The sequence below is a fragment of the Oncorhynchus gorbuscha genome, linkage group LG18 (genome assembly GCF_021184085.1).
Source record: "Oncorhynchus gorbuscha isolate QuinsamMale2020 ecotype Even-year linkage group LG18, OgorEven_v1.0, whole genome shotgun sequence".
NCBI lineage: Eukaryota > Metazoa > Chordata > Actinopteri > Salmoniformes > Salmonidae > Oncorhynchus > Oncorhynchus gorbuscha.
The window spans coordinates 27,714,617-27,786,705 of NC_060190.1; the positions used below are offsets into that span (position 1 = coordinate 27,714,617).

At 42.7% G+C, this 72,089-nt stretch overlaps 3 protein-coding genes across 4 annotated transcripts in view; all 3 read left to right on the forward strand.

Annotated features, from left to right (window-relative positions):
• Positions 1 to 19,800: 19,800 nt before the first annotated feature.
• Positions 19,801 to 26,856, forward strand: ube2v1 (ubiquitin-conjugating enzyme E2 variant 1). The gene is made up of 4 exons (XM_046312019.1): positions 19,801 to 19,886; positions 22,856 to 23,004; positions 23,752 to 23,877; positions 25,586 to 26,856. The coding sequence occupies exons 1-4, from the start codon at positions 19,856 to 19,858 to the stop codon at positions 25,730 to 25,732; spliced, it is 453 nt and encodes a 150-aa protein (XP_046167975.1). The 5' UTR covers positions 19,801 to 19,855; the 3' UTR covers positions 25,733 to 26,856.
• A 17,532-nt stretch (positions 26,857 to 44,388) lies between these two features.
• On the forward strand, positions 44,389 to 48,843 carry LOC124004090 (transcriptional repressor scratch 2-like). Its single transcript, XM_046312870.1, has 2 exons — positions 44,389 to 45,005; positions 46,918 to 48,843. Exons 1-2 carry the CDS (start codon positions 44,858 to 44,860, stop codon positions 47,748 to 47,750), a joined length of 981 nt encoding a protein of 326 aa, XP_046168826.1. The 5' UTR covers positions 44,389 to 44,857; the 3' UTR covers positions 47,751 to 48,843.
• A 20,677-nt stretch (positions 48,844 to 69,520) lies between these two features.
• LOC124004106 (transcription factor 15-like) overlaps positions 69,521 to 72,089 on the forward strand; it is a 4,197-nt gene continuing 1,628 nt past the window's right edge. Inside the window, exons 1-2 of one of the 2 annotated variants that reach the window (XM_046312899.1) lie at positions 69,521 to 69,961; positions 70,533 to 70,935. In XM_046312899.1, the coding sequence (XP_046168855.1) occupies positions 69,849 to 69,961; positions 70,533 to 70,935 (516 nt within the window). In that variant the 5' untranslated portion in view covers positions 69,521 to 69,848. The other variant, XM_046312900.1, reaches the window with a different exon arrangement.

Below are 72,089 nucleotides of genomic sequence, written 5' to 3' on the forward strand. Positions count from 1 at the left end.
CTCCGAACTGCTTTTATATGTTTTTCGTTTCAGTGTCTCCAGTATTTTACCAAGCTCCCCGTCGACTGGGAGCCCATTGGGCGCGGCAATGCTGCCCTCTTCTGTCCATTCTCTGTATAGTTTTTCCCCTCGTTTCTTCCAGTCCTTTCCATCTTTACCTCTGTTAGTTTCCAGTGTTGATTTCAATGTTTTCAACACCTTCTCAGCCTCCTGACTAGTCATTGTTAAGTATATTTGGGGTGTTTATCATATAATGTTTTGAATTATTTCCAACACCAATTCGCCACTTTTTATTTAACGTTGCTACCTCCTTAGTCAATTAACAGTATGACTTCAAGAAATACCCGTAGGTCGTTCAAACTGGTATTGGCTATTCCCACTCAATACCCAATGTACTACATTCATTCAGTGAACTTATCTTATTTCCAATAAAAACTCATCTCATTACCCTTAGGTCATTCAAACTGTTATTGTGCGCCGACTAATAACTAATGTACCACAGTCACTAGATGAACTTATCTTATTTGAAATATAACACAGGTCTCTTGCCTGTACTATTATCCGTAGATCATTCAGCCCGTCATCAGTACGCCGACTGACTAAGGTACCACAATCATTCGATTTGTCCTTGTCAAATCTTCATTCACACCAGTAAGTAGGCCGACTCACCCACACACCAACCAGTAGGTACGCCGAGCCACCGAGTACATTACATTCGCTGTTATATTGCCATTCATCCACACTCACACCAGTAAGTTCGCCGACCCACCCTCATATAAACCAGTAGCTTCGCCGAACTACCTAGTACATTACATTCACTGTCATACCATAAAAGTGATCGATCAGTTCAAAATTGCATTTACCACTATGTATTCCCTATGATCCTTTACCAATATAAACTAATGAAATTTGGTCACTTACATCATACAGGTGTCTCACAAAAATACATTTGGATAATGCCAATATGCAGAACTTTAGTTTATTCACAATAGGTGTCTGCTTACCTTTTTAGTTGACCGGTCTAGTTTGTACACCGTTCAACGACAGCAATGGTCAATTGGCTGGCACGCCAATGTACAGCGAAGTCCTTCACCAGATCACATTCAGGATAAGTATGACGCTGAGTCATCGATTGTATACTATGTACTTTTTATTAGCTAAGCAATAAGTGGTAAATGCAATTTACGTATATACGGGCTCTCTGTTACACCTCGCAGGGCAAACAGAGAACTGACTTGTTCCTGACACAGATATTATAATATACTCTTGACAGAAGTAGTTCCTGCTTCCGAGCCGGCCTGTCAGAGTAGAGACTGGGCATGGTTTAAACTCACTCAGCCTATCGTTGATTGTTGGCGCCCGAGCTGGTCCCAGCCCCCTAAGCGCTTCAGCGGTCAGTCATTGTAGTTGTGTAGAATATCTATGTGCTCACACACTCAATACAGTTATCTCACACCTGGCTCCTGTTATCTAACAAAATAATGTTTGTTCTCGCAACACTACGTTCTGAATGTGCCCCCCCACAACTCATTGCACAGTCTTCATGTTATTCTGTATTTTTCCATCACGAGAAAGGCCCATGGCCCTGAAACTGTTAACAATGTCTCAAGTCAGCTATGTTGCATAACACATACCCACAAAAGCCAACGGCAAATAATATTCCATCACATATGATATGGTAAGGGCTATAGTGTATAACACAGAACCTCACACATCACCTTCTCACCCCGGTCTCAGTGATCTCACCTACCTCTTCGTTTATCATTCAGCTGACGGCTGCTGTAACCGGTTGAACTGCCTTTGCAACCTACTGCTGTCTTTCCAGATTGTGCGCTGTTTCTGTAACTAGAAAATCGCCAGGGAGGGGGCTCAAGATGACGGCATGAGAGAGCGTAACATTTCCAGCTGAGGAACAATTTTAGGGTTTGCTAATCAAATTTATAGTTTTAGACTGCAGTTGCAATTTATTTTACAAAAAATGATATCCAACCGTACAATGTAGCTATTTTGAATAATTTTGTAATTAATCAAACCAGTGAAATAGATTTTTGATGATTTCGAATGAAGAAGCTAGCTATCGAAACGTTTCAGCGTGTATCGTTAAGTTAGCCTGCTAACGTCTTCATAGCTAGTAGCATGGAATCAGGACATGACCAAACTGTTGCTGAGATAATGGTTGTTGAAACTTCCGAGGAGAAAATAGGCATTGTCGCTCAAAAAAAGGGGTGAATGTGATTAATACCCGAATACCCCAACTAAGAAGCAACTTCCAAAGAAGCTGAGAAGTGAACCATCTACATGACAACATCGTCCGCAGCCTCATGGCTAAAATCAAAGAGAGCGCAGATGACATCATGGATTTGGTGAAAAAAAGAACACTATCAGTATCGTTAACCTGAAGAAATCGATTGATTTCAATGCTGAGGAAGTAAAAACTCTGAAGCAGCAGAACGCAACATTAATATTCAAGTTGCAAAGCAGAAGAAACTCACTGAAATGGAGTCAAAGGTAAACGAGAATGACCGGTTAGTCGGAGATAGATAGAATCTTCGAATTTATGAAATAGTAGAAAAATCTGACTAGAACATCAAAGCAAGAGTGAAGGACATTTGCAGGGCAATAGTCCCGGAGGAGAAACAAAATGTTGTTGCAGGTTCTCTGGATGTTGTGCACCGCCTGGGTAGGCTGAGAAATGGGGAAAACAACCAGCCACCGTGATCATGAGATTCATCTCCAGGACAGCGAGGGATATGACGTGGAAAGGTGCAAAGACAAATGGCTATTTCAAGAAGAACAACCTGAGGATTTGACAAAGAAGATCGGGAATTGTCTGTGGCTGATGACTGAGAGAGCAAGGAAGGAAGGGAAAAGTGCATACTTTGCGGAAGCCAAGGCTTTTGTTAATGAAAGGGAAATTCACGCTGACTCCAAGCTTGATGACTGCTGGATTTATCAAGGGAGTTGTGCAGGACTGAGTTTTATTTGCATCTGATACAACTTTATATTTCTTGAGGAAAGAGCATTGTTTGTGTGAGCCAAATATTTTATATATACAGTGGGGCAAAAAAGTATTTAGTCAGCCACCAATTGTGCAAGTTCTCCCACTTAAAAAGATGAGAGAGGCCTGTAATTTTCACCATAGGTACACTTCAACTGACAGACAAAATGAGGGGGGAAAAAATCCAGAAAATCACATTGTAGGATTTTTAATGAATTTATTTGCAAATTATGTTGGAAAATAAGTATTTGGTCAATAACAAAAGTTTATCTCAATACTTTGTCATTGCCAACAAAGGGTAGATAGCAGAAGTAAAAATGTTTTCTGTAAGTCTTCACAAGGTTTTCTCACACTGTTGCTGGTATTTTGGCCCATTCCTCCATGCAGATCTCCTCTAGAGCAGTGATGTTTTGGGGCTGTTGCTGGGCAACACAGACTTTCAACTCCCTCCAAAGATTTTCTATGGGGTTGATATCTGGAGACTGGCTAGGCCACTCCAGGACCTTGAAATGCTTCTTACGGTGCCACTCCTTCGTTGTGTGGATCTGGGATTTTTGCTCACCGTTGTGATCATTTTGACCCCACGGGGTGAGATCTTGCGTGGAGCCTCAGATCGAGGGAGATTATCAGTGGTCTTGTATGTCTTCCATTTCCTAATAATTGCTCCCACAGTTGATTTCTTCAAACCAAGCTTGCTTACCTATTGTAGATTCAGTCTTTCCAGCCTGGTGCAGGTCTACAATTTTGTTTCTGGTGTCCTTTTGACAGCTCTTTGGTCTTGGCCATAGTGGAGTTTGGAGTGTGACTGTTTTGAGGTTGTGGATGTATTTTATACTGATAACAAGTTCAAACAGGTGCCATTAATACAGGTAACGAGTGGAGGACAGAGGAGCCTCTTAAAGAAGAAGTTACAGGTCTGTGAGAGCCAGAAATCTTGCTTGTTTGTAGGTGACCAAAAACATATTTTCCACCATAATTTGCAAATACATTCATTAAAATTCCTACAATGTGATTTTCTGGATTTTTTTTCTAATTTTGTCTGTCATAGTTGAAGTGTACCTATAATGAAAATTACAGGCCTCTCTCATATTTTTAAGTGGGAGAACTTGCACAATTGGTGGCTGACCAAATACTTTTTTGCCCCACTGTATATATTTTATGGCAGGGAAATTCGCACTGACATTTAATGTTAGCTTGATGGCTATTCGTTTTACCAATCTATGGTACAATGATATTTGCAATTGTAAAAAAATATATATAATTTAGGTCAAACACTTGCGTGGTGCAAAGGACTGTTTTTATTTGAAAATAACTTTTCTTTTTGTGAGAACCCGATTTATGTGAACGTATACAAGTTTAATATTCTTCATATAGTCACTGTGATGGTAAATGTCAATTTCTGTTTTATCTATTAATGTCAGGGGAATGCCGACTTTTAAAAATTGTATTCAAGAAACTCATACCTGTTCCACAGATACTGCGTTTTGGAAGTGTCAGAGGGGGAATACTATTTGGTTTTCATTTGGTACTAATCGGTCAGCAGGTGTCGCTGTTTTAAAAGGCAACTTTAAGGGTCATATTGAGTCATTAAGCAGATAATACTGGGTAGATGTCGACCGATTAATGGGAATGGCAGATTAATTAGTGGCCGATTTGAAGTTTTCATAACAATCAGAAATCGGTCTTTTTGGGGCACCAATTAATTTAACCAATATAACAGACATGTTTCATTATTTACTTGAGGCTAAATACATTTGATTGATGTATTATATTAAGTTAAAATAAGTGTTCATTCAGTATTGTTGTAATTGTCATTATTACAAATAAATAAAAATAAAAATAGTACGATTAATCGGCATCAGCTTTTTTGGTCCTCCAATAATCGATATCGGCATTGAAAAATCATAATCAGTCAACCTCTACAGGGAGATGGATTATACCATTGGTAGATGTCAACCACGTTCAATTAACTCTTGTAAATACTTATGCTTCCAATAACAAGTTATTTTATTTAGAGACATTGAAAGGAAAATAAGGAAAATTATGCCTAAATTTCCATTGGCCAAAGAAATATTGGGTGGAGATTTTAATACAGTGTTACATGATAATCTAGATAGATGGCCTCCTAAGGATAGCAATTATGTTTGTGAGATAAGCGATATATGTATAAGGTTAGGTGTTCTATATATTTGGAGACATAAGAACACAGATAAGATTGTTTACATTAAGTACCAAAGATTTATCTATACAATCCTGTATAGATTTCTGGCTGATATCTGACGATTTGGCTGACAAGGTTGATACAGTCTCGATTGAACCATCTATTTTAACAGACCACAAAGGGATCTCAATAAAGATAAATATGCATGGTTTGTCAACAAAGAAAAGTTAGTAAAGGTTACTAGAAAATGAAGACTTTATTAGAGAATTAAGTATTTAAGAAGGAAGTAGCATGAATTATTGATAAATACTGGAATTGTGCCTGTGTTATGAATACGTTTGGAAGTTACTGGGAGCTAATGAAATTTGATATAAGGCTTTTGGCCATTTCAATGGGGAAATAAATTGCTCGTACAAAGAGAGAGAAAGAATATGACATAAAGGGAATAATGGATTATACAACAAAAAAACTGAATTTACTAATCAGGAATTACTGGAGCTATCATCATTGCAAATACAGTTAGACTGTATCTATGAGGAAAAGGCCCAGGGAGCGTTTGTAAGAACAAGATGGAAATAGATGGAAGAGGGAGAGAAAAATACAAAATATTTATTTAATTTAGAGGGGGAAAGGCAGGCGAAAAGACTTCCATATGTAAATTAATGATTAATAATACTCCCAGTGACAATCCAAAAGAAATCTCTCAGCATGTTGCCCAGTTTTATCAGAGTCTATACATCAGCCCAGTCAACATGGATCTTTTCTTAGAAAATGTAGCAAACATTGCTAAGATAGATCATGATCACAAAAATGATGATTATCTAAAATTGAGATAAAAGCCTTAAGGACAGGACAATAGGTCCCTGTAACAGCTTTCTTCCTGGGAAGGAGAGGACCAAAGCACAGCGAGTGTTCATCTTCTTTAATAATAAATCCCAACTGAACACTCCAAATTACAACACAACAAATGTGAAAACTGGTGCATCGACACAAAGACAGGAAACAATCACCCACAAACCCCAACACAAAACAAGCTACCTAAATATGGTTCCCAATCAGAGACAATGACTTACACCTGCCTCTAATTGAGAACCATATCAGGCCAAACACAGAAATAAACAAACTAGACACAACATAGAATGCCCACCCTGCTCACGTCCTGACCAACACTAAAACAAGGAAAACACACAAGAACTATGGTCAGAACGTGACATTCCCCTGGAAATGATGGTTTAATAAGCGAGTTTTATGAAGCATTCAATGATAAATTGATTCCTTTCATTCTTGATTCCTCACATTCTGGTGTGAAGAGGGGGCTAGCCATGGAGCCAGTGGCTATACAGTAGTATTGCACACTGAAGAATGTTAACTTCTTTCCATGTGGCTTCGTAGTGCACCCAGATGCTCCGTGGTTAGGATCCTCTCCAGATGGCATTATATTTGATCCCAGTGCGAGACCACACTTTGGACTCTTAGAGGTCAAGTGCCCAAATGTACCAAGTTAGGTTGACTGCCTTTACCTGAGGATACAGAATGGAGAGCTGAAGTTGAAGAGATTTCATGCTTACTACTGGCAGGTGCAAGGTCAAATTCTTCTCGCAGGTTGTAGCTGGTGTGTTCTGTCATCTGTGCACAGGAGGACATCCTAGTTGAAAGGATATCTAAAGATCTACATGTTTCAAAAACTATAAGAGAGAAGGTTAAACACTTTTATTTTTACCACTACTTGCAGAAGTGTCTCTCACACCTGAATGGATCCCCTGCATGGGTGCCAAGTTTAGTGGTTTCATGAAAAATAACTATTGATATTCTTGTGAAGAAAACTGCAGTATAATATATTTGTTTAGAATAATGTATTTCAGCAAATGTTCAACAGTTCAGTTAATCAATTACACATCTCTAACATTGTATACAGTCTTGTATTCTGGCTTTTCTGTGTTTACTTGATTTCTTTCCCCCACCCCTAAACTCATTGCCTAATTAAAGCCAATAAAATGATGCATGTTGTAGATTAACAAATTATTATTTTGCTGCTAGAAAATAAACACATGTACATTTACACTGGCTTGGCCCATGCTCTGACCAAAGGTCCGTTTTGATAATTCACCAACAGGCAAATAATTGGTTGATGCTGCCTGAGATGGTCAGGGGGTGACTGTGTCAAACAGCTTGTGCTCCTTTACTCTGCAGATCATTCTTTCAACATGTACTCTCAGCCTGGCAATGGATTGGGTCTCCCTAACCTCATGCACAGATCCAGCACACAACGATGACATACATTTACATTTAAGTCATTTAGCAGACGCTCTTATCCAGAGCGACTTACAAATTGGTGCATTCACCTTATGACATCCAGTGGAACAACCACTTTACAATAGTGCATCTAAATATTTTAAGGGGGGGGGGGGTGAGAAGGATTATTTTATCCTATCCTAGGTATTCCTTAAAGAGGTGGGGTTTCAGGTGTCTCCGGAAGGTGGTGATTGACTCCGCTGTCCTGGCGTCGTGAGGGAGTTTGTTCCACCATTGGGGAGCCAGAGCAGCGAACAGTTTTGACTGAGCTGAGCGGGAACTGTACTTCCTCAGTGGTAGGGAGGCGAGCAGGCCAGAGGTGGATGAACGCAGTGCCCTTATTTGGGTGTAGGGCCTGATCAGAGCCTGGAGGTACTGAGGTGCCATTCCCCTCACAGCTCCGTAGGCAAGCACCATGGTCTTGTAGCGGATGCGAGCTTCAACTGGAAGCCAGCGGAGGAGCGGGGTGACGTGAGAGAACTTGGGAAGGTTGAACACTAGACGGGCTGCGGCGTTCTGGATGAGTTGTAGGGGTTTAATGGCACAGGCAGGGAGCCCAGCCAACAGCGAGTTGCAGTAATCCAGACGGGAGATGACAAGTGCCTGGATTAGGACCTGCGCCGCTTCCTGTGTGAGGCAGGGTCGTACTCTGCGGATGTTGTAGAGCATGAACCTACAGGAACGGGCCACCGCCTTGATGTTAGTTGAGAACGACAGGGTGTTGTCCAGGATCACGCCAAGGTTCTTAGCGCTCTGGGAGGAGGACACAATGGAGTTGTCAACCGTGATGGCGAGATCATGGAACGGGCAGTCCTTCCCCGGGAGGAAGAGCAGCTCCGTCTTGCCGAAGTTCAGCTTGAGGTGGTGATCCGTCATCCACACTGATATGTCTGCCAGACATGCAGAGATGCGATAAATAAAAGTGACAGCTCCATGTGGTGACATTCCCAACATCTCACTCTTCAGTAGTAGTGAAGATGGTGTCTGGCAGTGGAGTTCAGTGCAGTCGATCACTACCTGGGTGTCTGGATAGTCCTTGAGCCTAGGTGGCAGGTGGGCTTTGATGGTTTCCTTGGGGATCCATATCCGTGCTGATCCAAGCAGACAGTAGAGGAAGTTGGCCAAAGAGATGATAATCCGTCTCACTGTCGATTGGTGGATGCTGAACCAGTGGGCCAAATCCTTCTGCTTCAGACCCAGCGACAGATGAGTCATAAACAAGAAGAACTCGTTGATTGATAGCAGTGTCTGAACGAACGTAAAGAAAAACGTTTTAGTACAATATAGTCCTTATATTCGGTCCATAACAAAGAAGTTAAGGTTTTAAAATTACAGTAAGATCAAATAATATTCTAAGTAATTAATGAAGTTGTCCCTTACCGGTTTTCTTCGAGTAACACTTGTTTCAGATGGATTGGTGCTTGTGACTTTTAAACCTGGTCTCTGCTGGCCACTCAGTCAAGTGCCAGAAGGCCATCGGGTGGTTGTAGCTTGCAAATCTAAAGACAGACCCACCAGAGTATTTGAACACTAAAAAAGCTCATTACTATTATTGCCTATCTTCTCTAAGCATCAAGTAGCACTAGACATGACCAAGCTGCTATTGTAGCCTGTTTTACTTGTTACTGCAATTCCACTGTAATTCATAGCAGCTATCATCACATCAGTGAATTTGTTTTAAATGTTCTTCTGTTATTTAACCTGGGAAGTGGACTAAGTGTTAACCCCCAAAAATGCTCCCAGGACGTTGCTGCAAACAAGATTTGGTTCCTAGTCCACTTCCCAGGTTAAATAACAGAACATTTAAAACAAATTCACAACCAATGTAAAGACAATATACATTCAATGTGCCTACTTGTGCTAAGATACGCTAGCCTAGTTTTAAATAACAATGAACACCTTCTTAAAGGTAAGATGGACTTTGGGATAAAAATAATAATTCATAGTAAATAAAACAATAGTAATGCTGGATAATAATAAATCATTCCTATACCTTGTGTAAAAATGTATATCCTCGTCAGAACCAGCAAATCGCTGTAAACCAACGCTCCTCAATTTCTCTTACATGCTCATGGTTTGCCATTAGGGCGTGTCAAGGGCTGCAGGTTCAGGGACTGCACAGTAATCATGTGTCTGGACCTGACCAGAGACGGCACAGTCCATAGGCAGCAGCGCACCTTGTTATTCATCCTCCTCAGTTGGAGCAGGAGGTTTCAATCTTCTTTCCCAAACACCAGGTCTCTTTTGAATGTGCCAGTTCCATGCGAAGACTGTAGGAACAACACCACTTTGTAGGTATTGTTGCCCCCCAATTTTTCCCTCAACAAAGTCACTCTCGATGAAATGTGTAGTACACACCTTTGTGTGTTAGGTGACAGTAAAGTTGTCACGACGTACTGCCACCAACCACCTTTTTCTCTCTGAGCTCTACATCGACCGGGAAACTATGGAAACTCACAATACCATTAAATTTGGAAGAAACTGAACAATGTTCATTAGTGTTAGAGTTGCATAAATTCAAATCTGGTATCAGGATAAATATGACAATGAGTCACTGATTGTATACTATGTATTTTTTATTTGCTAAGCAATAAGTGGTAAATGCAATTTTCGTATATACGGGCTCTCTGTCCCAACTCGCAGGGCAAAACAGAGAACTGACAAGATGTATGTAAACAGTATTCTTTATACTGTGATAGACAGTTCCAACCCGTCTGTTGGCCTATCACAGTAGAGGCTGGGCGTGGTTTAAACTTTCTCAGCCTATTGCAGGCGCTCAGGCGGGTCCCCGCCTCTTGGCGCTTCTGTTGATAGATGTAAGTGTTGCTGTGAAGAACATCCAGGCTCTCATGCTCCATACCATTATCTCGCACCTGGCTCCTGTTATCTAACAAAAGACCGCTTGTTATGCAACCCCACACTCTGAATGTGCCCTGTCTTCTGTATTTTTCCATCATGAGATAGTCCCCTGGCCTTGACACTTTTAACAATGTTTCAAGTCAGCTATGTTGCGTAACACATACATACATCCACACAAGCCAACAGCAGATAATATTCAATCATATATATGGTAATGGGCTATAGTGCATACCACAGAAACCTCATATTATCACCCCATTCGCATGGCTGTAATTTAAACTTAGTCAACTATTTCAGTCAGAAATGCATCGACAACAGTTAGATAGCAAGCTAATGATAAAACAATAGCAGAAATCACTCTGTAAGTCATCAACCCGGTAGGAAGTAAATTAGAAAGTTGGAGGCGGTATAATGCATAGAATAGAGCCTATTGGTTATATCTTCAGTCGCGTGCTGCATTCTGTTGTTATGTGAACGATTGGCAGAGCCTTGAATACAGACAGTAATGCTCCAAATGCGCGTCACTCATCGGATCTACACGATTCACGTAGGTCACCTATTTTGGATTCAAAACAGCGAATTATGCCAAGAGCTGACTAGTTTGCATCCCTGTGTTTAGTCATTGGCCCACTGTTACTGCAAGGAATTCTAATTGTTCAACCACAGGCTAGGGTTGGGGGTTATAAATTACATCCTCTCCCTTTGTTTGTGGAGGAATCACTGAAGACAGGGGAGAATGAATACCTCTCAGCATAACATCTATGATTTGTCCTCTTTGAATAAAACTATTTTTCTCCCCCTGATTCTCCCCCTAATTTGCCTTGGGGTCTGTGTTATTGGAGAGTAACGTCAACTGCTAACGACAGATTATTGGTAATGGTGAGAGGTTAGCGTGTCTTGGGAGTATGTTCCTCTGTAACTTTCTCAATCATCATTATTCACGATTCATTCATGATCCTCCGTAATCATGGTAGCATCCACATTAATGTAGAAGTGTTCAGAAACATACTCTATTCCTGAGCAGAAAGCAAGACTTACAACGGTTATCAGAATTATCTAAATTAGATTCTTACATTTGTTTGTCTTTATTGAAATTGCATGGCATGCACAAGTCATCTCCCGACATCCTGGGGACCTCGGTCAATGTCGAATATTGCAGTGCATCCGGTGTGACCATGCTGAATAAGTGGTTATACAAGACAGTGTATTTCACAACAAGAGGATTTCAAACTAAACCAAAAAGAAGGGACGCAATCAATTTATAACATTTTTGACATGCGTTTTTCTGGATTTTTTGTTGTTATTCTGTTCAAATACACTCACTGTTCAAATACACCTACCATTAAAATTATAGACTGATCATTTCTTTGTCAGTGGGCAAATGTACAAACTCAGCAGGGGATCTAATACTTTATTCCCTCACTGTACATATAAAGAGCTGTGAAAACGCGGTCACTTGTCTGAATTGCTCTGGTCCATTACAGCTCCCATACATCACTAAAGATGTCTGAGAAACATTTGAATTTGTAGCTTCCAGCTTCTCTGTCTGCAGGACTGTTTTGGGAGTGGGTGGTTTTGGAGAAAGAATAGTGTTGTGGTCCCATGACCTACCTGACTTTCGTTCCAGGATGGAGTAGCAGTCGGGTGTCTGTTTTGTTTGTCTTGTCCCATCCCGTGTATATATAATTTTCTTTGTATATATTTCATACATATTTTTTATATATTTTTAATCTCAATTTCCATGTACGGACTGAACATACTCTCCTGCAACCCGCCTCAACCAATGTGGTTTGGATCTGCTTTGTTTATACTTTAGAACCGGAACCCCCATCAGAAGCAAGCCAGCTAACTAGCTAGTAGTCAATTAGCTACTGCTAGCGGTCATCACCGTTAACTTGGACATCAGCCAGCCTCAGCCTGATCAATTCCTGCTAGTCTGCACAGCGTGATTTCAACCCAGAGCATATCGGAATGCTTTTTCTATACCCCATCTCTGGATTCCTACCGCAAGCGCTGAACCTTTACTCCAGTTCATCGCAGCTAGCTAGCTACTATCCGAGTGGCTACTCCTGGCTAACGTTTCTGTCCCGACGCAAGCACCAGTTAGCCTGGAGCTAACCTCGTGCTAGGCCCATCTCCCGGGTAGCCGAAGAGATGCATCAGACAATACCTGGGTTTCAATACCTCTTTTGCCAATTGGCCTGGACCCCTTGCTGCCGACACGGAGCCCCGCCGATCCATCGCGACTGGTCTGCCGATGTAACCACCCGAGGGGTTTCAACAGGCTCTTCCGTTGCGACGTCCCCCTGAGGCCCATCTGCTAGCCTGCTAGCCCCGGCCTGCTAGCTGTCTGAATCACCGTGTCCCCAGCTCGCCTAGCTACTCACTGGACCCTATGACCATTATGCTACACATGCCTCTCCCTAACGTCAATATGCCTTGTCTATTGCTGTTTTGGTTAGTGATTTTTGTGTTATTTCACTGTAGAGCCTCCAGCCCTGCTCAATATGCCTTTGATAGCCCTTTTGTTCCACCCCCCACACATGTGGTGACCGCACCTGGCTTAAATGGTGCCTCCAGAGACAAAACCTCTTTCATCGTCACTCAATGCCTAGGTTTACCTCCACTGTACTCACATCCTACCATACCCTTGTCTGTACATTATGCCTTGAATCTATTCCACCATGCCCAGAAATCTGCTCCTTTTACTCTGTTCCGAACGCACTAGACGACCAGTTCTTATAGCCTTTATCCAAACTCTTATCCTACTCCTCATCTGTTCCTCTGGTAATGTAGAGGTTAACCCAGGCCCTGGCGCCCATTCCCCAGGCGCTCTCATTTGTTGACTTTTGTAACCGTAAAAGCCTTGGTGTCATGCATGTTAACATTAGAAGCCTCCTCTCTAAATGTGTTTTATTCACTGCTTTAGCACACTCCACCAACTCGGATGTCCTAGCCGTGTCTGAATCCTGAAATTTCCATCTCTAACTATAACAATTTCCGACAAGATAGAACTGCCACAGGGGGCGGGGTTGCAATCTACTGCAGAGATAGCCTGCAGAGTTCTGTCATACTATCCAAGTCTGCCCAAACAATTCAAGCTTCTACTTTTAAAAATGCACCTTTCCAGAAACAAGTCTATCACCGTTGCCGCTTGTTATAGACCCCCTTCAACCCCCAGCTGTGCCCTGGACACCATATGTGAATTGATTGCCCCCCATCTATCTTCAGAGTTCGTACTGTTAGGTGACCTACACTGGGACATGCTTAACACCCTGGCCGTCCTACAATCTAAGCTAGATGCCCTCAATCTCACAAATATTATCAAGGAACCTACCAGGAACAACCCTAAATCCGTAACCATGGGCAGTCTCTTAGATATCATCCTGACAAACTTGCCCTTTAAATACACCTCTGCTGTCTTCAACCAGGATGGCAGCGATCACTGCCTGTGTGCATAATGAGTCCCCTCATCACGGTCAAACGTTCCCTAAAACACTTCAGCGAGTAGGCCTTTCTAATCAACCTGGCCCAGGTATCCTGGAAGTATATTTTTTATTGATCTGTTATTTTACCAGGTAAGTTGACTGAGAACACATTCTCATTTGCAGCAACGACCTGGGAATAGTTAGAGGGGAGAGGGGGATTAATGAGCCAATTGTAAACTGGGGATTATTAGGTGACTGTGATGGTTTGAGTGCCAGATTGAGGTTTAGCCAGGACACCGGGGTTAACACCCCTACTCTTACAATAAGTGCCATGGGAACCTTTAATGACCTCAGAGAGTCAGGACACCTGTTTAACATCCCATCCGGAAGACAACACCTGACACAGGGCAGTGTACCCAATCACTGCCCTGGGGTATTTGGGATATTTCTTTAGACCAGAGGAAAGAGTGCCTCCTACTGACCCTCCACCACCACCAGCATCTGATCTCCCATCCAGGAACTGACCAGGACCAAACCTGCTTAGCTTCAGAAGCAAGCCAGCAGTGGTATGAATGCAGGGTGGTATGCTGCTGGCAATTGACCTCATCCTGTCAGTAGAGGATGCCTGGTTGCTCTTCAAAAGTGCTTTCCTCACCATCTTAAATAAGCATGCCCTGTTCAAAAAATGTAGAACTAAGAACAGATATAGTCTTTGGTTCACCCCAGACTTGACTGCCCTCGGCCAGCATAAAAACATCCTGTGGCGTTCTGCATTAGCATCGAATAGCCTCCCCAATATGCAACTTTACAGGGAAGTCAGGAACCAATATACTCAGTCAGTTATGAAAGCTAAGGCTAGCTTTTTCAAACAGAAATTTGCTTCCTGTAGCACAAATTCCAAAAGTTTTTGGGACACTGTAAAGTATATGGAGAATAAGAGTAGCTCCTACCAGCTGCCCACTGCACTGAGGCTAGGAAACACTGTCACCACCGATGAATCTACGATAATCGATCATTTCAAAAAGCATTTTTCTACGGCTGGCCATGCTTTCCACCTGGCTACCCTTACCCCGGCCAACATCTTAGCACCCCCTGCAGCAACTTGCCCTCCCCGCTTCTCCTTCATCCAAGTGCATGCTCTTCAACCGATTGCTGCCCGCACCCTCCCGCCCGACTAGCATCCCTACTCTGGACGGTTCTGACCTAGAATATATGGACAACTACAAATACCTAGGTGTCTGGTTAAACTGTAAACTCTCCTTCCAGACTCACATTAAACATCACCAATCCAAAATTAAATCTAGAATCGACTTCCTATTTCGCAACAAAGTCTCCTTCACTCATGCTGCCAAACATACCCTCGTAAAACTGACTATCCTACCGATCCTTGACTTCGGCGATGTAATTTACAAAATGGCACCCAACACTCTACTCAGCAAACTGGATGTAGTCTATCTCAGTGCCATCTGTTTTGTCACTAAAGCCCCATATACTACCCACCACTGTGACCTGTATGCTCTCATTTGTTTATGTGTAACTCTGTGTTGTTGTCTTTGTCACACTGCTTTGCTTTATCTTAGCCATGTTGCAGTTGGAAATGAGAACTTTTTCTCAACTGGCCTACCAGGTTATTAAATAGGTTACATTTGAAAGAAAAAAAATATAATAATTAAAAAAACAGCAGAGGGCGCTGTCTTTGGCCTCTTCAGGTGGGCTGGCGAGGGTCTGGGGGGTGGACACCCGGATGCTGGGGGCCTGGTTGGTGAGGGCCTGTGGACTGGCACTGTGCAGGGGCGACACCATGTCCTCCAAAGGAGACAAAAGGAGAGGAGACTGGGATGGCACTGTACTTATTTTATTTTTTGCTTGAATTACCTGATCATCATTTTGGCTGGTGTCTCCATGATGGTTCAAAGGGGTTGGTAGGAGACAGAGAACTAGGGTGGGACACCACTGGAGAGGATTTCACTAGGGAAGGGTGTTTGGCAGGTGACCGGGGGAGAGAGGGCTGTTTAGCAGGAGAGCAAGACTGAGAGGAACAGGAGAGGGAGGAGAGTTGGTCAGAGGGTGAGGGGTCAGAGTTGGCGGAGGCATTCCGTTGGCTTTCAGTCGTTTTTTCTGTTGACAAGAAAATGTGTTAGTGCTAAATACTTTTTTCCCCGATCCCCAACCAATGGAGAAAATAAATTGTGGGCTGGGTCATAATAATAGGAATGAGTAGGCCTAAATTAGAGGAACTTAGCTGTCTTTTCTAAACCTCAAATAACACAGCATAGACAGGTTACATTGAGTGACATATGCAAAAGCCGAACTTCATGTACATTTTATGTACACTTTTTATGCATTCGTCAATTAGAATGTACTTTTACTTTTCTTCTTACAACTAGGTCTAAGAGAAAAATACTACTCCAGAATTTAAGTAGTTGCTTATCGGTTAAATGACCTGATTTCATACCTTTTTGCACCAGCAGAAACAAGACATGTCAATTACCAATGACTGGGCTAACCCAACCCCTACTTGCCTTTAACTTAACCAATCACATGTATTGCCTAAATGTAACCATTCACATTTGTTTGTGCCTTTATAACAAGATGGAATAGGCTGCCAGATGGCCGACATGTTTCGTGACATTGGCAAAAGTCAAACCATTTTCCAGAATGTCAATTAAATGCATCTGCATTCTTCAATCAACATGTAGGCTACTTTTGCTTTTAAAAGAATGTGCACACTAGGTGCACAATAGTTGTCAAGTCGATTAGGTGAAATAACCTGGTTTAAGTCCCAAATACATATCAAGGTTGTATTATTAGTTAGTCGGATGTTTACATACACTTAGATTGGAGTCATTAAAATTTGTTTTTCAACCACTCCACACATTTCTTGTTAAAAAACTATTGTTTTGGTAAGTCGGTTAAGGACATCTACTTTGAGCATGACACAAGTAATGTTTCCAACAATTTCTTACAGACAGATTATTTCACTTATAATTCACTGTATCACAATTATAGTGGGTCAGAAGTTTACAAACACTAAGTTGACTGTGCCTTTAAACAGCTTGGAAAATTCCAGAAAATTATGTCATGACTTTAGAAGCTTCTGATAGGCTAATTGACATCAGTTGAGTCAATTGGAGGTGTACCTGTGGATGTATTTCAAGGCCTACCTTCAAACACAGTCCCTCTGCTTGACATCATGGGAAAATCAAAAGAAATCAGCCAAGACCTCAGAAAAAAAATTGTAGACCTCCACAAGTCTGGTTCATCCTTGGGAGCAATTTCCACACGACTGAAGATACCACGTTCATCTGTACAAACAATAGTACGCCAGTATAAACACCATGGGACCACGCAGCCGTCATACCGCTCAGGAAGGAGACGCGTTCTGTCTCTTAGAGATGAACGTACTTTGGTGGGAAGATGCTGGAGGAAACAGGTACAAAAGTATCTATATCCACAGTAAAACAAGTTCTATATCAACATAACCTGAAAGGCTGCTCAGAAAGGAAGAAACCACTGCTCCAAAAACGCCATTAAAAAAAAATCCAGACTACGGATTGCACATGGGGACAAAGATCATACTTTTTGGAGAAATGTCCTCTGGTCTGATGAAACAAAAATATAACTTTTTGGCCATAATGACCATTGTTATGTTTGAAGGAAAGGGGGAGGCTTGCAAGCCGAAGAACACCATCCCAACCATGAAGCACGAGGGTGGCAGCATGTTGTGGGTGTGCTTTGTTGCAGGAGAGACTGGTGCACTTCACAAAATAGATGGCTTCATGAGGAAAGACAATTATGTGGATGTATTGAAGCAGCATCAATCAGTTAAAGCTTGGACAATGACCCCGAGCATACTTCCAAAGTTGTGGCAAAATGGCTTAATGACAACAAAGTCAAGGTATTGGAGTGGCCATCGCAAAGCCCTGACCTCAATCCTATAGAACATTTGTGGGCAGAACTGAAAAAGTGTGTGCGAGGAGGCCTACAAACCTGATTCAGTTACACCACTGCACCGCTAAAGCTAACTCTCTCTCCTCTGCTCTCATCCTTCTAGACCTATCGGCTGCCTTCGATACTGTGAACCATCAGATCCTCCTTTCCACCCTCTCCGAGTTGGGCATCTCCGGCGCGGCCCACGCTTGGATTGCGTCCTACCTGACAGGTCGCTCCTACCAGGTGGCGTGGCGAGAATCTGTCTCCTCACCACGCGCTCTCACCACTGGTGTCCCCCAGGGCTCTGTTCTAGGCCCTCTCCTATTCTCGCTATACACCAAGTCACTTGGCTCTGTCATAACCTCACATGGTCTCTCCTATCATTGCTATGCAGACGACACACAATTAATCTTCTCCTTTCCCCCTTCTGATGACCAGGTGGCGAATCGCATCTCTGCATGTCTGGCAGACATATCAGTGTGGATGACGGATCACCACCTCAAGCTGAACCTCGGCAAGACGGAGCTGCTCTTCCTCCCGGGGAAGGACTGCCCGTTCCATGATCTCGCCATCACGGTTGACAACTCCATTGTGTCCTCCTCCCAGAGCGCTAAGAACCTTGGTGTGATCCTGGACAACACCCTGTCGTTCTCAACCAACATCAAGGCGGTGGCCCGTTCCTGTAGGTTCACGCTCTACAACATCCGCAGAGTACGACCCTGCCTCACACAGGAAGCGGCGCAGGTCCTAATCCAGGCACTTGTCATCTCCCGTCTGGATTACTGCAACTCGCTGTTGGCTGGGCTCCCTGCCTGTGCCATTAAACCCCTACAACTCATCCAGAACGCTGCAGCCCGTCTAGTGTTCAACCTTCCCAAGTTCTCTCACGTCACCCCGCTCCTCCGCTCTCTCCACTGGCTTCCAGTTGAAGCTCGCATCCGCTACAAGACCATGGTGCTTGCCTACGGAGCTGTGAGGGGAACGGCACCTCAGTACCTCCAGGCTCTGATCAGGCCCTACACCCAAATAAGGGCACTGCGTTCATCCACCTCTGGCCTGCTCGCCTCCCTACCACTGAGGAAGTTCAGTTCCCGCTCAGCCCAGTCAAAACTGTTCGCTGCTCTGGCTCCCCAATGGTGGAACAAACTCCCTCACGACGCCAGGACAGCGGAGTCAATCACCACCTTCCGGAGACACCTGAAACCCCACCTCTTTAAGGAATACCTAGGATAGGATAAAGTAATCCTTCTCACCCCCCCCTTAAAATATTTAGATGCACTATTGTAAAGTGGCTGTTCCACTGGATGTCATAAGGTGAATGCACCAATTTGTAAGTCGCTCTGGATAAGAGCGTCTGCTAAATGACTTAAATGTAATGTAAATGTAACACCAGCTCTGTCAGGAGGAATGGGCCAAAATTCACCCAACTTCTTGTGGGAAGCTTGTGGAAGGCTACCCAAGTTAAACAGTTCAAAGGCAATGCTACCAAATAGTAATTGAGTGTATGTAAACTTCTGACCCACTGGCAATGTGATGAAAGAAAAATAAAAGCTGAAATAAATCACTCTACTATTATTCTGACATTTCACATTCTTAAAATAAAGTGGGGATCCTAACTGATCTAAAACAGGGATTTTTTAGTCTGATTAAATGTCAGGAATTGTGAAAAACTGCATTTAAATGTATTTGGTTAAGGTGTATGTAACTTCTGACTTCCACTGTAGGCTGTTTTGTACACATTTGCAGCTAAAATATTTTTTGCAGCATTCAAAAACAACAAAAAAGAGGTCAACGCTAGTGCATTGTGTACGGTATAGGGTGCCATTGGCACCAGCTGAAACAAGCCATGTTAGTAACTAATGAAGACTGATTCATATCCACATGACTAAATTGGCTTTCAGACCATGGTGACGTCATATGTCATTTATGGTCGTTTTTAGTGGTAATGTGAATTTGGTTTTATTTTGACAGTCGACTCCACACAAAAATAATGCTCAAACAGTGGTGTATTCATTCGCCAAAAACAGCTGCACAACGAGAGTTTCTATTGGACAAATTCAGGTAGGTCCCGCCACGTTTCCTTCCGTTTAAGAAACGTTTTGCAACAGAATCGGCAGACTGAATTACACCCCAGAACACTTGATTTGCACTGACGCACTTAAACGTGCGCGTCCCCGCTATTCAATGATAAAAATGGCGGCCGCCGCCGGATCAGGTAAAGTAATTCCCCGTTCACACATTTGTGATATTCATTTGATAAGCTATTATTTTACGTTTACTGTAATAGTGGTTTATTTTACCTTCCAATATGAGCCATTCATCTCAAAAACTCCACATTTCCCCAGACAGCATGTTTATTAATGTTAGATTAATGTGGGTGTTAGCTCTGCCAGTATTGCGCGCTAACTAACGTTAGTTTAGCTGGCTCTTCGGTAATTTTTCTGTTTTTGCCCAACTCATGTGCTTTTAAAACATGACTTGATTCTGCCATAAACGATGTTATCGTCATAATTGACTATTGGTGAATGTATTGCGGTTGTTTAGCCATCTGCGCATGTAGCTAACGTAAGGTAGCCTATTCAACTGCAGCGTCATGTTTCTGCAGAGCTAACGTTAGCAAGCTAGCTAACGACACTAGCTGAACCGACACAATTTGCAAAGCGAGAAACAGAACTAGTTAACTAGCATACATGTTTAGAATAACTAAGCTAACTAACTATATCGCTGGAATCTTTCAGAATAGATTTATCCTACTTCATATCAGCTGTTAGTTGAGTGAAATGTTCATTTTAATCAGCATTGAGTATTGAACTATTTTTGGATACGTTGATGCTAACGTTAGCTAGTTTTGTCAACTGGTCATTACCTTTGGTACACACCAGGGGCTATTCATTACGCTAATAATGTTGCAAAACGTGTCTTAAACGGAAACAAACGAAACCAAGATACCTACCTGAATTTGACTCATATAAACTCTCGTTTTAGTGACTAATGATTACACCCCAGTGGTACACACCCATAACCTGAGAAATGTGTAGCTACAGGCAATTGCACGTGTCATATTGAGGTGCATGAATAGTTGATTGATAAGGGATAGCTAGTTAACGTGATTTCCTGTATTTTATATTTCCACACGGAGGTTCGTATAATACTATGAAAATGATTTAAAATGTAAATTATTTTAATGCCCTATTAGTGTACGACAGTGGTCACCAACCCTTTCTATGTCAAAATCGCTTTGTTAAAAAGCAATCAGATCTATAGCTTTTCCTCCTTTTTTTTCATGACTTAAAGATAAGCCCTCGCAACATGAAAAACAGCACTGTAGCAGTGGAGTTTAGGCCCAATACATTATCATCGCATATTGGCTTTGCTTGAATTGTCCTGCCAAAACATTGTTCTTCTTTGAGGTAGGCTATATGATTGCACCGGTAATGGGTCGGTTGTATTGCTTGAGGCACAGTTGAGTGACCATAAAAGTTAAATAATTTGCTATTTTGATTTTACTGGGCTGATAGTGCCTGCATCGGATGGTCAGTCTCAGGGGGAGAGAGCAGCAGACGGAGGGTCCGCCTCAACGTCCCTCTGCTCTCCCTGTCCTCTGACACTGACCAAAAAGGGGGCACCATCTTAAAGCAGATGGCAAAACTTGTGCCCCACCGCATTGTTTCTTCCTCGTGCATAAATTCTAGTTTTTACTCCAATGATCAGAAAATCCAATATTATTATATATTTAAAAAAATACCTATGCCTTTTTTTAATGCAAGCAAGCCCTAATCGATACAATTTCCTACTCATTCATTGCGAGTGGCAGTAGGAAGAACGCATATTTTATGACAAGTGTTGACAGTGCTGAGTATAAACACAAACACAATTATAAAAACAGCAGCTCTGTGCTGTGTTAATTGCTGTGACTAATGACAGCTAAGATTTATTTTACGCCTGCTACGTTAGGTTACTGCAGACTTGGTAATCTGAGTCATTTGATTGGTCAAGCACTAGGTCAATAGGTGCATTTGATTTGCTTTCCGACACGTCGGGATGGCAGTTTGTCCTTCAGACACCTCAAATAGTTCAAAATAGGAATACTTCGCCTACCCGGCACGCAGGGCAGCTGGATTGGGTGCACCTACCGCCAACAACGCGAGACACAAAATAAAATATTTAGTGGGTTTTTACTGAAATGTTTGATCAACTAGGAATGCCTTGGAGATTGACCAGTTGACACTGCTAGCTAGCTTGATAGTTAGCTAGCACAGTGTCGCTCCTGCCTACTCTGTACCAGAGTCCTCCTTAGGACTAGCTGGCTAAGCAAGCATGCCGTGTCCTTCATTCCAGCCTGCCGAACACCTGACCTCGCCAATGTTTAAATAACTGCCGGAAAAGGGTGCCCGACAGGTGGGGGGGGCAAAGGACACTGTTTTTTACTAGCCACCATTGTCGCCCCCTTTCTCTTCTGTGCGGTTTAACGGCGATTGGTTTCCAATGTTATGGTGCATTACCGCCATTTACTGTACTGGAGTGCCCCTGCTTCCTGCATATGTACTGGAGTCATAGCTTAAAAATGAACCAATATTAAGTATAAAGAGGGGTTCCTGCTAATGCAGGAATGCACATGCAAGAACGCCCCGAATTGCGGGCTGCAGTTGCACCTTTCTCCTCAGACCACTCCAACAGTCCTAGCAAAATTCTTGCTTAAGAAATTGTCCTTCACTAAGAAGAGTTTTTATTTTATTTATTTTTTAGCATTTTTAATTGAAAATGCTCCCCCAAAAAAGCTACTTAGTTGTTACCCAGAATTTATTTGATATTTTTAATCATGTCTGCATTGGACCTTTGACATTACATGGCTCCTACTATAATGTATTTGATTAGCTGAGGGTTGTGGGTTTTAAATTCATGACTATCGAAATACATACTTACATGTGTGCCTGAAATTGGATGAAAGGACTGCATAATCAGTAGGCCTGCAAAATTCTCATGTTTGACAATGGGGCCAAATTGAAAGCTTTTATGGAATGGACATTTTTATTAAAATGACTACGTTCAGTCTTGCGTCATGATTGACTTGTTTTTTATATACGTAATTCAATAGAACCAACATGGCACCCTTGTTTGTGTGCTGTAGCTACTAGGCACGTGTGGTTGAAAAATGTCTGCTTTGAACCTTTTCTGTTTAAAAAGGCGTCAAAGTACCCCGTAACTTCCGGCTGCTGGAGGAGCTGGAAGAGGGCCAGAAAGGCGTTGGAGACGGGACGGTGAGTTGGGGACTGGAGGACGATGAGGACATAATGCTGACTCGCTGGACAGGCATGATCATAGGGCCTCCCAGGGTAAGAAAAAAAGCTACCACCACACACACACACACACACACCATAGGGCCTCCCAGGGTGGGAGGACTCTACTCCGACCTGGTTTCCTTAATTCCTATCAAATTTTATTGGTCACATACACATATTTAGCTCATTGGAAGAGAGGAGTTGTATATTTGCTCAACGGCAGATTCGGCTGCCAGTGGAACAACGAGCGAAATAGCCTTGGGAACAACACCGTTGTAAGACAGATCTATTTACAAAGGAAAAGTGGATGTGCATAACAACTTTATTGAGAGTATGTTTGGTAGAAATACTATGTTCCCCCAAAAATAAACTTGTTATTTTTGAAGTGGTGGCAATGAGTTTGGCGCCACAGCTAAATGAATGCACATGACACAGCAGGCCAGCTCTTAACCATGCACATGTAGCTAGTTCTTGGGTAATGGCTAGCTTATGAAGTAGGATGTGTTTTTGTTGACGTTGCTTGTGAGCATAAACATAGCATAAATCACCTTTCACCCAGTCGAGGCAAAGCCCACAAACCGTAAGTGGGACAGCATTGAAATGAAATGGGAACATTCTAATTCTACTGGGATGGCCAAATGGATATGCAGCAGCACAAACATAGGCCTACAACAAAAGTATTATCATAGAGCACCGCTGATTATAACCAAGACAGTTACCCACGACCATGCAGTCTTTATCTTGAGCTGAAACCTATTTCAAGACTTAAATCTTGCCTTTTTTCTGATGTCTTTCTTCCAGACAATCTACGAGAACAGGATGTACAGTCTAAAGGTAGAATGTGGACCCAGATACCCGGAGTCTCCCCCTTTTGTCCGATTCGTGACCAAGATCAATCTGAATGGCGTACACAACTCAAATGGTGTGGTAAGTCCCAAGTCATACATTTCCTGTTCGGGTTGGATCAATTACCACAAATCAAAAGCAACCTTTGTATTTGAGTGTGTAGCCTGAAAGACTTCAGCCTACAGCTAGCGAAGCACATCTGATTCATTACCTACAGACGTAGGACTGGTTTTCCAGAACCAGATTTACCCTACTCCTAGACTAAAACGCACTTTAAACTGAACATGTTTTTAGTCCAGGAATCGGGATTGTTTGTAATTGAGGGAACTTTTGTCTCAGCTAAAGTCACCAATCAGCCACATTTTAAAATAAGCCAAGCTTTGAAACACAATTTTCTCAAAAAGAGGCTATGTCCTTTCCAAGTGATGTCTGCATATAAACTGTCAACTGCATTTATTTTCAGCAAACTTAACGTGTACATATTTGTATGAACATAACAAGATTCAACAGCAGAGACATAAACTGAACAAGTTCCACAGAAATGGAATAATGTGTACTTGAACAAAGTACTGCAGTGCATCTCCTCCTCGTGGCCTGCACCACTCTTTCACCAAGGCACCTGCAAGTTCCCGGACATTTCTGGGGGGGAATGGCCCGAACCCGTATCCTCCGATCCAACAGGTCCCAAACGTGCTCAATGGGATTGCGATCTGGGCTCTTCGCTGGCCATGGCAGAACACTGACATTCCTGTCTTGCAGGAATTCATGCACATAACGAGCAGTATGGCTGCTGGCATTGTCATGCTGGGTGGTCATGTCAGGATGAGCCTGCAGGAAGGGTACCACATGAGAGAAGAGGGTGTCTTCCCTGTAACGCACAGCGTTGAGATTTCCTTGCATTGACAACAAGCTCAGTCCGATGATGCTGTAACACAACGCCCCAGACCATGACGGACCCTCTACCTCCAAATCGCTCCAGAGTACAGGCCTCGGTTAAACACTAATTCCTTCGATGATAAACGCAAATCCGACCATCACCCCTGGTGAGACAACTACGACTTGTCAGAGAAGAGCACTTTTTGCCAGTCCTGTCTGGTCCAGCGACGGTGGGTTTGTGCCCATAGGTGACGTTGTTTCCGGTGATGTAAGGCAGGTCCTCACCAGACAACAGGCCTACAAGCAGTCAGTCCAACCTCTCAGCCTATTGCAGACAGTCTGAGCACTGGTGGAGGGATTGTGCGTGTAACCCGAGCAGTTGTTGCCATCCTGCACCAGTCCTGCAGGTGTGATGTACCGATCCTGTGCAGGTGTTACACGTTCTGCCACTGCGAGGACGATTAGCTGTCTGTCTCCCTGTAGCACTGTCTTAGGTGACTCAGTACGGACATTGCAATTTATTGCCCTGGCCACATCTGCATGCCTCCTTGCAGCATGCCTAAGGCACGTTCATGCAGATGAGTAGATACTCTGGGCACCTTTCTTTTGGTGTTTTTCAGAGTCACTAGAAAGGCCTCTTTAGTGTCCTACGTTTTCATAACTGTGACCTTAATTGTCTACCGTAAGCTGTTAGTGTATTAACAACCATTCCACAGGTGCGTGTTCATTAATTGTTTATGGGTCATTGAACAAACATGGGGAAACGGTGTTTGAACCCTTTACAATGAAGATTTGTGAAGTTATGTGGATTTTTACCAATTATCTTTGAAAGACAGGGTCCTGAAAAGGGGACGTTTTCTCGTTTAGCTGTGTAAGTTTTGAGCCTCACATGTATGTAACCTCCCATTCTCAGGTGGACACGCGGGCAGTGGCGGCACTGGCCAAGTGGCAGAACTCGTACAGCATCCGTGTGGTGCTGCAGGAGCTCCGGCGGCTCATGATGTGCAAAGAGAACATGAAGCTCCCCCAGCCCCCCGAAGGCCAGCTATTCAGCAACTGAGTCCCCTGACTAGCCCTGCTATCTCAACTCTCCTTCACTCTCCCTTCATTCAACACACAAATAAATATACACATTCAATACATGCACATTATGATTCAACGATTCCTCACATGCACACAAATCCGCACATGCAGCGTACATGTACCCCTCTTATTTTTCAGAGACTCTTGAAACCTCTGTTCTCACGTAAGCTCTTTTTGCCAGGCCCCATCCCCTTTGTCCTAAGTCATGGCCACTTTGTCTCTCGATACCTTCTCGTTGGACAGAGAGATGGTTGCACAGGTGGACTCCACCCATACCCTACCCTGACACCCAATGCTCACCACTGTGCAGACCAGACATTGATACAAATTACTTCATCTTTTTTTTTTATCTTTGTGTTCTACATCCAGATTGTAAAATAACATAAATGATCTTATTGAGTGTACCTATCTTATGTGTGTGCTGGGTTCTTCAACCAAGGATGATGACATTTGCTTTGTACTGTAGGTATAACAAGGGTGGAAATCAAGATGACTTGCTGCTCCACGAAAGAAAAATAGACCTGTGCCCCCACCGCAATGTGGCCGATAAAGTTTTCACTGTTTGGCTCTTAATTTTGCCGCAAGAATTCTGCTCCCCCAGTTGGACTTGTCAGAGGCAGTGGTTTGGGATCTACAGCGTAGTCTTGCCAGTGTGTTTCAGAAAGCTAATAAATAAACATGCCCCCCCCCCCATTAACTGTTTTTAAGGTCTTTCAGGATAGCTTTGGTCTCAAACTGAGTAACTAGCTTTTTGATCCCGAATATGTGAATTTGTCGGCCTTGGCACGTGTACGGTACATGGGATTGGGGGGGGAGGAATAAAGGTTCTCTTGGTTTCTCTTAAAGTACATGGGGTTTGAAATGCTCATCTTTTGTGCTTTGCACCTTTTTTCAGGTTCACCACATTACTGTGGTCTCCTATGTGGAGAATGAGTTTTTGTTTTGTCTTTAGGGTTGACCTGTTTACTCAGAGGTCATCGCATACAGTGGGCTCACTGACTGCAACGTATGGCTTTAGTTGTTTATTTCATAACGGGTGTGAATCTGGGTGAAGGTGACCTGTGCATGGTTTTATTTGAATTAAACCTCGTTACTTTTGCATGTGTTTGTCTTCTGATTTTCAATCCATTTTTGGTAAGGCCGGCGTTCAGTCAAACCTGCACCGTGAAGTGATAGGATTGGGTCTACTCTAACAAACTGCATGTTTGACCTGAATTCAAAATAAGTGCTTTTTTTGTTTAGTGTATTATCACATGCCTTAGAATGTTCCTGTGCTACAATAATGCACATTGTTACGATGCCAAAGTGGTATCCATTTGTATTTAAAGGGTAGTACATTCAAGTTATATTTACCCAATCCTATGGATACCTAATAGGTCTTCTATGAAATTTGCACAGAAATGTTACGCTAGAGAGTGGAAGTGTATACTACTAAAGTATAGGGTCTCCCTGCTCCTGATGGTTCAGTTTTCTTTTTCACTTAAAAACATCTGAACTTTATAACAGATGTTAACACTTTAGCGTAGAGTCACATAATAGCTTAGTAGACTTTCATTGGGTATTATAAACATTTACTGTACAGTTTCTTTCCATATCTTATACTAATCCATAATTAATACAACATGTGTGCCTAATGTGATCCCTGTAGTGTTTCCAAAAAGACTGCAGACACCTTTGCAAACAAATCTCAGGATTTTCTACAAATTTTTCTGTCACGTGACACTTCGCTTTGACTTAAAGACTTTGTCGTGTCATGCAGATTTTCATGATATTAGAATGGCTCTCCTGATCTGATTCTGCTGGATTTTTTTTTTTGAAGCCAGATAGTGTGCAGCAGCATTAAATCAGACCACCCACCCTGGTTAGATAGGGAAATATGGGGGGGGGGACTCATTTAGGAAGTAAGCCGTCATCCCTGAGCAGGAAACGTGTCTGCTAAGAAAATGGGGGTTCTCATCCATCTTGATAGAGTGACTTGCAAGGTGCAGCAGCTCTATGGGAAGCAGACCACTGGTCCCTATTCAACAGCTGTTGCCTCTTGTGGCTGCTGCTCCTCTCCTGCAAGGCTAACGTGGAGACAGGACAAAGAGAGTCACGTGACTGGGGTGGTTTTGATGGGATAGCAGCACAAAACCATCACAATGAGAGAGACAGCTGGGGGTGCCCCAGTCTCCTATAGGCTACATCACACAATATGGAGCACTAAACTCTTAAGGGCTGGCAAAAGTAGAGTACACCGTTATTTCAGCGGCATTATTCATGTGCCTCAACGTAGGAGCGCTGATCTGGGATCAGGTCCCTCCTGTCCATGTAGTCTCATTCATTATGATATAATAGGCAAATCCAATCCTAAATCAGCACTCCTGTGACGATTTATGAATACAGCCCCAGGAATTGTTAGGTATTCTGTCAGGAAAAATGTATTTTGTATTGTGGTTAGGTAATTATTTGCATTCACAGGAAAGTCCTAGAATCACATAATTCAAGATTAGTTATGTTTGTGAATTTCCATCTGAATGTCCCATGGTAAGAATTCTAAGGAAAGAATACTTGTTTTTTTGATGAAACATTGGGTAACACTTTACTTAAAGCCTGTAGGTATAACGCATCGTAAGGCTTCTATGCTTGTATATGACCCTTTACAATGTCTTACTATGATCTCATAATTATTTATACAAAATTCAAACGGTGAACAGTTTTTTTTCCTCTGTCCTCTCACTATCTGCCTCACACCTTGCTTTCAATTCCGCAAATGGCAACCTCCAGGAAATGTCCAGTAAACCAAGCCCCCCCCCCCCCCAAAAAAAACAAATCTCCCTGCATTTGCTTCATGACAAGACACTTTCGAATCAGATTATAGGTATTGGCTTTATTTAGACAGCCCTTTGTGTGGTAAGGGAAAGGAAAATAGACATCCCCGTCCATCCCCCTAAATGTATGTGCTGTGATGAACAATCCTTCCATCACCTTGACTGTATCTGATATAAAAAAATGTATTGGTCACATACACATGGTTAGCAGATGTTAATGCGAGTGTAGTGAAATGCTTGTGCTTCTAGTTCCGGCAGTGCAGTAATATCTAACAAGTAATTAACAATTCCCTAACAACTACCTAATGCACACAAATCTAAAGGGATGGAATAAGAATATGTACAGTGGGGCAAAAAAAGTATTTAGTCAGCCACCAATTGTGCAAGTTTTCCAACTTAAAAAGATGATGCCTGTAATTGTCATCATAGGTACACTTCAACTATGACAGACAAAATGAGGGGGAAAAAATCCAGAAAATCGCATTGTAAGATTTTTAATGAATCTATTTGCAAATTATGGTGGAAAATAAGTATCATCACTATGGCAGTATGGAATTCTCAATCATTGAATGGGTCTAATTGGGAAGCAGGACACAGGTGTGTGTAGGATGCAGAGTCAGGGACTACTGAAAAAAAATTGAACATGAATAAGAATATAAAATAGAATATGACTTGCTGATCACTATGACCAATTCCATAGACTTAAGAGACCACGTAGTGGTACTAGTTTTCAGCTTTTTGCTCAAGCTGCCCGTAAAGTAAACACTATACCAAAGCAACAGTAGAGGTTGAAAATGAAGATGTTAACCCTTGATGAAAATGAAAGCGTAGTTATTTGGGTATCATCGAAAAACCTTCCACATTTTCTCCTATGAAATATACAATACATTTTGAAAGTATTCAGACCCCTTGACTTGTTCATACATTTTGTTACGTTACAGACTTATTTTAAAATTGATTAAATGAATGTTTATACAACTTGATTGGAGTCCAACTGTGGTAAATTCAATTTATTGGACATGGTTTGGAAAGGCACACACCTGTCTACATAAGGTCCCACAGTTGACAGTGCATGTCAGAGCAAAAACCAAGCCATGAGGTCGAAGGAATTGTCCGCAGAGCACAGAGACAGGATTGTGTTGAGGCACAGATCTGGGGAAGGGTACCAAAAAATGTCTGCAGCAGTGATGGTCCCCAAGAACACAGTGGCCTCCATCATTCTTATATGGTAGAAGTTTGGAACCACCACTTCTTTTCCTAGAGCTGTCCTCCCAGCCAAACATGGCAATCAGGGGAGAAGGGCCTTGGTCAGGGAGGTGACCAAGAACCCGAAGCTCACTCTGACAGAGTTCCTATGTGGAGATGGAGAACAACCATCTCTGCAGCACTCCACCAAACAGGCCATTATGGTAGAGTGGCCAGATGGAGGCCACTCCTCAGTAAAAGGCACATGACAGCCTGATTGGACATGGCAAAATGCACCTAAAAGACTCAGACAATGAGAAACAAGATTATCTGGTCTGATGAAACCAAGATGGAACTCTTTGGCCTGAATGCCAAACGTCACGTCTGGAGGAAACCTGGCACCATCCCTACGATGAAGCATGGTGGTGGCACCATCACGTTGTGGGGATGATTATCAGTGGCAGGGACCTGGAGGGAAAGATGAACGGAGCAAAGTACAGAGAGATATTTGATGTAAACCAGAGTGCTCAGGACCTCATACTGAGGCGAAGGTTCACCTTCCAACAGGACAACGACCCTAAGCACACAGCCGAGAATGCAGGAGTGGCTTCGGGACAAGTCTCTCAATGTCCTTGAGTGGCTCAGCCAGAGCCCGTACATCTCTGGAGAGACCTGAAAATAGCTGTGCAGCAACGCTCTTCATCCAACCTGACAGAGCTCGAGAGGATCTGCAGAGAAGAATGGGACAAACTCCCCAAATACAGGGGTGCCAAGCTTGTAGCGTCATACCCAAGAAGACTCAAGGCTGTAATTGCTACCAAAGATTCTTCAACAAAGTACTGAGTAAAGGGTCTGAACACTTATGTAAATATGATACTAGTTGTTTTTTTTATATATATATAAATGTGTACAAATTTCTAATGACCTGTTTTTGCTTTGTCATTATGGGGTATTGTGTGTAGATTGATGAGTAAAAAAAACATTTTAATCAATTTCAGAATAATGCCGTAGCGTAACAAAATATGGAAAAAGTAAAGGGGTCTGAATACTTTCCAAATGCACTGTAACTATATTCAGAAACTATTCATACCCCTTGACTTATTCCACATTTTGTTACAGCTGGAATTCAAAATTGATTACATTGAAAAGTCAAGGAGTCTGAATATTTTCCGAATGCACTGTGCATTCACCTGCCAGTTTATTTGGTACACCACCCCGTTCATGAAAATGGATCACTACAGACAGTGAGTCACAGGGCTGTGGCTTGTTATATAAACCTGGCATCGAGGCATTCAGTTATTGTTTATTTGAATGTTAGAATGGGAAAATCGAGTGCCCAAAGTGACTTTGAGCGTGGTATGATCGTTGCAGCCAGGCTCTCCAGATCCAGTATCTCAGAAATGGCCACCCTCCTGGGCTTTTCACGCAATACCTTGTCTAGGGTTTACCGAGAATAGTGTGACAAACAAAAACATCCAGTCAGCGGCAGTCCTGTGGCCGAAAAAAACAGCTTGTTGATGAGAGACTTCGAAGGAGAATGGCAAGAATCGTGCAAGCTAACAGGCAAGGCCATAAACAGACAATTACCGGCACAGTACAACAGTGGTGTGCAGAACGGCATCTCGGAACGCACAACTCGTCCGTTCTTGTCACAGATGGGCAATTGCAGCAGATGACCACTCCAGGTTCCACTGCTATAAGCTAAAAACAAGAAGAATCGGCTCCAGTGGGCATGTGATCACCAACACTGGACAATTGAGGAGTAGAAAAACATTGCCAGACACATGTCAGTGAATTAATTTTACTTAGGTGGTCTGCGCAGTCCCCAGACCTCAACTCAAAAGAGCATCTTTGGGATGACATGGAACGGACTGTTTGCCAGAATTATTCAGGCTGTTCTGGAGGCAACGGAGGGTCTGACCCGGTACTAAATGGGTGAACCTAATAAACGTCATGTGTTCATCAGACCAACTGCCTGATTATCATATGAAATATCTGTATTCGCACACCATCTCAATAATTAACTCCATTCCTTGATTGCACTCCATTTGTTGCATTCACATGTAAAGCACAGACCACAGAGAGCGGACCATTTGTGGGCGGTGTCAGATGGTCTACTGACACACACATACTCCCACACCATTCTCCAGCATGACCCGGGGTGCGGGCTGCGCCGAGCAGTTTCGAGAGGCCCATCTGCTCGTGGGGTCAATACCACTCACACACATTTATACACTCACTCTCGCCCAAAGAGGGAGAGAGAACCATGACTAAAGTGCCACTTAGCTGAATGGGAAAGATTGTTTGCTTAGTGTTGAGTTTCATTTCGAAGGACGTGCACATGCATGTATCATTTTGGGTCTGCTGCTTTGAGATTTGTGTTGAATATATGCTGTGCTGTGCTTGGTGAAAGTCCCGTGTACCGTTGATTGAAACAGCTGCTGATTAAGTTGATCGTCCTCTGTCATATGTCCCTGTAGACCAGGGCTGCCTAACCCTCTTCCTGGAGATCTACCGTCCTGTGGGTTTTCAGTCCAACCCTAATTTAACACACCTGATTCTATTAATTAGCTGCTCAACAATACCTTAACTAGCTGAATCAGATATGCTTAATTAGGGTCGGACTGAAAAGGCAGCCCTGCTATAGACCCTCTCATTATATAAACAAACTTCTTGATTTTGTTTCCATTTTGGGGCATTGGAGAAAAACGTGAAGTGGGAAGTGAGTTCTTCCTGCCCTGATAACAATGACCAATAAACATGTGATCTATTGGGAGACTGAGTGCCAGTTCAGCTTATTTGGGGGCGGCAGAGGAGCTGTTGACTAAGTTGCCAGTCTTCTCTCATCTATAGCACATCTCATTTATATAGAAGCACCCATTCTAAGAAAATGGACTTCTCTATTATCAGAGATAACCTGAGTTCCAGTCAGTTTCGACTGGAGCAAGCTGCTTTGTCAGTGCTGTCATGCCACACGTCTGAACCCAGGCTAGTTGTTTCCCATTTCCCCGTTCTAATCAACTACAAAAACTAAAATGGCTGATAATTCAATTAGACTGATTAGGGAAATGGAGTCATTTATGCGAGGTCACTTGGGCACTGTAAATCTCCCTCTCCATGTCACAGCCCCAGGGCTCAGCCCCTATAGCCTGGGCTCAAGGGGAGCAGCTGAGGTGCTGGCTGTCGCATGGCTTTAAGGTGACGGAATGTAGCCCTCTACCATTCTCTGACCCCTCCACCCTCCTTATACCCCCTCACACCGCCACACGCCCCATTATGAAACCCTGAGCAGATGGCCCGGGACAAAAAGTGTGAGAGATTCCTCCCCCCTACACACACACCCTCCCCTCAAGCACACAGCTCAGCACTACAGCTGGCCCCTATCACACCCATTGTAACCTTTCCTCGAACCCCCCCCAACACACAGACACATACACACACTTTCCTGAAGCACAAGTTAGCCACGTGCCCCTCAATTAGGCAGAATTGACGACACTTTCGAGAAACCTTCCTTTTTCAGCATATGCAGATACAGCGATTATTCTACCGGTACTTCATTTTGTGAAAATGTGCTTTTTTAATGCGGACATTAGCCAAACGTCATGTCCTCTGCAGGTAATTCTCCCTTTGACAGTGCAATTGAACAGCGAGCGCTGAAGGGCTTTTTGGCAAAGAGCCATTTAATGTAAGTGCTCTCAAGGCCACCGAATGACACTTGTAGATACAATGACACCATCAGTTGATTGTATATTGAATAGGGACAATTGAAGTGATATATGCTCCTCAGGGTCAAAAATATGCATTATTATTAGCAACCATGAAGTCCAAGGCAAGTGTCCTATAATAATAATAATCAAGTTAATTAACTGTATGTGTCCCAAATGACACCCTACTCCGTATGGGCCCCGCTCAAAAGTACTGGAGTATAGGGAATATGGTGACATTTGGGACACAGCCTCTGTGGCAGAGGGTGGAGGCCTTTATCAATATTAGGACGACAATGGGACTTTTAGGCAATAAACTCTGGTTATTTCATTAATGCAGTATACACAAATGGTACGACGTAATACATTTTATGGGGGCATGGCTTATAGTGGACACCTGTCCTTTTTCTGAGACACAACAACATGCATCAAATAGGCACTCGTCTGCCTTTCCAATGTTGTATAATGTCAATGATCTACTGTCTGAAGCTGACCTTCGCATGTTGTTTGTACATTCATTTAGTGTTTTTTCTGTTTGTAAAATGGCCGCAGTCCTTGTGTTTTAGCGCTATCAACAAAAAAAAATCACATTTTCTTCTACGCTGCCTAGTATTCACACCCCTTGACTTTTTCCACATTTTGTTGTGTTACAGCCTGCATTTAAAATGGATTACAGAAAGTTGCAAGTTAAAAGGCAAGGAGGAATGGGAACAAAATTCAGTCTCTCGATGTGCAAAACTGATAGAGACATACCCCAAGCGACTTACAGCTGTAATCACAGCAAAAGGTGGCGCTACAAAGTATTAACTTAAGGGGGCTGAATAATTTTGCACGCCCAATTTTTCAGTTTTTGATTTGTTAAAAAAGTTTGAAATATCCAATAAATGTCGTTCCACTTCATGATTGTGTCCCACATGTTGTTGATTCTTCACAAAAAAATACAGTTTTATATCTTTATGTTTGAAGCCTGAAATGTGGCAAAAGGTTGCAAAGTTTCAAGGGGGCCGAATACTTTCGCAAGGCACTGTAAATCTGTAAAAAATCTGGCAAAGAAATTAACTTTATCTCCTGAATACAAAGCGTTATGTTTGGGGCAAATCCAACACAATACATCACTGAGTACGACTCTACATATTATCAAGCATGGTGGTGGCTGCATCATGTTATGGGTATGCTTGCCATCGGCAAGGACTAGGGAGTTTTTTTAGAATAAAATGAAACGGAAGCACAGGCAAAATCCTAGATGAAAACCTGGTTCAGTCTGCTTTCCAATAGACACTGGGAGACAAATTAACCTTTCAGCAAGACAATAATCTAAAGCACAAGGCCAATTATACACTGTAGTTGGCTTAGTTAGAGTTCTGACTTAAATTGGTTTGAAAATCTATTGCAAGACTTGAAAATGGCTGACTAACAACGATCAACAACCACTTTGACAGAGCTTGGAGAATTTTTGTCATAATATTGTGCAAATATTGTACAATCCAGGTGTACAAAGCGCTTTGATACTTACCCAGAAAGACTCACATCTGCTTGCTTCGTTGCCGAAGGTGATTCTAACATGTATTGACTCAGGGGTGTGAATACCTATGTACATTTGATATTTCATTTTCAATAAACTTGCAAAAATGTCTAAAAACATGTTTTCACTTTTTCCTTATGGGGTATTGTGTGTAGATGGGTGAGAGAGAAAAATCTATTTAATCCATTTTGAATTCAGGCTGTAACAAAATGTGGAATATGGGGTATTTTTCCACATTTTGTTACGTTACAGCCTCATGAATCTACACACAATACACCATAATAACAAAGTGAAAACAGGTTTTTAGAAATGTATGCAAATTTATATTTAAAAAACTGAACCCTGGGAGCACGTGATGCTGCGGAGCTGAGCAGACGTTGACAAACCGAGCTCTTCAAAGTTATTCTATTTTTACCTAAATAACAATGTTGAAACAACATCGGCTGATAAATTGTCAAGTACTTACCTTCCCAAAGAGCCATGGACCTCCGACCGAGAGGCAAGAAGGACAACCAAAATGTTGTTGATTCCCAAGATAACGATAACACTACAGCTAGCAAGATTAGCATTAGCCCTCACAACTCAGACGACAGTTCCAGACTGTTGCTCTCAGCAGCCTCTTGCGAGCCTGCCGACATGCTGGCTACTCTCCCCCGGGAAATTCAGGATGGTAACAGAGGTCTTTCTATGAAAATTGATAAGAAATCGGCTGAACTCCATTCTTCCATTGACGACCTGAAATCCTCCATGAATGATCTCCTTTTGAGATCGACTGAGGCAGAGTTGCGCATTAGCACAGTTGAAGATACCATCGCTAGACATGACCAGGTCTTGATACAACTGCAAAAGGACAATGCCTACCTCAAAAACAAGGTAGATCAGATGGAGAACCAGAGTAGACGTAATAATTTCCGTGTGGTGGGATTGAAAGAGGACAGCGAGGGCCGTGACCCGGTCCGTTTCTTCACTCAATGGATCCCGGAGGTCCTAGGCATAATCCACTTCACCAAGCCGCTGGAAATCGAACGTGCCCACAGAACATCAGCGCCGAAACCCCAGCCAGATGAGCCCCCACGAGCCGTCCTAATCAGGTTCCTCCGTTTCCAAGACAGAGAGAAGATACTGCAACTCGCAAGAGCCAAAGGGGACATCAGAATCGATGGAAAGAGGGTCGCAAGCAAGGCATCGCAAGCAGTGCAGACCTGCCGCCAAAGCACTGAAGGAGAAGAACATCACCGGCTACCTCATCCACCCTGCTCGGATGAAAGTTCAGTACAAAGGCAGAAGCCATCTCTTCAACACACCGGGAGAAGTGCACACTTTTCTCAAAGAACTGAGCAACGTCTGAGCCAGGACGGTCTCTCTGGGGGATAAAATGCAGTTCGCTTGTTTTCTCTGAACTGCTGGTATCTCCCGGTCACTTTAATTGATTTGTACATTTTCAAGTAACCGTATCTTTCCGGGGTGAGTTCTATTACATTTACAGGAGAGTATATTTTGGTTTAATCCATATCCACTGGGCGAAGCAATAAGTGGGCTTAGGCTATTAGAACGTGCCCTGACATACATGGCTTTGAGGTGGGCCCCCATACCCATAAATTATCACTCTTTGCGGACGACCGTATCTTATTTCTAACAAACCCAGAACACTCCCTCTCTCACTTGCAGATCCTACTACAGTGTTATAGTTCTTTCTCTGGATATATGGTCAATTTTGATAAAAGTGAAATCTTACCGTTGTCTGTCTTTGACCATCATACCATCAAGCACAAGTTTCCTTTTAGATGGTCGCCTATGGGCTTCACACATTTGGGCATAATGGTGGATGGTAATCTGAACAACCTCTATAAACTCAATCTGGCCAGTTTGTTGCAAAAGGTGGAGGTTGACCTTTGCAAATGGATGGACTTACCTCTCACTCTACTGGGTAGAATCAATGGAATTCAATTGAATGTCCTGCCCAGATTTCTATATCTGTTTCAATCTCTCCCTATCCCTGTTCCCGCAGCATTTTATTCCTCTCTCGACAAGCTGACCAGACGGTTTATCTGGCACGGCAAAACCCCTAGGGTTGGCCTGGATAAACTGACCCTTGATTACAGTCAAGGGGGCTTAAACCCGCCCAATTTTAGAATGTACTACTGGGCTGCACAGTCTAGGTTTCTGGCTCAGAGGTTTGACAATGGTCCCTCTCCCTCATGGTTGAACATTGAAAAGTTTGAGGTGAATGATGACACTGGGGCAGAATTGTTTTACAAATGGGACAGAAAATCTATAAAAACCGTCACAGACCACCCTTTAATCATACATTCTGTCCTGGCATGGTGCAAACTGCATGAGCTGTTCGGACGAGAGGGATTCCTTTCCCCTAAAACCCCTTTATGGAACAATAGATTGATCCCTATGTTTTTCCAGAATAGTAACTTTAGACCATGGTCTGATAAGGGGATCACTCTTCTGGAACATTGTTACGAGGAGGGAGTTCTTATGTCTTTTGATCAGCTGAAACAGAAATACCACTTGCCTAACAAGGACTTCTTTAGCTACCTACAACTACGAAACTTTATTAGGGTGACTCTCAAGGGACAATGGAACCTACCTAAGATGTCACCTATTGAACAACTCTGCCACGCAGACCAACCACTGTTCAAGACCATTTTCCGTGTATACGATGCTCTTATGTCAGGACTAACACTGCCTGGGCTAGATAAACCCGACTTAGATGGGAAAAAGATCTGGGTATTGATCTTGATGAGGATCTATGGAGTGACCTATGCAGGGATGGTGTTACATCCACATTGAACTCCAGATACAGACTGATCCAGTTTAATTTCCTCCATCAGCTCTATATCACCCCATCTAGACTGCACAAGTTCAACCCAGATATCTCCTCCCTATGTTTTAGATGTGGCTCAGATGGAACATTCCTCCATTCCACTTGGCAGTGTTCAAAACTACACGGTTTCTGGCAGGGGGTATGTGATACCATATCCTCAATTCACGGGGTTGCATTCCCTTTAGACGCAGAGGTCTGTCTACTGGGTAACTTTACTAACACCAATCTTAGGCAAAGCCATACTATAAAGCTAACAGAAATATTGCTAGCGATTGCCAAGAAATGTATTGCCTTGAAATGGAAATTGGATTCCTCCCTGCCAGTTGCAATGTGGCTATCGGAAGTAAATAGTTATATCACTTTGGAGTAAATCACTTACTGCTTGAGGAACAAGTTAAAGACATTTTACAGAATTTGGCAACCTTTTATTGACTATATGGAGAATCTCCCCCCACATCTCATTGATTGAATCTATATATAATCCTCACATAATGTTTCACACGTAATGTATAATATGTAGCCTACAGCAGTTGATCCAATGTCTCGTTATAATTTTTTTCTTATTGTATGTTTGTATATATAATTATAATTTTGTTGTTACGCTCGTCTGTTACTGTCACTTTGTCCTATCGTTGTCTAATATCTTTTCACGTTTGTTTTGAATGTTCTTAATTGGAAAATGCAACAAAAAAAAACATTTTAAAAAACCTGAACCCTCAGAGGTACCTTCAGAGGTCATTAAATTCAATGCAATTCAATACACAGTTTCTGTCTAAAGAGACAAAACTAACAAGGGAAATACATGAACTAATAGTACAGGTAGATAGCAATAAAAACAATTCTACAGAGATACAAAATAAGTTACAGGAAAAACAAAAAGAACTGTAGGAACTTGTTCAAGAACAATCTAATGTACTCTATTACAAAAATAAGCAAACCTCATGGAATATGGAGAAAAATGCACCAAATTCTTCCTGAATCTCCAATACAGGTTCGCTACAAAAAAAATGATATGATTTTCCGAATGATATTATGAAAGAGAAAGCTAAATATTTTAAGCAGATTTGCATTTCATCCTCACCCTCTGCATGACGATTACTGTAAGGAATTCCCCCACCCCCACCCCACAAAATAAGAGGAAATTAACAAATGTACAGAAAGAACAGTGCGAAGGCAAAATGAATGAGAAATAACTTTTTGAGACTATTAAATCATTTCAGTCTGGAAAAACCCCCAGGGCTTGATGGCATACCGGGGTGCTTTGCTGCAGGAGGGACTGTTGCACTTCACAAAATATATGGTATCATGAGGCAGGAAAATGATGTGGATATATTGAAGCAACATCTCAAGACATCGGTCAGGAAGTTAAAGATTGGTCGCAAATGGGTCTTCCAAATGGACAATGACCCCAAGCATACTTCCAAAGTTGTGGCAAAATGGCTTAAGGACAACAAAGTCAAGGTATTGTAGTGGCTACCACAACGCCCTGTGGTCCTTCTGTAGCCTGAACTCAAGCCTATAAAAAATGTGTGGGCAGAACTGAAAAAGTGGCCTACAAACCTGACTCAGTTACACCAGCTCTGTCAGGAGGAATGGGCCAAAATTCACCCAACTTATTGTGGGAAGCTTGTGGAAGGCTACCCTAAACATTTGACCCAAGTTAAACAATTTAAAGGCAATGCTACCAAATAATAACTGAGTGTATGTAAACTTATGACCCACTGGGAGTGTTCTGGCATTTCACATTCTTAAAATAAAGTGGTGATCCTAACTGATTTAAGACAGATAATTTTTACTTGGATTAAATGTCGGGAATTGTGAAAAACTGAGTTTAAATGTATTTGGCTAAGGTGTATGTAAACTTCCAACTTCAACTGATAATATATACAATTGTAAAAAATGATAGAAAACAGTTTTGCTTTGTCATTATCGTGAAGTGTGAGTAGATTGATGAGGGAAAATGTTTTGAATACCCTGTATTTTGTACCTGTTTTGTATCATTATTGTTCAATAAGAAAAAAAAAAAATCACAAGTACTATTGAAATGAATGTCTCATGTAGTACAGTACTCCTGTGTTTCTCCTATTGTCTGTCTGTACTGCTCGACCATCCATCCAGATCTGGCATCATTATAATGCACCTCATTCTCTCTTCTTCTGCACTTTTCATTTTCGGCAGCATCTGTAGCGTGGGCCTCCCAGTTCCCCGGAGAGCCGGTTTTCCTCACGCCACGACAACGGGCGGATGCCTCGGAGAGAGACCGGTGGGACAGAGGGAATGACAGGTTTGATTGATGACCCCCCGAAACGGAGAGGAGAGAGAAGGACAGAATATTTTTTTTATCAGGATTGATGCTCGACTAGATTAAAATGTAGTTGTACAACCCCCTTTTGGCCCCGGCAGCCCCCCCCCCCCCCCATCATAACACCCGATGAATATTAAGTTTTTCTCATCCTCTTCCGTAACTTCTCATCAGACCTTGCTTTAATATCTTTGGGTGGGATGAGGGTGGAATGCCTTTTCAAGTTACTTTTCAAGCATGGGTTTTGTCATGTGCTTGTCCAATGCAGAATCCCTGTAGACATTGTAGTATTGTTTCTCCAAACAGAAATTCAAACTAATGTTTGGAGCGGCAGGGTAGCCTAGTGGTTAGAGCGTTGTACTTGTAACCGGAAGGTTGCAAGTTCAAATCCCCGAGCTGTCAAGGTACAAATATGTTCTTAACTGACTTGCCTCGTTAAATAAAAAAAGATGAGGTTTTGCCATGTGTTTGTCCTGTACAGAATCCCCTAGAATTGTCTCTCCCAGCAGACATAGAGCTGAAGTCAACAAAATGTTTGTATGCGTTAAGTGTATGACCAAACTAAAATATATTTTTTTATTCTCCATTTTCAAGTCAGCACATACTCAGAAATGAGTGAGTTAAGGGAACAAGTGTCGTGAAAGTGAAAGCAAGTTCATTCTTCTCTTTTCTCCGATTCACTCACTGGTAACTGCTGATTAAATGGAAAAGACAATCAGGCTCATTCATTGGCTTGCAGCTGTCTCATTGTCAGGTGGTGAAGAAAGCGACTTTAGCGAAGTGCTGAAAAGACATTCTTAGTGAAAAGGACCAGGATTTGTTTTGCAGAGGGTCCTCCACTAATGACTGGATGCGATTAGCACAAATTATCTCACTTATCGCTACTAAAACAGACCCCAATAGCCACTCTCCCGTTACACACTCTATGGCCCTATTTACTATGCAGTAAGCTAGTCAAATGGGGCACAGTCGCACACAAGATTAATCAATTATGTTTATAGAGGAAAAACACACAAATGTGAAAACCAAACATGTGCAATGTTGTATTTTGTGTATATCTTCACCGATTCGCAGGGTTGCACATTTTCTACAATTCACTTGTGCCTTCTATGAAAAGAGTCTTGTTTTTCCCCTAAGGGAAATAAAACAAAATAAGGCATATTGGCTATATATATATATATATATATATATATATATATATATATATATATATATATATATATATATATATATATATATATATATACAGTACCAGTCAAAAGTGGACACACCTACTCATTCAAGGGTTTTTCTTTATTTGTACTATTTTTCTCTTTGCTTATTTGAGCTGTTCTTGCCATAATATGGACGTGGTCTTTTACCAAATAGGGCTATCTTCTGTATACCATCCCTACCTTGTCACAACACAACTGATTGGTTCAAACGCACTAAAAAGGAAAGAAATTCCACAAATGAACTTTTAACAAGGTATACCTGTTAATTGAAATATATTCCAGGTGGCTAGCTCATGAAGCTGGTTGAGAGAATGCAAAGAGTGTGCAAAGCTGTCATCAAGGCTACTTAAGGTGGCTACTTTGAAGAATCTCAAATATAAAATATATTTTGATTTGTTTAACACTTTCTTTGGTTAGTACATGATTCAAAAGGTGTTATTTCATAGTTTTGATGTCTTCACTATTATTCTACAATGTAGAAAATAGTACAAACAAAGAAAAACTCTTGAATGAGTAGGTGTGCCCAAAATTTTGACTGGTACTGTATATAAAATGCATATTTTTCCTTTTTTTGTACACTGTTTGTGTAATTTTTTAAATCCATCCAGAGACATTTCAAGCCACGTATCCATAATAGCAGCTGTTGTGGCGGCACTGATGGCAGTATCTCTGTCAAGTATGTGAATGTAAAATGTATGTAAACAACATATCAAAAGCATTACCAATGTAGAATATTCAGAGGTGGTTTATGCTCAAAGGATACACATTGTAATATGACACCCTCCATTCTTTACATCTAAATCAATCTGTATGGGTGAAAGCTACAATCACATTTTAAAGCATCTGTCTTCAGAAAGTATTTATACCCCTTGACTTATTCCACATTTTGTTGTCTTACAGCCTGAATTCAAAATGGATGAAATAGATTTTTTCCCCCACCGATCTACACACAATACCTCATGATGACAAAGTGAAAAGATGTTTTAGAAATGTTTGCACATTTATTGAAAATTAAATACAGAAATGTAATTTACATACGTATTCTCAACCCTGAGTCAATACTTTGTGGAATCACCATTGGCAGTGATAACAGCTGTGTCTTTCTGGGTAAGTCTGTAAGTGCTTCCCACAACTGGATTGTGCAACATTTGCCCATTATTATTTTCAAAATTCTTCAAGCTTTGTCAAATTGGTTGCTCATAAATTCTAGACAACCATTTTCAGCTTTTGCCATAGATTTTTAAGAAGATTTAAGTCAAAACTGTAACTCGGCATCTCAGGAATATTCACTGTCTTCGTGGTAAGCAACTCCCATGAAGATTTGGGATTGTGTTTTAGGTTATTGTCCTGCTGAAAGGTGAATTCATCTCCCATTGTCTGGTGGAAAGCAGACTGAACCAGGTTATCCTCTAGGATTTTGCCATTGCTTTTCTTTTTTATCCTGAAAAACTAATTTAATGATTACAAGCGTACCGATAACATGATGCAGCCACCACTATGCTTGAACATATGGAGAGTGGTACTTAGTAATGTGTTGTATATGGATTTGCCTCAAACATAACACTTTGTATACAGGACATAAAGTGAATTGCTTTGCCACATTTTTTTTAGCAGATTTACTTGTGATTTACAGATTTACTTACAGATTTACTAGTGCCTTGTTGCAAACAGGATGCATATTTTTATTCTGTACAGGCTTCCTTCTTTTCTCCCTGTCAATTAGGTTAGTATTGTGGAGAAACTACAATGTTGTTGATCCATCCTCAGTTTTCTCCTATCACAGCCATTAAACTTTGTAACCGTTTGAAAGTCACCATTGACCTCATGGTGAAATCCCTGAGCGGTTTCCTTCCTCGCCGGCAACTTTTCGGAAGGACGCCTGTATCTTTGTAGTGACTTGAGGTATTGATACACCATCCAAAGTGTAATTAATGACTTCATCATGCTCAAAGGGATATTCAATGTTTGTTTTTTGTTTTTTTACCCATCTACCAATAGGTGCTCTTCCTTGTGGTTGAATCTGTGTTTTAAATTCACTGCTCGACTGTGGGACCTTCCCGATAATTGTATGTGTGGGGTACAGAGATGAGGTAGTCATTCATAAATCATGTTAAACAGGCAGCTATTTCCCCACTGTTTTTTTGTGGGATCTTGTTTATGAGTAGTTGCCTGTGAGCACTACTTAGCTTCACGTTTCTATTTTATTTGATTGTTTTGTGCGTTTCACAATATAAAAGATGTGGAACCCATATCACACCTTGCTCCGAATGTTATTTGGACGATCGTGACACTATTATTGCACACAGAGTGAGTCCATGCAATTTATTATGCGACTTGTTAAGCAACTGTTTACTCCTGGACTTATTTAGGCTTGCCATAATAAAAATATTGAATACTTATTGCCTCAAGACATTTCAGCTTTTCATTTTTAATTCATCTGTAAAAAAAATATATTTAAAAAATCCCAAAATATAATTCTACTTTGACATGATGGGGTTTTGTGTGTAGGCCAGTGACAAAAAATCTCATCTTAATCCATATAAATTCAAGCTGTAACACAACAACATGTGGAAAAAGTCAAGGTGTGTGAATACTTTCTGAAGTCACTGGATATTGCCATTTGTTAAAATCCATATCCCCACTTATATAATCATGATAAATAAATGATAAATACATTATCAAAGAAGATTATAATTATGAAATGAAATTATTTTAATCCGCATTTAGCCTTTGAAGATTAAAATATCAGAAGGTGGGGAGGAAGAGGCACATAACAGTTTTTTGGGGGGGGCAGTCAGCAATAAACTGTTAGCGACTTCATTGGAAGACAATAGGGGACAAGATATTGTGTGTAGTGTCACCCACATGCTTCAGCGTTGCTATTGTCTGCTCTCTCTCGGTGTGGGGAGCGATGAAGGGGTGAAAGAGACAGGGTGAGAGGAGGGGGAGTTGACTGGGGTTGGCTGCAGTGTGTGCGCTCGTGTGTGTATGTGCGTGTGCGTAGGTGCTCGTGCGGGGATGCACAGACGGCTCGTGGTAATTTGATGTGTGTCCCCGGGGATGTTTGATGGATTAATGCTAAGTAGGCTCCCTTTTCCAAAGGCACCACCTGATCTTTGGGGGTTCGTGCCCCATATAAAAGCCTGCGCTAGTGCTGAGCTCAGCTAGTCTAGCCATCTCCTCTCTCTCACACGGTCTCTATCTTTCTATCTCCACTGTCTTTCTTCCTCTGTCTTTACTTTCTCCTTTGGCTTTCACTTTTTCCTAGCACTTTCTCTTCCGTTCTTCCGGTTTCCATTCTTTCTGGCATTCAGACTGACGCTATTCAGACTATTCAGGCCTGGGAGTTTTAGTAGTGAGGGAAATCTCAGAGCATCCGTTTGCGTCATTCACCTCCATTTTGGCTTTCTTTGACTTGGGGCCTTTTCTAAAGGGCTGTCCTGAAGTAGCGTGCAGGTCTTTGGCTTTTTCCTGCGTTGTTTTTTAATTTTTTATTCATATGTGGCATTAGGACCAGCCCGTCAAGAAAATGCCACGTTCCTTTTTGGTGAAGCAACTGAAGGTCCACGATTACTCCTCCTCCTCCAATCATCAGCATCACTCGGACGGATCGTACACGCTCACACGTGCCATCACCGAGTCCGCCACCAACTTGGCGGTCCGTTTGAGTGAAAATGGTGAGTTGAGATGACTTAACTTTTCTGTCTACACATTGCAAACATGTAGTAAAAAACACAATTTTTTTGTTAATGTGCTTATTGTTAATGTGCTTGTTGTATATAGTTTAGAGTTGTAGGTTTCAAGAAAAATTCAATAGTGTATTTGTTCAGAAATGGAATGAAAAACATACTTGTTCAATTTGTTTTATAAATGGACCAACCCCTTGATACATGTTTTTCCTTAAGCCTGTGATGTTGCTATTTAATCCCTCCACCGGCCAACCCTCCCCACCCCAGTCCGCCCCATGCCTCCAGTGACGCTAAAGAGTATTCAGGTCACTCTGGACCAATCAGTTTAATACAGAGCAGATCACACAACAGGCTTTGGCTTTAATACTATTGTGTACATGCATAATGGTACACATGGATGCGTGCATTAGGCTCGAAATCCCATCCAAGCCTTTGTGAGGTCTATAACCTCTCCACCACCACCAGAAAGCAGATATCCACATGCGACTGGTTTGTGCTTAGCTGGTGCTGTTGCCCTTGAGGCTTTACCTGTTATCACCCCCACCCCCTCCAGTCCTCTAGCTCTTCATCCCTTCATCTCATCCGATCTTACAGGATGCGAGATACCCACAGGGAGGTCAAATTGTAGCAATTCAAACCCCTCTCTTTCTCCAAAATCCATTGACAAAATACAGTTTCTTTTCTGGTAAACCGACAAAACTCAATGTTAAATGGGTTCAAAAAAATGTATTCATTAGAAAATATCAACTTAAATGGAAAAGGGCAACATGCTTTGTAACATCCTTAGTTTATCATTGATACAAAAAAAATGAGAGGGGAGTGCAATCAACCTTAGATGTATATGAGGTTTTGTCAATTGATGCTATGATTTCAGGGAAAAACACTTCCATAGAAATGTGTGGTGTGTTGTTAGTGGAATGTCCATCATAACCACAGAGCTTTGGCTCGCCAGATCATTTGTTCCCAGAATTAGGATACCAGCTGTCTGGTTCCCTTTGTGTTGCAAGGGGGAGCATAATATATTGTGCACTGCTGTAAAGATCAGCCTATAACCCCCCTTTGCCTTCCCCTCTCCATTCCCATCCCCAAATCACACTGCACCTGTCATTCAATCTACCCATTACCATACTCACAGGCACTTTCAACACACCACAGATGGAGAATGATCTGATTAAAATGATTTAGCGCTTTGTGGGATTTCTCTACTGAGACATTCATTTTTTGTTTTGGCCCCCGCTACGATAACAGATTTAGATATGGTGGCATGGGATGGGATGGCGACAGGTGTATCAGTTGTGGAGAAGTGTGTTTAATTTTATGACTGTTGTGTCCATGTCAGTGCATAGAACTTGCATTTAGTCTGTGAGGGTCTTTTTGATAGCTAGTAATGATAGTCCTTGTATGTGTCCAAAATGGCACCCTATTACCTACATAGTGCACTAGTTTTGACCAGAGCCCTATGGGCCCTGTTCAAAAGCAGTACACTATATAGGGAATAGGGTGCCAATTGGGGTGCATAACTTGTTTTGAGCCGGATGAGTATTGATCGGTGCAAGACTGTGCACTGTAGAGTCATTCATATTTAATTCGCAAAGCTTGCTGAACCAAGCACTTGCAAATGGTTTCCTGTATACAGTTTCATATTGATCCGCAATGCATGGAAGACTCAGATCAGCTGTCTTTCACTCAATGGCTCAACAATAAAAATAAAAAATGCTTTCAACTGGAATCAGAAAGAATGCTGGAATCATAAAACCATAGAATCTAAGACAAAAAAAACATATCTTGTGAAATGCATTTCGCTAAAAATCTGTATAAAGGCTATACATTTAAAATGCCACAATTGTTGCCAAAAATGCACTTATTTATTCCAAATCTTCCTCTTCCAAACCTGCTACAGGCTACATCCAGGATTACGTCATCCCCTCAATATGCCAGAGCACAAAGGACCCTGGCTTGAGGAGGCAGACCGGGCTCTCCGCGGGGCCCCTGTACTCCCCAGGGAGCACAGGGGGCAGCGGGGGGGAGGACTACTCTGACCATGACATGGAGCAGCCCGACAGCCCCTGCTCAGGCATGACCACCGAGTCGGACAGCAGCAGCTACACAGTGGACGCCTTCCTCATCTCTGACGGCCGCTCTCGGAGAAGGGCCAACCACGGGAAAACAAAAACTAAAGGTGAGGAGAGAAACAGCATTGCAGAAGTGGGCTCCACAGGATCCACAGGGTCCAAGGCTGCCAAAGGAAAGCACGGAAAGTCTAAGGGACCGGGGCGCCACACGTGCAGCGAATGCAGCAAGACTTACGCCACCTCGTCCAACCTGAGCCGTCACAAGCAGACACACCGCAGCCTGGAAGGCCAGCAGGCCAGGAAGTGCCCCACGTGCCATAAGGCCTACGTGTCCATGCCGGCACTGGCCATGCACATGCTCACCCATGACCTGCGGCATGAGTGTGGAGTGTGCGGCAAGGCGTTTAGCCGACCGTGGCTGCTGCAGGGTCACATGCGCTCGCACACGGGCGAGAAGCCGTTTGCCTGTGCCCACTGCGGCAAAGCGTTCGCGGACCGCTCCAACCTGCGTGCCCACATGCAGACGCACTCGGCCTTCAAGCACTATGATTGCAAGCGCTGCGGCAAGAGCTTTGCACTGAAGTCCTACCTGATCAAGCATTACGAGTCGGCCTGCTTCAAGGGCTCCGGAGACGAAGAGGACTGCTGTCCCAAGGACTGATCAGAGATTTACACGATATCAGCTTATTTACCCAGGTCTGTTTCACTGAGATAATATCTCCTTTACAAGAGAGACCAATGTTGTGTTCATTCGGGCAGTGTTTCCCAACTCCAGTCCTTGAGTACCCCCAACAGTACACATTTGTATTGTATTCCCAGAGAAATACACCTCATTCAACTCATCAAGGGCTTGATCATTAGTTGACAAGTTGAATATGTTGGGAGTACTCGAGGACTGGAGTTGGGAAACATTAGGGCATGTAACAGAAATGTTTTAAAACACATCGCAACTGAAAACTAAAATGAAGGTTAAACTTTTTTTATTATTGGACTTATCCAGATAGTCCCTTGCAATGTTTCAGTCTGTTTTCTTCCATTTGGTGCCTAATGAACACAACCCTGGTCAAAGACTGCACTCCTCACCACTCGTCTTTCTCTTCCTGCTTTTTGATAGAGAGCAATAATAATGAAAATGAGGGTTGTTCAAGAACGTAGAAGATAACTGACGATGATGACTGAATAACATTCAAATGTTAATATTTTTTATTCTATAATTGTTTTATGGATTCGTATTCATTTATTTGCAATAATTTACATTCCATTATTTTTAATATGCCAATTAGCTCTTAATTTCCCTGCAACATGGCTTCCACGATAAACATTTGTGTATTTATTAATTTTATGTATTTATGTATTTATTTATCAAATGATAAATGTATTGGTTAACTAGGTTGTTAATTAATTCTAAATGTATTTATTTGATTTGATTTATGAATTGAACATCTTATAAAATGCTGTAATATATTTCAGAGATAAAGTAGCCCTATATCTGGTCTCATTCACAACAATTGTTGATGTATTCATGTTCTACATAGGAAATGCTCAATATGCCCTTTTGTTTTTGAATCTATGCACAGGCTATAAGTGTAAGCTACATTGTAATACTTAGACACGAGAATCCAGTTAATTTGTTACACCATTATTATGAAGGATTGGTCCCATTAATTATTTGCCCTATGTAAAGCTGTTGAATTTGAATTGTACTAAACTTTGTATGTAATCGGAAAAGCTATGAACTTTTCAATTACCAAGTCATATCAATAATTAAAAGATGATATTTTCACTAAGTTGCTTTCTGTGCCTTGTGCCATTTTCAAGGCGTCAACTATCATCAACTCAACACACATGATCACTCGAGCAGTGGTGGCTGGTGCCGTTTAAGATGAGGGAGGATGATCATTTTTTTATGAGCATGGCTTTGGTTTCTATTACAGCATACTGGATGACTGTCATTCATATTCCATTCACCCAGCTCAATGTAACATTGATTGTTTTGGGCTACTACACGATACTCAAAATGTCCCTATACCCACCATGAGGTTGGTACAACCTAGCCTATGAATGAAAGTTTACAACGCAGGTCGAGAGAAATTTGAGTAATCAAGGTGACAGACAGTGACATATTCAATACCGCCTTGCACACTCTTGCAAGACGTGACAAATTATTACATTAAAACATGAAGGTCAGTTACCTCTGCTATAGAGTATAAGTTCATTAGAGTTACCAGCCTCAGAAATTGCAGCCCAAATAAATGCTTCACAGAGTTCAAGTAACAGAGACATCGCAACATCAAATGTTCAGAGGAGACTGCGTGAATCAGGCCTTCATGGTCGAATTGCTGCAAAGAAATAACTACTAAAGGGCACCAATAAGAAGAAGAGACTCGCTTGGGCTAAGAAACACGAGCAATGGACATTACACCGGTGAAAATCTGTCCTTTGGTCTGATGAGTCCAAATGAGAGATTTTTGGTTACAACCGCTGTGTCTTTGTGACACGCAGAGTAGGTAAACGGATTATCTTTGTGTGGTTCCCACCGTGAAGCATGGAGGTGGAGGTGTGGGGGTGCTTTGCTGGTGACACTGTTGTGATTTATTTAGAATTCAAGGCACACGTAACCAGCATGGCTACCACAGCATTCTGCAGCAATACGCCATCCCATCTGGTTTGCGCTTAGTGGGACTATCATTTTTTTCCCAACAGGACAATGACCCCACACCTCCAGACTGTGTAAGGGCTATTAGACCAAGAAGGGGAGTGATGGAGTGCTGCATCAGATGACCTGGCCTCAACCCAATTGAAATAGTTTGGGATGAGTTGGATTACAGAGTGAAGGAAAAGCAGCCAACAAGCGGTGGGAATATGTGGGAACTCCTTTAAGACCGTTGGAAAAGCATTCCAGGAGAAGCTTGTTGAGTGAATGCGAAGAGTATGCAAAGTTGTCATCAATAATCTAAAATCTATTATGATTTGTTTAACACTTGGTTACGACATGATTCCATATGTGTTATTTCATAGTTTTAATGTTTTCACTACTATTCTACAATGTAGAAAATAATTTTAAAAAATCAAACTTGAATGTGTATGTGTCCAAACTCTCTTCCTCTCACCAGCACATCAGCTGTCTGTGATCAGAATAAAAAAACCTTTCCAAGCCAAACATTCATATCATAACCGCTAACTGCTACACATAGCCTACATCGTTGTCACCACATTAGCTAACGCCATAGTCAACATACAGTGCCTTGCGAAAGTATTCGGCCCCCTTGAACTTTGCGACCTTTTGCCACATTTCAGGCTTCAAACATAAAGATATAAAACTGTATTTTTTTGTGAAGAATCAACAAGTGGGACACAATCATGAAGTGTAATGACATTTATTGGATATTTCAAACTTTTTTAACAATTCGAAAATTGAAAAATTGGGCATGCAAAATTATTCAGCCCCCTTAAGTTAATACTTTGTAGCGACACCTTTTGCTGCGATTACAGCTGTAAGTCGCTTGGGGTATGTCTCTATCAGTTTTGCACATCGAGAGGCTGAAATGTTTTCCCATTCCTCCTTGCAAAACAGCTCGAGCTCAGTGAGGTTGGATGGAGAGCATTTCTGAACAGCAGTTTTCAGTTCTTTCCACAGATTCTCGATTGGATTCAGGTCTGGACTTTGACTTGGCCATTCTAACACCTGGATATGATTATTTTTGAACCATTCCATTGTAGATTTTGCTTTATGTTTTGGATCATTGTCTTGTTGGAAGACAAATCTCCGTCCCAGTCTCAGGTCTTTTGCAGACTCCATCAGGTTTTCTTCCAGATTGGTCCTGTATTTGGCTCCATCCATCTTCCCATCAATTTTAACCATCTTCCATGTCCCTGCTGAAGAAAAGCAGGCCCAAACCATGATGCTGCCACCACCATGTTTGACAGTGGGGATGGTGTGTTCAGGGTGATGGGCTGTGTTGCTTTTACGCCAAACATAACATTTTGCATTGTTGCCAAAAAGTTCAATTTTGGTTTCATCTGACCAGAGCACCTTCTTCCACATGTTTGGTGTGTCTCCCAGGTGGCTTGTGGCAAACTTTAAACAACACTTTTTATGGATATCTTTAAGAAATGGCTTTCTTCTTGCCACTCTTCCATAAAGGCCAGATTTGTGCAATATACGACTGATTGTTGTCCTATGGACAGAGTCTCCCACCTCAGCTGTAGATCTCTGCAGTTCATCCAGAGTGATCATGGGCCTCTTGGCTGCATCTCTGATCAGTCTTCTCCTTGTATGAGCTGAAAGTTTAGAGGGACGGCCAGGTCTTGGTAGATTTGCAGTGGTCTGATACTCCTTCCATTTCAATATTATCGCTTGCACAGTGCTCCTTGGGATGTTTAAAGCTTGGGAAATCTTTTTGTATCCAAATCCGGCTTTAAACTTCTTCACAACAGTATCTCGGACCTGCCTGGTGTGTTCCTTGTTCTTCATGATGCTCTCTGCGCTTTTAACGGACCTCTGAGACTATCACAGTGCAGGTGCATTTATATGGAGACTTGATTACACACAGGTGGATTGTATTTATCATCATTAGTCATTTAGGTCAACATTGGATCATTCAGAGATCCTCACTGAACTTCTGGAGAGAGTTTGCTGCACTGAAAGTAAAGGGGCTGAATAATTTTGCACGCCCAATTTTTCAGTTTTTGATTTGTTAAAAAAGTTTGAAATATCCAATAAATGTCGTTCCACTTCATGATTGTGTCCCACTTGTTGTTGATTCTTCACAAAAAAATACAGTTTTATATCTTTATGTTTGAAGCCTGAAATGTGGCAAAAGGTTGCAAAGTTCAAGGGGGCCGAATACTTTCGCAAGGCACAGTAGCTGTAGCTTATGCTTTAGTACTAGATTCATTCTCTGATCTTTTCATTGGGTGGACAACATGTCAGTTCATGCTGCAAGAGCTCTGATCGGTTGGAGGACATCCTCCAGAAGTTGCCATAATTTCTGTGTAAGTCTATGGAAAGGGGTGAGAACCATGAGCCTCCTAGGTTTTGTATTTGTAAGTCAATGTAGACAGAGGAGGACACTACCCTACAGAGTGTTGTTGAGGCTACTGTGGACCTGCATTGCAAAACAGTGTGTTTTAATCCATTATTTGGTGACATTAATATATTTGGTATAGTTTTATCTAAAAAGGATACTTTTTTCTATTGTTTCATTATTTTTATGAAATTCACTTAGGACGATGGTTCACACCTCCCTCCTCTGAGGAGCCTCCACTACACTCGAGGTAACATTATTCGACACATAAACCATCAAGGAAACAAAAGGTTCAGAATATATGAATCATAGTTGCTTTACCTAACAACTTTGTGTTAAATAAACTAACAAATAAGGCAACAGTAAACATGTCGTCTCCCAGTCCAATTAGTAACAACAATTCAAGCTCAAAGGGGACAGGAGACATGTTTGTTCAAAGTTTCGAATTTCAGTTGATTACTATAGGGCCCCTCTTGGGCCAATCAATGTAATTTTATAAATATGTATCTCTATGGTAAGATGCATCATACATCTAAGTTTTTTCAAAATTGGGCCATTGGTGTCTTAGATATACGAACGGACGGAGACGGATCCATAAATTGGTCATCAAAATTGATCTGATCATCTAAGTCACGACAATGGACAAACTTTCTGCTTAAACTAATAATACACAAACAATTATAAGTTTTATGTCTTTATTGAACACACCATATAAACATTCACAATGCAGGGTGGGAAAAGTATGTGAACCTTGGATTTAATAACTGGTTGACCCTCCTTTGGCAGCAATAACCTCAACCAAATGTTTTCTGTAGTTGCGAATAAGACCTGCACAACGGTCAGGAGGAATCTTGGACCATGTTTTTATACAAAACTGTTTCATTTCAGCAATATTCTTGGGATGTCTGGTGTGAACCACTCTCGAGGTCATGCCACAGCATCTCAATCAGGTTGAAGTCAGGACTCTGACTGTGCCACTCAAGAAGGCATATTTTCTTCTGTTGAAGCCATTCTGTTGTTGATTTACTTCTGTGTTTTGGGTTGTTGTCATGTTGCATCACCCAACTTCTGTTGAGCTTCAATTGGAGGACAGATAGCCTTACATTCTCCTGCAAAATGTCTTGATAAACTTGGGAATTCATTTTTCCGTCGATGATAGCAAGCTGTCCAGGCCCTGAGGCAGCAAATGTTAGCTCTTGAGTGGCACAGCAGTCTTAAGGCACTGCATCTCAGTACAAAAGGGGTCACTGCAGTCCCTAATTCAAATCCAGGCTGCATCACATCTGATCGTGATTGAGAGTCCCATACATAGGCGGCGCACAATTGGCCCGGGTTCCTAGGCCGTCATTGTAAATATGAATTTGTTCTTAACTGACTTGTCTAGTTAAATAAAGGATCAAATAAAAAAGCAGCCCCAAACCATGATGCTCCCTCCACCGTACTTTACAGTTGGGATGAGGTTTTGATGTTGGTGTGCTGTGCCTTTTTTCTCCACACATAGTGTTATGTGTTCCTTCCAAACAATTCAACTTTAGTTTCATCTTTCCACAGAATATTTTGAAAGTAGCGCTGTGGAACATCCAGGTGCTCTTTTGTAAACTAAAAGACATGCAGCAATGTTTTTTTTTTGGACAGCAGTGGCTTCTTCCGTGGTGTCCTCCCATGAACACCATTCCTGTTTAGTGTTTTATGTATCGTAGCCTCGTCAAAAGAGATGTTAGCATGTTCCAGAGATTTCTCTCTTTAGCTGACATTCTTCTTAACATTGAGCATTCTACGCTGTGCTCTTGCAGTCATCTTTATAGGATGACCACTAGTAAGGAGAATAGCAACAGTGCTAAACTTTCTCCATTAATAGACAAATTGTCTTACCGTGGACTGATGAACATCAAGGCTTTTAGAGATACTTTTGTAACCTTGTAACCTGCAAGTGAACAATTCTTAATCTTAGGTCTTCTGAGATCTCTTTTGTTTGAGGCATGGTTCACATCAGGCAATGCTTCTTGTGAATAGCAAACTCCAATTAGGGCAGGGCAGCTCTAACCAACATCTCCAATCTCGTCTCATTGATTGGACTCCAGGTTAGCTGACTCCTGACTCTAATTAGCTTTTGGAGAAGTCATCAGCCTAGGGGTTCACATACTTGTTCCAACCTACACTTTGAATGTTTAAATTATCTATTCAATTTAGCAAAATACAATAATTTGTGTGTTATTAGTGTAAGCACACTGTGTTTGTGTATTGTTGTGAGTTAGATGAAGATCAGATGAAATGTTATGACCAATTTATGCAGAAATCCAGGTAATTCAAGTGTTTGCACACTTTTTCTTGCCACTGTATCCAATTTCATCCTGGTGGGACACTAATAGCAGACAACCATCAAAATTATTTACTCTAACAGTACTCTTCCCCTGGCCAGTAGAGGGGGCTACAACTTTTATGAAACAGGATCCATCAACTAAACACAAGGTTCGTACAACCATTCGGTACTTAGTATAATACAAAAGGATACAGCACATTATAAGGAGCAGTGCTCGAAGTAGATGTGTCTATCCTGAGAAATCAGAACACACATGAAAGGGAAAACCCCCAATGCTGCTCTTGAATAGGGTGTGAGATCAATGTGTTTCCCCCCTCTATGCTTGTGCATGCTGTCTTTAGGTACAGCCCTTAGGTCCAGCCAGAGAGCCACCCAGATCTCCTTTGGGTCAGAGGCTCTCCACCGGCCCAGCTCGGCTCCCTGACCACACCACGCTGTGGGGCTGAGGACAGGATGTGGACTGGGTCAGGTGTCGTGAGAACCAGGCCCCTTTCCCCCACTCTGTCCCAGACGGGGCCCTGAGACCTCCCTTCTCGGCCCCCCAGCCACTGGCCCCCCCATGGGAAAGTCCAGCTATCTGTTTCAGACTCTCAGTGCACTCCAGCTGACTATTTTGAGACACAATGCGGTCCGTACACACACACAAACACATACACACACACACGCTTGTCTGAACCACAGTCCGTGAAAAGGATGTAGCCATTAAAAACAGCCGAACCCCACACACTATACATAAAAAAAACATGAACACAGTGAACAAAAAAAGTCAATCCGTGGTATCCCCACTCCAGGTCTTTCCTCAGCCAATCACGACGGAGGATTCAACCGCCCCCAAATCAAGAGCATGTAGGGTCATCAGAGGGATAAAGCGGAAGGGCCTTTTATAGCCTACCTTTATCAAATCTTATCAAATCATAGGATCATAAAAGAGGAGGTTCTTGTAGATTCTCTGGCCTGATAAACTCGCTGGCCCGTGAACACGGTAGAGTTGAGACAAGGGTCCCAAGGTCCCAAGCGACCCGAGAGGAAGCTGTATATTGCTGCTCAGAGGAACCGCAGGAACGGCCGGGCGACCATTAAGGCCTGTTAGTTGGCTTCTCCAAAGAATTGTCGCGTGTGAGAACACTTCCTGTTGTGAACAAGAGGTTGACATTCTAACTGTCTGAAAGAGACAAGGCTCCTCTGTTTGGATATCCGTCAGTCCCAGCAAAAATACCACCAAAATGTCCCCATGTCATTATGTTGGCCATGAAAGTGTAACCTCCGAAACTGTCACCTATAAAAGAGTATAGATAACGTTTTCCATTTAGAACTTCGATTTGGACAACAATTTCTACTTCAACGAGTCGTCATCTCTGGACGTTCAGCTTACTCTGGACCAGGCCCTAATCCCCGGGACTAGAAAGAGGAAGTGGTGACAAAAGAGAGGCAGGCGACCCGGCACCATGACGAGACTAAGTCAGCAAGCAAATAGACCGACAATGCCCTCTGTTCTATTGGACAAACGTGTATTCACTTAAGAACAAACTGGATGAGCTCCATTCGAAACAATCCTAGAAATGGGAGCTGATATCCTTCATTTCTCAGAGTCGTGGCTGAACGAGGAACTGGATATATCTTGTTGGGTTTTCTATGCATCGTCAAGACCGGATGGCGGACTCGGATAAGATGAAGGGAGGAGGGTGTGTCTCTTTGTTAACAACAGCTGATGCAAAATCTCTAATGTTCAGGAAGTCTCTCGGTTTTGCACGCCTGAGTTAGAATACCTCATGATAAGCTGCAAACCATACAATCTACCAAGAGAGTTTTCATCTGTATCTTTCGCAGCTGTCTATTTACCACCACAAACTGATGCTGGCACTAAGAACGTATTCAACTAACTGTATAAGGCCATAAGCAAACAATAAAATGCACATTCAGAGGTGGCGTTTCTCGTGGCCTGTTATTTTTACAAGCATGTCACATGTGCAACTAGAGGTGACAAAACTCTAGATCACCTTTATTCCACACACAGAAACATACAAACATGCAAAGCCCTCCATCGCCCTGCCTTTGGCAAATCAGACCATAACTCTATCCTCCTGCTTCCTGCTTACAATAGTGCTAAGTGATTAGTGTTTTTTGAGGTTGGTTTTGAGAGTTACACATCGGTTATTAAAAAATAATCCGTAATTTTTTTGGGGGGGGGTTTGATAATTTTTTTTTACATTAAATGCACTATGCAGTATGTGGGTTGAATGCTGTAACAACACATAATAAAACAATTAATAAAATCCCATGATGGTAGTGACTGCCCATTACTGCTTATCACTTATTAACCATCATTATTTCAAATTATTTTACTTGAATAAAATATTTCAGTTGTTGTGTAAATTGCATTTGTTTTATTTGATGACTTTATTATTTAATTCCAAGTCATCATCTCATCTCTATAGAGCTGCTGCCTATGCTGTCTGACAAAATCACTATTTTGTATTTCTTCAAAGTAAATAAGGCATACCTTTATGACTGCTGAATACCAACTATCAATCACTTATATCATATACTTTCAGGTAGAGATACCTCGCAAAGCAACAGCTGCTCTACAGTATATCACCTCATGATTGTGCTATCTTCTGTCTCTTCTGGAGCAGGCATAAAATAAACACAGACCGGACAAGTAGATGGATTAAGGTCATTGCAATTTTATGTGCTACATTATGTAGACTATTGGCCAGTTGGAAAGCACAACTCCCTACTACATCGCACAATTCAGGCTGGATCTGATTTATCTGTAGAGAAACTGTGCAATTATGAACATTGAGCCCACAGAAAAAAACTGAACGAAATGGAATTCAAATAAATGAAACGACATTGGTCAGTTGTCAGTTGTTTAAAAAACAAATAAATACAAGAAATAATCACTCAGCACTATAGCTTACAAGCAAAAACTCAAACAGGAAGTACCAATGGCGTGCTCAATATGGAAAAAGTCAGTTGAAGCGGATGCTAAGCTACAGGACTGTTTCGCAAGCACAGATTGGAATATTTTTCTTTTTTTCTTTCACCTTTATTTAACCAGGTAAGCTAGTTGAGAACAAGTTCTATAATAATAATATATGCCATTTAGCAGATGCTTTTATCCAAAGCGACTTACAGTCATGTGTGCATACATTCTACGTATGGGTGGTCCCAGGGATCGAACCCACTACCCTGGCGTTACAAGCACCATGCTCTACCAACTGAGCTACAGAAGGACCATTTCTCATTTACAACTGCGTCCTGGCCAAGATAAAGCAAAGCAGTGCGACAGAAACAACAACACAGAGTTACACATGGAATAAACAAGCGTACAGTCAATAACACAATAGGGGGAAAAAGTATGTCTATATACAGTGTGTGCAAATGGCATGAGGAGGTAAGGCAATAAATAGGCCATAGTAGCAAAGTAATTACAATTTAGCAGATTAACACTGGAGTGATAGATGAGCAGATGATGATGAGCAGATGATGCTGTGTAAAGTAGTGATACTGGTGTGCAAAAGAGCAGCAAAGTAAATAAAAACAATATGAGGATGAGGTAGGTAGATTGGGTGGGCTATTTACAGATGGACTATATACAGCTGAGACGATCAGTTTGCTGCTCAGATAGCTGATGTTTAAAGTTAGTGAGGGAAATGTAAGTCTCCAGCTTCAGCAATTTTTGCAATTTGTTCCAGTCAATGGCAGCAGAGAACTGGGAGGAAATGTGGCCAAAGAAGGTGTTGGCTTTGGGGATGACCAGTGAGATATACCTGCTGGAGCGCATGCTACGGGTGGGTTTTGTTATCGTGACCAGTGAGCTGAGATAAGGCGGAGCTTTACCTGATAGATGACCTGGAGTCAGTGGGTCTGGCGACGATATGTAGCTAGGGCCAGCCGACGAGAGCATACAGGTCGCAGTGGTGGGTGATATAAGGCGCTTTGGTAACAAAACGGATGGCACTGTGATATACTGCATCCAGTTTGCTGAGTAGAGTATTGGAAGCTTTTTGTAGATGACATCGCCAAAGTCGAGGATCGGTAGGACAGTCAGTTTTACTAGGGTAAGTTTGGCGGCGTGAGTGAAAGAGGCTTTGTTGCAAAATAGAAAGCCGATTCTAGATTTGATTTTGGATTGGAGATGTTTGATATGAGACTGGAATGAGAGTTTACAGTCTAGCCAGACTCCTAGGTATTTGTAGTTGTACATATATTCTAGGTCAGAACCGTCCAGAGTAGTGATGCTAGTCGGGCGGGCGGGTGCAGGCAGCGAACGGTTGAAAAGCATGCATTTGGTTTTACTAGCGTTTAAGAGCAGTTGGAGGAGTGTTGTATGGCATGTTGTATGTAACAAAATACAGTACATTGTTATTATTATATAGGAAGTGTACAAAACATGAGGAACACCTGCTCTTTCCAAGACATAGACTCACCAGATGAATCGAGGTGATTGATGTCACCTGTTAAATCCACTTCAGTCAGTGTAGATGATGGGGAGATGACCGGTTAAAGAAGGATTTTGAGACAATTGATACATTAGATTGGATAAAATATTTAAGTGCATTTGAATGGTATATGGTAGTAGGTGCTAGGTGCACTGGTTTGAGTGTGAAAACTGCAATGCTTGTTATGCAGATGAATGAGGACCCAAAAGCGACTTGGCGAAAACAGAGTCTTTATTCCAGTAATGGATATAGGCAATACTCCTGGACAATCAGAGCAGAAAACAAAACATAAAAAACTAAATTCCACTCGTAGTGACGAGGACAGACTGGAGACTCGACCATTAACTGTAGGTAGCCTCGGGAAGGCACCGACCGTAGCAGACTCAGACACCTGCTCACACGCAGCATCTGAGGGAAACAAGACACGACAGGGCGAGACAAAGACACAGCACGGCGAACATAATACAAGGATCCGACAGGACAGAAACGGAAAACAAGGGGAGAAATAGGGACTCAAATCAGTGGGCAAGATAGGGAACAGGTGTGAAAAGACTAGATGATTGAGTAGGAGAATAGGAACAGCTGGGAGCAGGAACGGAACGATAGAGAGAAGAGAGAGAGGGAGGGAGAGAGAAAAAGGGAACGAACCTAATAAGACCAGCAGGGGGAAACGAACAGAAGGGAAAGCAAAATGACAAGACAATATAAGACAAAACATGCCTATGTTCTGCCTTATTATTATTTGACCATGCTGGTCATTTATGAACATTTGAACATCTTGGTCATGTTCTGTTATAATCTCTACCCGGCACAGCCAGAAGAGGACTGGCCACCCCACATAGCCCGGTTCCTCTCTAGGTTTCTTCCTAGGTTTTGGCCTTTCTAGGGAGTTTTTCCTAGCCACCGTGCTTTTACACCTGCATTGTTTGCTGTTTGGGGTTTTAGGCTGGGTTTCTGTACAGCACTTTGAGATATCAGCTGATGTACGAAGGGCTATATAAATAAATTTGATTTGATTTGATTTGATGACAGTACCCCCCCACTCACCGAGCGCCTCCTGGCGCACTCGAGGAGGAATCCTGGCGGCAACGGAGGAAATCATCAATCAGCGAACGGTCCAGCACGTCCCGAGATGGAACCCAACTCCTCTCCTCAGGACCGTAACCCTCCCAATCCACTAAGTATTGGTGACCCCGTCCCCGAGAACGCATGTCCATGATCCTACGTACCTTGTAAATAGGTGCGCCCTCGACAAGGACGGGGGGGGGGAGGGAAGACGAACGGCGGTGCGAAGAAAGGGCTTGACACAGGAGACATGGAAGACAGGATGGACGCGACGAAGATGTCGCGGAAGAAGCAGTCGCACAGCGACAGGGTTGACGACCTGGGAGACACGGAACGGACCAATGAACCGCGGAGTCAACTTACGAGAAGCTGTCGTAAGGGGAAGGTTACGAGTGGAAAGCCACACTCTCTGGCCGCAACAATATCTAGGACTCTTAATCCTACGTTTATTGGCGGCTCTCACACTCTGTGCCCTGTAACGGCAAAGTGCAGACCTCACCCTCCTCCAGGTGCGCTCACAACGTTGGACAAACGCTTGAGCGGAGGGAACGCTGGACTCGGCAAGCTGGGACGAGAACAGAGGAGGCTGGTAACCCAGACTACTCTGAAACGGAGATAACCCGGTAGCAGACGAAGGAAGCGAGTTGTGAGCGTATTCTGCCCAGGGGAGCTGTTCTGCCCAAGACGCAGGGTTTCTAAAAGAAAGGCTGCGTAGTATGCGACCAATCGTCTGATTGGCCCTTTCTGCTTGACCGTTAGACTGGGGATGAAACCCGGAAGAGAGACTGACGGACGCACCAATCAAACGACAGAACTCCCTCCAAAACTGTGACGTGAATTGCGGACCTCTGTCTGAAACGGCGTTAACGGGAGGCCATGAATTCTGAACACATTCTCGATGATGATTTGTGCCGTCTCCTTAGCGGAAGGAAGCTTAGCGAGGGGAATGAAATGTGCCGCCTTAGAGAACCTATCGACAACCGTAAGAATCACAGTCTTCCCCGCAGACAAAGGCAGACCGGTAATGAAGTCTAAGGCGATGTGAGACCATGGTCGAGAAGGAATGGGAAGCGGTCTGAGACGACCGGCAGGAGGAGAGTTACCTGACTTAGTCTGCGTGCAGTCCGAACAAGCAGCCACGAAACGGCGCGTGTCACGCTCCTGAGTAGGCCACCAAAAGCGCTGGCGAATAGAAGCAAGAGTACCTCGAACGCCGGGATGACCAGCTAACTTGGCAGAGTGAGCCCACTGAAGAACAGCCAGACGAGTAGAAACAGGAACGAAAAGAAGGTTACTAGGACAAGCGCGCGGCGACGCAGTGTGCGTGAGTGCTTGCTTAACCTGTCTTTCAATTCCCCAGACTGTCAACCCGACAACACGCCCATAAGGAAGAATCCCCTCGGGATCAGTAGAAGCCACAGAAGAACTAAAGAGACGGGATAAGGCATCAGGCTTGGTGTTCTTACTACCCGGACGGTAAGAAATCACAAACTCGAAACGAGCGAAAAACAACGCCCAACGAGCCTGACGTGCATTAAGTCGTTTGGCAGAACGGATGTACTCAAGGTTCTTATGGTCAGTCCAAACGACAAAAGGAACGGTCGCCCCCTCCAACCACTGTCGCCATTCGCCTAGGGCTAAGCGGATGGCGAGCAGTTCGCGGTTACCCACATCATAGTTGCGTTCCGATGGCGACAGGCGGTGAGAAAAATAAGCGCAAGGATGAACCTTATCGTCAGACTGGAAGCGCTGGGATAGAATGGCTCCCACGCCTACCTCTGAAGCGTCAACCTCGACAATGAATTGTTTAGTGACGTCAGGAGTAACGAGGATAGGAGCGGACGTAAAATGTTTCTTCAGGAGATCAAAAGCTCCCTGGGCGGAACCGGACCACTTAAAGCACGTCTTGACAGAAGTAAGAGCTGTGAGAGGGGCAGCAACTTGACCGAAATTACGAATGAACCGCCGATAGAAATTAGCGAAACCTAGAAAGCGCTGCAACTCGACACGTGACCTTGGAACGGGCCAATCACTGACAGCCTGGACCTTAGCGGGATCCATCTGAATGCCTTCAGCGGAAATAACAGAACCGAGAAAAGTGACGGAGGAGACATGAAAGGAGCACTTCTCAGCCTTCACGTAGAGACAATTCTCTAAAAGGCGCTGGAGTACACGTCGAACGTGCTGAACATGAATCTCGAGTGACGGTGAAAAAATCAGGATATCGTCAAGGTAGACAAAAACAAAGATGTTCAGCATGTCTCTCAGAACATCATTAACTATTGCCTGAAAAACAGCTGGAGCATTAGCGAGACCAAACGGCAGAACCCGGTACTCAAAATGCCCTAACGGAGTGTTAAACGCCGTTTTCCACTCGTCCCCCTCTCTGATGCGCACGAGATGGTAAGCGTTACGAAGGTCCAACTTAGTAAAGAACCTGGCTCCCTGCAGAATCTCGAAGGCTGATGACATAAGGGGAAGCGGATAACGATTCTTAACCGTTATGTCATTCAGCCCTCGATAATCCACGCAGGGGCGCAGAGTACCGTCCTTCTTCTTAAAAAAACCCCCGCCCCGGCAGGGGAGGAAGAAGGCACTACGGTGCCGGCGTCAAGAGACACAGACAAATAATCCTCGAGAGCCTTACGTTCGGGAGCCGACAGAGAGTATAGTCTACCCCGAGGAGGAGTGGTCCCCGGAAGGAGATCAATACTACAATCATACGACCGGTGAGGAGGAAGGGATTTGGCTCTGGACCGACTGAAGACCGTGCGCAGATCATGATATTCCTCCGGCACTCCTGTCAAATCGCCAGGTTCCTCCTGAGAAGTGGGGACAGAAGAAACAGGAGGGATAGCAGACATTAAACACTTCACATGACAAGAAACGTTCCAGGATAGGATAGAATTACTAGACCAATTAATAGAAGGATTATGACATACTAGCCAGGGATGACCCAAAACAACAGGTGTAAAAGGTGAACGAAAAATCAAAAAGGAAATAGTCTCACTGTGGTTACCAGATACTGTGAGGGTTAAAGGTAGTGTCTCATATCTGATACTGGGGAGATGACTACCATCTAAGGCGAACATGGGCGTAGGCTTCCCTAACTGTCTGAGAGGAATGTCATGTTTCCGAGCCCATGCTTCGTCCATAAAACAACCCTCAGCCCCAGAGTCTATCAAGGCACTGCATGTAGCACCCGAACCGGTCCAGCGTAGATGGACCGACATAGTAGTACAGGATCTTGATGGAGAGACCTGAGTAGTAGCGCTCACCAGTAGCCATCCGCTTACTGATGAGCTCTGGCCTTTTACTGGACATGAATTGACAAAATGTCCAGCAAGTCCGCAATAGAGGCACAGGCGGTTGGTGATCCTCCGTTCCCGCTCCTTAGTCGAGATGCGAATACCTCCCAGCTGCATGGGCTCAGTCTCTGAGCCGGAGGAGGGAGATGGTTGCGATGCGGAGAGGGGAAACACCGTTAACGCGAGCTCTCCTCCACGAGCTTGGTGACGAAGATCTACCCGTCGTTCTATGCGGATGGCGAGTGCAATCAAAGAGTCCACACTAGAAGGAACCTCCCGGGAGAGAATCTCATCTTTAACCTCTGCGTGGAGTCCCTCCAGAAAACGAGCGAGCAGCGCCGGCTCGTTCCAGTCACTAGAGGCAGCAAGAGTGCGAAACTCTATAGAGTAATCCGTTATGGATCGATCACCTTGACATAGGGAAGCCAGGGCCCTAGAAGCCTCCCTACCAAAAACTGAACGATCAAAAACCCGAATCATCTCCTCTTTAAAGTTCAGGTAATTGTTAGAACAATCAGCCCTTGCCTCCCAGATAGCTGTGCCCCACTCTCGAGCCCGGCCAGTAAGGAGTGATATGACGTAAGCAACCCGAGCTCTCTCTCTAGCGTATGTGTTGGGTTGGAGAGAGAACACAATATCACACTGGGTGAGAAAGGAGCGGCACTCCGTGGGCTGCCCGGAGTAACAAGGTGGGTTATTAACCCTAGGTTCCGGAGGCTCGGCAGACCTGGAAGTAGCAGGTGGCACGAGACGAAGACTCTGGAACTGTCCAGAGAGGTCGGAAACCTGAGCGGCCAGGTTTTCAACGGCATGACGAGCAGCAGACAATTCCTGCTCGTGTCTGCCGAGCATGGCTCCTTGGATCTCGACGGCAGTGTTACGAGAATCAGTAGTCGCTGGGTCCATTCTTGGTCGGATCCTTCTGTTATGCAGATGAATGAGGACCCAAAAGCGACTTGGCGAAAACAGAGTCTTTATTCCAGTAATGGATATAGGCAATACTCCTGGACAATCAGAGCAGAAAACAAAACATAAAAAACTAAATTCCACTCGTAGTGACGAGGACAGACTGGAGACTCGACCATTAACTGTAGGTAGCCTCGGGAAGGCACCGTAGCAGACTCAGACACCTGCTCACACGCAGCATCTGAGGGAAACAAGACACGACAGGGCGAGACAAAGACACAGCACGGCGAACATAATACAAGGATCCGACAGGACAGAAACGGAAAACAAGGGGAGAAATAGGGACTCAAATCAGTGGGCAAGATAGGGAACAGGTGTGAAAAGACTAGATGATTGAGTAGGAGAATAGGAACAGCTGGGAGCAGGAACGGAACGATAGAGAGAGGAGAGAGAGGGAGGGAGAGAGAAAAAGGGAACGAACCTAATAAGACCAGCAGGGGGAAACGAACAGAAGGGAAAGCAAAATGACAAGACAATATAAGACAAAACATGACAATGCTGCTGGGTTTTTCACGCTCAACAGTTTCCTGTGTTTATCAAGAATGGTGCACCACCCAAAGGACATCCAACTGTGGGAAGCATTGGAGTCAACATGGGCCAGCATCCCCAGCATCATATTTCATGATTTAAGGCTGTTCTGAGAGCAAATGGGGTTAGGAAGGTGTTCCTAATGTTTTGTACACTCAGTGTAAGTCTTATTATAAACCAGACCAGATCTCATTAGAAGTATGTCAGAATGTTGACATATACCATTGTAGTAACATGTCATTTATGCTGACATATGTTTTTTTTGTGGCTCTACAGACTCAAAAAAAACGTTTTTAAAGTAATCCTCAAATAAAGTGAAAATACATTGGAGTATAGTCAGGCTACTGAAGTATAGTATTTAATGCTGAATTTAACTAGCAGTCCCACCTGATAACTCAACATGTAGAAAGCTGTGTAAGCCGACCAGTATCTTTGGGAGGGAGGGAGGGAGGGAGGGAGGGAGGGAGGGAGGGAGGGAGGGAGGGAGGGAAGGAAGGAAGGAAGGAAGGAAGGAAGGAAGGAAGGAAGGAAGGAAGGAAGGAAGGAAGGAAGGAAGGAAGGAAGGAAGGAAAAAGAGAGAAGGGAGAGTTAGATCTGAGGCCTAGGCTCATCTTTAGGTCACATTTGAGGGTAAAAAAAGTATAGGTTTCTGTTGCTACTTCACAGTCCTACCAACTTGCATGAATTGAGAAACACACTGTATATACTGTACAAAAGGAAAAGGGAAATTGAAGTAGAATAAAATATGTTTCGTTCTTATAATTAACAAGTTATATAACAATAATGACAATAGATGTGTTTCAGGATGAAATGCCTTAACCATGCTTTTCCTCCCCAAAATCGAAGGGATGTTTGTAGCATTACCCACTTCTTAAGGCAGTCACTTTAAATCAGCAATACGGGCACCTGAAATGTTATTCCCGACCTCTCATATCCTAACATATGCATACATTTTTTCCACACAAAAACCCCATGTTGAATGTATTGTCAATATTAAAATCAATTTTATGCCCCAATATTCCAGGAGATCTCCAGCTGGCTCGGTGCTCTGTGGAGTAGCTACTCTAGCCTAGTTCCAGAATGGTTTGCGCTGTCTTGACAACTCCTTTGGTTTCATAACCATAGGAGTTGACAAAATAGCACAAACAGATCCGGGACCAGGCTAAAACTGCTCTGGGTCTGAGTCTGGGCCTCTGCAATCCCCTGTGCAGCTGCGTCCATGAGTCAACATGTCTCACCACAGAGAGTATCTAACCCAGCAGGCCATCATGGCCGCACTGCTGGCATTAACACAATATTGGAGCTGACTCGCAATGTGTTCACCGTGTCATCACTCAAAACAGTACAGGAGTTGTCCAAGAGAGAAAATGGATTGGAGGTGTGGGGGAGGCGATGGTGAATTGTCCTAAAGGGGAAGTTTAACAGGCCTGTTGTGATACACTGTTCAGCTGCCTGCTTATGCAGCAGACATTACTTAAAACATGCCTCTCATTTTTCATTGTCCCCCGCGATGAAATCGGGGAGGGGACTGTGGATCTGTCTCTGTCCGTTAGTTCGTTGGGGAGGCAGGGTAGCCTAGTGGTTAGTGTGTTGGACTAGTAACCGGAAGGTTGCAAGTTCAAGCCCCCGTGCTGTCGTTCTGCCTCTGAACAGGCAGTTAACCCACTGTTCCTAGGCCGTCATTGAAAATAAGAATTTGTTCTTAACTGACTTGCCTAGTTAAATAAAATTTAAAAAATAAAATGTGATATCTCAGATGATATCTCAGACAGCACTGGGATGATTTGGTGAAACTTGGGTGAATGATGTGTCCTGCCATAGAGATTCAGCATTTACTAAACTGATTGGCCAGATGGTGGCAAGCGATTGAAAATGTACATTTTGAAAGGTCACGCACTTAACCCCGTTTGATCAAAAGTCATAAGATTTGGTACATAGGTTCCTCTCATCACAAGTAACACGTTTGTCTCAGGTCACATAAGGTCCAACATGGTGGACTTTTCACCATTTCAAATTTTGTGAAAAGCATTTTAAAAACGCTACCGATCTGCACGAAACTTGATATGTGGCATCTAAGGTCGCGCAACGCAATACTTTCCAGACTAGTACATAAAACAACATGGCCATTATTGACCAATAAACATTCACATGGGCGTGGTCTGGCACACAAATGCATAGAAATCAGTCAAGGGTATTCATATTGTAATGAAATTTCATACACATGTTGCAAACACTGAAGACTTAACATATGCAAGAACATTCATATTGACCACATGGTGGCACTATAACGGGCACATGTTTATATCTCTTGATCTGTTTGACTCAGAGTGATGAAATTTGGCACACATGCTCAGGGACATGAGTCTAGCTAACCCACGTGATATCTCAGACACCACTGGCACATTTGTTATGAAACTTGAGTGATTGAGATTACAAAATTACACTGATTGGTCCAAGGGGGGGGGGGCTATAGTCATCAACTGTACGGACATTAGTCACACTCGATATGTCAGACACCATTCCCCTGATTCTGACGAAACTCGGGTGAATGATGGGTCTTGCCGTAGAGTGCGACACACCGTGACTGCAAACTCAATATCACTTAGTTAATCGCCTCAACAGGTTTTTAAAGGCATTCCTTGGTGCGGGGGGGCCAAAGTATTTACGGTTCCAAACTGTGAGGTTGGGGAAAGTGAGCAAGGGGTCGAGTTGGTCGCGGCTGAGGAGCAGTAAAAATAATCTTGCTGTGTCACGGTTTACAAGCGGGGACCGGGTCTTCTGCAGGTCGCCATTGTTGGTGCAGCTGAGTTAGGACCAGAGCCAGCAGGGCCTGCTGGTGGCTTGATGTGTCAGAGGTTGTGATTGTAAAAACAGGCCAAAGAGGCCCTTTGATGTCACACACCAGCAAATCTGGAAGCCATTTGCTTTTCCACAGTCAGTGATTGCATCCCAAATGACCAAGGCCCATCACAAATAGTGCACTATTATAGGGAATAGGGTGCCATTTGGGACGTATTTAGAGAAAGTGGAGGGCTTGATCCCCTCCAGCATCTGCTGCCTGTTTATTTACCCAGCTCACTTAACCCATTAGACAAACTAACCAGGGCTCACCGTTGTGCCACTGTTAGATTGGCCTCTGAGGACAGGATCTGTCACAGGGGCTTTACATTTACATTACATTTGTCATTTAAACAGTTGAAAATACCAAACATAGAAAGACGTAACATATCATAAGCCTTGTTATAAGATATTATTAAGGTTAGAAATCTTTCAAAAAGTTATAAAGCATCATACATTGATGGTTTAAGTAAAGTGTTATTATCTCCAAGAGGAGCATAGACAACACCTATAAAATGTTTCTTTGTAGGTGTACTTTAATTGGATTACATGAAAAGGAACTCTAATAGGCCGCCAGAGCTGTGGTTTTAGTTGTTTTGCATTGCAGCAGCTTTTCATGTGCTGCACAAACAACAGAACATCATTACGTTTTTAATCTCACTTTATAGTATGTGGTGAGAGTTTCACGCCTCACATTCCTATGCATAATCACACTAATGTAATCTTTTGTATATACAAAAATGGCAATAGGCCTATTTAAATAAGTACAATGCTGGTAAAGATATATGTTGTAATTGTAGTACATAATAAATTGCCAATAGCGGCCTCCAGTATCAAACACTGTTTAATGGAAGCCTCTCCAACTTAATCCAGGTAGAATCAGGATTTTCCCAGGGCAACTGTCTAGGCCCCTTGTTTTTTTCAATATTTTTTCAATCTTTACTAACAAGTTAAGCCAGTGTGTCTATGTACGCGGATGACTCAACACTTTACATGTCAGCTACTACAGCGACTGAAATGACTGCAACACTTAACAAAGAGCTGCAGTTAGTTTCAGAATGGGTGGCAAGGAATAAGTAAGCCTTAAATATTTTGAAAACTAAAAGCATTGTATTTGGGACAAATCATTCACTAAAACCTTAACCTCAACTAAATCTTGTAATGAACAATGTGGAAATTGAGCAAGTTGAGGTGACTAAACTGCTTGGAGTAACCCTGGACTGTAAACTGTCATGGTCAAAACATGTTGATATTAGCTAAGATGGGGAGAAGTCTGCCCATAATAAAGTGCTACTCTGCCTTCTTAACAATACTATAAACAAAGCAGGTCCTACAGGCCTGAGTTTGGTCGCACCTGGAATACTGTTCAGTCGTGTGGTCACGTGCCACAAAGATTACAATTGGCCCAGAACAGGGCAGCACGGCTGGCCCTTAAATGTACACGGAGAGCTAACATTAATGATATGCATGTCAGTCTCTCATGGCTCAAAGTGGAGGAGAGATTGACTTCATCATTACGTGTTTTTGCAAGAAGTGTTGACAAGCTGCATGCACTGAGCTGTCTGTTTAACCTACCTACAAGCACACAGCTCGGACACTCATGCATACCCCACAAGTCATACCACCAGAGATCTCTTCACAATCCCCAAATCAAGAACAGACTATGGGAGGCGCATAGTACTACATAGAGCCACAACAACTTGGAACTCTATTCCACATCAGGTAACCGATTCAAGCAGTAAAAACAGATCAAAAGACACCTTAAGGAACAGCGGGGACTGTGACGAGACACAGGTGCAGACACACACATACGCACACATGCACTAGCACACAGGCACTAGCACACAGGCACTAGCACACGCACATTGTAATATTGTTGTATGGTGGTATCATACATTTTGTGTTGCAGATATATGGTGGTGTAACAATGTTATATGATGTACTGTTTTATCTTTTGTTTTATGTGTAATGTAAGTGCCTTAATGTGTTTGGATCCCAGGAAGAGTAGCTGCTGCCAGGGGATCCCCAATACATACAAATACAAATGGGGATTGAAGAAATTATTATCCAGCCAAGTTCTTCAACTCCTCCACAGAGTTGATCACAGACTAGAGTTTTTTTTATGAACCTCTGACTCCTTTGAGTCACTAGGCGTCAAAACTTAAAACATGTTCATTCTTAAACCTTTTCAATAAAACGTGAACCAAATACAGACATTTCCTCATTGCTGCTGATCAAGATGGCAGCTCAGCAAGACGGTGCATGTGCCAATTGAATCTCAACAAGGAAACAAATGGCGGTTGTTTTATTAAAAAGTATGGATTTCAGCAAACAAAGACAGGCACGCAACAACAGAGGACAAACATATGTACACGGTAAGGGTTTAAGAACTTACATGTTTTGAAGAGTCAAAGCATATCGACTCCAAGGAGTCTGAGGTTCATTTAGAAAACTAGTCACTTGGCTTTACCATATCATGCAAATAATGCTTCAATTTATTAAAATAATACACGTTGTTTATAGTCTATAATATAATTTTGGAGGGCTATGGTTCCTGTTGGACTGTAGCCTAATTGGTCCTTTTGGACAGATTGGTTTGCATGTCCCAAACAACCCATCCCCTTCTGCTGAGCTACAGTGGGCTGGCTATAAGAGCTTACTCAAGCACTCACTGTTAACCATCCGGCAACACCATACTATGAGGATATGTCAAAACACTTTTTTCCTATTCGAGGGGGTATTCCTATGCAAGTTCTGACCCCAACGGCTGTCCATGAGCACATATTAAACTGTAGGCTTATTATATAAGGAATACTACATTCATTGTAATTGGGTTAAACTTTAGTTTATAATGGCTTTTACAATGCTTCGGCCGGTGGCAACTCACCCCTTCTCCTCCTACCCTCCTGATCTCAACATGATCTCGGACGACGAGGAGAACCGCAGCGAGAGCGACGGCAGCTCTGACCAGAGCTATGAATGCTGTGCCTCTTCAGATAAGACTTGTCGGCAGCTTTCCCGCATGGTGGGAGTCGGTGGGGTTGTTGTGGTCAAACAGCGCAACACAGCCAACGCCAGGGAGCGAGACCGGACCCAGAGCGTCAACACCGCATTCACCGCGCTCCGGACACTCATACCTACGGAGCCGGTGGACAGAAAGCTCTCCAAAATTGAAACGCTCCGGTTGGCGTCCAGCTACATCTCACACTTGGCCAACGTTCTGGTGCTTGGTGACGGGCGTGAGGATGGGCAGCCGTGCCTGAGTGCAGTGTACCGCGCGCAAGGACATGGAGAGAGGAAGCAACCCAGAACTATCTGTACCTTTTGCTTGAGCAACCAGCGAAAAGGGGTAAGCGTGCATGACAGTCCAAATATATTTATACTATTTTACATAGTAGACTAGACAGGCAGCATGGCACCCTTGACAGCCTAGTAGTGTAAGTGCCTTCAGAAAGTCTTCATACCCCTTGACGTATTCCAGTTTGTTGTATTACAGCCTGAATTCAAAATGGATTACACAAACAAACTATTCTCACCCATCTACATACAATACCCCATAATGACAAAGTGAAAACATGTTTTTCGAAATGTTTACAATCTTATTGAAAATGAAATACAAAAATATCTAATTTATATAAGTATTCACACCCCTGAGTCAATGTTAGAATCACATTTGGCAGCGATTATAGCTGTCTTCTGGGTAAGTATCTTAGAGTTTTGCACACCTGGATTGTACAATATTTGCACATTATTCTTTTTTAAATGATTCATGATCTGTCAAGTTGGTTGTCGATCATTGCTAGACAGCCATTTTGAAGTCTTGCCCTAGATTTTTCATGCCAATTTAAGTAAAAACTGTAACTAGGCCACTCAGGAACATTCAATTTCGTCTTGGTAAGCAACTCCAGTGAATGTGTTTTAGGTTATTGTCCTGCTGAAATATTAATTTGTCTTCCAGTGTCTATTGGAAAGCAAACTGAACCCGGTTTTCCTCTAGGATTTTGCCTGTGCTTAGCTCTATTCCATTTATTTTTATCCTAAAAAACTCCCAAGTCCTTGCCGATGACAAGCATACATAACATGATACAGCCACCAACATGCTTGAAAACATGAAGAGTGGTACTCAGTGATGTGTTGTGTTGAAATTTGCCCCAGACATAGTACTTTGTATTCAGGACATAAAGTTGATTTCTTTGCCACATTTTTTGCAGTTTTACTTTAGTGACCTTATTGCAAACAGGGTGCATGTTTTTGAATATTTTATTCTGTACAGGCCTCCTTCTTTTGACTCTGACATTTATGTTAGTATTGTGGAGTAATTACAATGTTGTTGTATCCTCAGTTTTCTCCTATCACAGCCATTAAACTTTGTAACTGTTTTAAAGTCACCATTGGCCTCATGGTAAAATCCCAGAGGGGTTTCCATCCTCACCGGTAACTGAGTTAGGAAGGACAGCTATATCTTTGTAGTGACTAGGTGTAATGATACACCATCCAAAGTGT

Excerpts from the sequence above, each read along its gene's own strand:
- ube2v1 (XM_046312019.1), top strand. The coding sequence starts at position 19,856 with ATGATAAAAATGGCGGCCGCCGCCGGATCAG. Across the intron at positions 19,887-22,855 it reads GGCGGCCGCCGCCGGATCAG|GCGTCAAAGTACCCCGTAAC; the intron begins GTAAAGTAATTC and ends CTGTTTAAAAAG. Across the intron at positions 23,005-23,751 it reads TGATCATAGGGCCTCCCAGG|ACAATCTACGAGAACAGGAT; the intron begins GTAAGAAAAAAA and ends TCTTTCTTCCAG.
- LOC124004090 (XM_046312870.1), top strand. The coding sequence starts at position 44,858 with ATGCCACGTTCCTTTTTGGTGAAGCAACTGAAGGTCCACGATTACTCC. Across the intron at positions 45,006-46,917 it reads GGTCCGTTTGAGTGAAAATG|GCTACATCCAGGATTACGTC; the intron begins GTGAGTTGAGAT and ends AACCTGCTACAG.